The sequence below is a fragment of the Salvelinus sp. IW2-2015 genome, linkage group LG36, assembly GCF_002910315.2.
Source record: "Salvelinus sp. IW2-2015 linkage group LG36, ASM291031v2, whole genome shotgun sequence".
NCBI classification, from domain to species: domain Eukaryota; kingdom Metazoa; phylum Chordata; class Actinopteri; order Salmoniformes; family Salmonidae; genus Salvelinus; species Salvelinus sp. IW2-2015.
Genome location: NC_036875.1, coordinates 14205896 through 14263649, shown reverse-complemented (window position 1 = coordinate 14263649; position 57754 = coordinate 14205896). Strand labels below are relative to the sequence as shown.

At 42.9% G+C, this 57754-nt stretch overlaps 1 protein-coding gene and 1 long non-coding RNA gene across 2 annotated transcripts; one reads left to right on the top strand and one right to left on the bottom strand.

The window, feature by feature from the left end:
• Positions 1-34699: 34699 nt before the first annotated feature.
• On the bottom strand, positions 34700-42684 carry LOC111959387 (uncharacterized). Its single transcript, XR_002876671.1, has 3 exons — positions 42527-42684; positions 35898-35987; positions 34700-35416 (listed from the first exon to the last, which is right to left on the bottom strand). It is a non-coding gene; the product is annotated as an uncharacterized lncRNA (long non-coding RNA).
• A 2158-nt stretch (positions 42685-44842) lies between these two features.
• On the top strand, positions 44843-55840 carry LOC111959970 (transmembrane protein 50B). Its single transcript, XM_023981826.2, has 7 exons — positions 44843-45190; positions 45848-46139; positions 51924-52033; positions 52119-52186; positions 53873-53965; positions 54869-54926; positions 55334-55840. Exons 2-7 carry the CDS (start codon positions 46041-46043, stop codon positions 55377-55379), a joined length of 474 nt encoding a protein of 157 aa, XP_023837594.1. The 5' UTR covers positions 44843-45190; positions 45848-46040; the 3' UTR covers positions 55380-55840.
• The last annotated feature ends 1914 nt before the right edge of the window (positions 55841-57754 follow it).

The following is a 57754-nucleotide window of genomic DNA, read 5'->3' as shown; positions in this document are numbered from 1 at the left end:
CACTCTGGCATTGTGTGTGATTGGTTCTCATTGGTTCTCATACCGCTGCTGCCATTTTAATGGTATTTGAGAACATGTTTGAAACATGAACACACTCCTAGCTCCATTCGAACAACTGACTCGAGAAATAAGCTCATCAACTGCGTCTGCAGCAGACGTGATACTCTCTGTCATGGCATTGAAACGCCTGCTCAACAAAACTGCAGACACAGACCGTGGGGTTAAAACTTACAAAAGTACTTGAGGCTGTGAACAAGCGATTCGTGGCATTCTCTCTGAGCCTCTTTACTGTGTCGCCACAATGCTCGATAATAGGTACAAGGACCGCTACTTCAATGCAGACAAGAAACAGGGTTTACGTGAAATGTTACATAAACAGCTGGACAAGATGGAAACGGACACAGTGACAGTTCGCACCGAGGAAGAGAGACCACGGACAGACAGAGCTGAAAACGTCACTGCTTGACATGTATGATGAAATCCTGGTTGTGAATGAAACGACTGAACAAATGAACAACGAAACAGCACAGGAAGTAAGGGAAAGAAATAGGTTTTGATTATGTTTTACTGGTAATGGGGACATACGTAAAGGCCAACAAAATAACTTTTTGGTCAGTGTGGTGTGAAACCTTTATTTAACTAGCCAAGTCAGTTAAGAACAAATTCTTATTTACAATGACGGCTTACCCCGGCCAAACCCGGACGACGCTGGGCCAATTGTGTGCCGCCCTATGGGACTCCCAATCATGGCCGGATGTGATACAGCCTGGATTCGAACCAGGGACTGTAGTGACGCCTCTTGCACTGAGATGCAGTGCCTTAGGCCGCTGTGTCCGTGTGTGGGTGTGTGTGATAACTATTTAACTGTACTAGAATGCTTAAAAGGCCGCTAACATTTACAATATTGGTTATCGGTATCGGCCAAAAATGTTATATCGGTGCATCCCTAGTTTTGATGTCTTAACTATTATTCTACAATGTAGAAAATAGTAAAAATAAAGAAAAACCCTTAAATGTGTAGGTGTGTCCTAACTTTTGATTGGTACTGTAACATTTTATGGTCAATTATATCATAGGCTGCACTGAAATCTAACAGTACAGCTCCCACAATCTTCTCATTATCAATTTCTTTCAACCAATCAGTAATTTGTGTCATTGCAGTACATGTTGAGGGCCCTTCTATATAAGCATGCTGAAAGTCTGTTGTTAATTTGTTTACAGAGAAGTGGCATTGTATTTGGTCAAAAAAAAATTCCAACAGCTTGCTAAGAGCTGGCAGCAAGCTGATAGGTCTGCTGTTAGAACCAGTAAAGGCCGCTTTACCACTCTTGGATAGCGGAATGACTTCGGCTTCCCTCCAGGCCTGAGGACAAAAACTTTCCTCTAGGCTCAGGTTAAATATATGACAGATAGGAGTGGCTATAGAGTCAGCTACCATCCTCAATAGTTTTCCATCTAAGTTGTCAATGCCAGGAGGTTTGTCATTATTGATCGATAACAATAATGTTTCCACCTCTCCCACACCCACTTTACAAAATCCTAACTTGCAATGCTTTTCTTTCGCTATTCATTTTTAAATACATGAGTACGATGGCTCACTGTTCATTATTGGCATTGTCAGGACCCGGTGCGAGAAACAGTCACTAATAATTGGCAGAACCCAGAAGATGAGGCAGACACAGCAGTACTAGAGATAGAGGTTTAATAAAAAATAGATATCTTCCAAAATACAAAAGAAAATCCACAAAGTGGTAAAAACAGCAAGGGAAAAAAACAAACCTCAAAAGACCAATCCAAAAATACACGAGAACAAAACCAGAGAACCTCTGGAAAATCCAACAAGAGAAAAATGTTCACAAAGGCTGGGGCTGGGTGCTAACATACAAACACTGAGCAAGGAACAGAGGAACACACAGGGTTTAAATACTAACAAGGGAATGACTTACAGGTGCAAACAATAATTAGGGCAAGAAAAACAAAAGGTACAAAAAAGGTGCAAGGGGGACATCTAGTGAACAAAACCAAACAGTCCTGGCCAGAACCTGACAGGCATTTCCTGCATAAGTTTGCCCATTTTGCCAATTAAGTAATCGTTAAAATAATTGGCAACATCAAATGGTTTTGTGATGAATAAGCCATCTGATTTGATGAAAGATGGAGTTGGATTTGTCATTCTGCCCATAATTTTATTTAAAGTACTCCTAATTATTTATATCATTGATCTTGGCTTCATAATACAGTTTCTTCTTCTTTTTGTTGAGCTTAGTCACATAATTTCTCAATTTGTCGTAAGTCAGTCAGTCAGATGTGCAGCCATACCTATTAGCGACTCTATTTGTCCCATCTCTTTCAGCCATACCATTTTTAAATTCCTTATCAATCCATGGAACTTTAACAGTTCTAAGTCAGTGTCTTAACAGGTGCCTGTTTATCAATAATTGGAAGAAGCAATTTCATAAATTCATCAAGTTCAGCGTCTGGATGCTCATTATTAATCACAACAGACCAACAAATATTTTTAACATCATCCACATAAGAGTCACAGCAAAATCTTTTGTATGGTCTCTTATACACTATTTTAGGCCCATCTTTTGGAACTCTGGCTTTCCTGGATATAACCACTACATTATAATCACTGCATCCAATGGTTACGGATGCAGCTTTAAAACAAGGGAGAAAGGATATTTAAAGTAAAGATCCAGGCAGCCTCTCGTTTTAACAATAAATTGCAGAGGTCACCTCCTCTCCTAGGGAGGGTGATGTCTTTGATGCCGATATAAAGTAGGGACGAAATCGAGTGGTTCGCTTCCAAAAAGTGGGCCGCAACTGGGTACGTTGAGTTTTTGCACTAAAAGGTGCTCTCGATTTGTGCATTTAATTTGCGCTTTGTTTTACCAACATCATTTTTACCACAAGGACAAGGTATAAGATAAATTACTGCCTTAGTGGAGCGGACTACTGGACTTTAATCTGAAGCTATTCCTGTGATTATTGTGATTTTGCTATTTATTGTAAATGTTTGTAGGCCTATGTAGCCAAAATGTATCTATGATTGTATGCTATCCATTCATGTTTTTTGTATGTTCTATTTATATTTGAAATTAACCAATGATATCAAGCCACACCCGGCTATGATTACAGACACCTGTGTGTGTCCTTTGACACTATATAAACTAGTGACCTGCAGTGTTTGTCATTATACCCTGATGAAGAAAGCTTGTTTGTCGAAACGTTAGCTATTAGGTTATAAAATTATTGCATCTGAGCTCCTAGTGTGCGGCTTTGCTTTTCTTTTTCAAGTGTTGTATTTCGCTTGCCAGCACCTCGCCTAAGCAGGTGTGTGTTTCTTTCGCCTCCTGATTAATAAAAAGAACCAGAATACAGGCACTGGTTACATTGAGAAGCTTCCTCTTGAGCAGACAGCTTTATGAAAACCAGTCAATATTCAGGTCCCCAAGAAAGTAGACCTCTCTGTTTACGTCACATACACAATCAAGCATTTCACACATATTATTAGATACTGACTGTTAACACTTTGTCGTATATCACAACACTTCAATAACACTTGACATAAGATCTTCTCTAAGCATTACAGTGATATTGCTCTGAATATATACAGCAACACCTCCCCCAAAAGCGTTCCTGTCTCTTCTATATATGTTAATCTTTGCATTGCTACTAATGTATCATCAAATAATTATCTAAGTGAGTCTCTGTCACGAGAATTTTCAATCCCAATGATGATAACTAAACAATCATTTAAGCTTTGACCAATTCCCGAGGTTTGTAAGACCCTGGGTTTAATAATAATTAGGCAAAGTCTCAGATTCTGCAAAAGGTTCGTTGTTCTTTATTCACGAGAGCTCTGAAGTCAAAAATGCAAAAACAGTCATTTTATAACTCCCACCCCCACCTACTTACACACACACACACACACACACACACACACACACCACCACACACACAACACACACACACACACCACACACACCACACACACACACCACACACACACACACACACACACACACACACACACACACAAACACACACACACACACACACACACACACAAGTTTCATCACTTTTCTACCAGCCTTGGCAGTTTCTCGCCATCCTCTCCTCCCTAGACTAGAGAGGCCTTGGAAGGGCCCTCTTTCCTGTTGTCAGTTTTCAGAGTTACAACCAGGTCATGTGTAGTTCAATTGTCCTTTGTTTTCTCAACCATACATTTCTCACCCTTAACTTGTCTAACACATACATTATTGGATTATAGTCTTATAATTCTAATACATTTGACACCGTTAAATACGTTTCAGGGTGGAATTCTTTAGTCATTTCTTTAAACATATAAATTCCCTTCTCAGTCTCTGAAATAACTAATAAATGAATGTTATATTGATTTCATGAACCTTATTTTATAAAGCTACATATATTAATATGGACTATTTTCAGCCCTTTCCTGGGTAGCTGATCAGAGATAGACAAAGCAACAGAAAAAAAATATATTCAGCAGTCCATTAATCAGTTGGTGTGTGTAAGTGTACCTGGGGCGGCAGGCAGCCTAGTGGTTAGAGTGTTGGACTAGTAACCGAAAGGTTGCAAGATCAAATCCCCGAGCTGACAGGGTAAAAATCTGTTGTTCTGCCCCTGAACAAGGCAGGTAACCCACTGTTCCTAGGCTGTTGTTGAAAATAAGAATTTGTTCTTATTAACTGACTTGCCTAGTTAAAAAAAAGTGTGGGGTTGAAGCTATGAACCCATAGGCTTGGCTCTCTCATCCCTTCCAGCCTTTTGGGAGGGAGGTTGGCAATGTCCCCATATGCTCTGTCACCTTTCATAGCTGGGATAAGTTCTTTCCTCTTCTGGTGCACAGCTTCAGGATAGTCCTTGTTGAGGAAGATATACGTTCCTCTCAAGTTCTTGGCTCTTTCCAGAACAGCTACCTTGTCCTTGAACCTCAGGAACTTTACCACTATTGGCCTTGGCCTGTCACGCTCCACCTCAATCTTCCTGTGGTCCATTTTCGGTTTCTCAGAGATCATTTCCCTCACTTTGTCCTCAGACTCCGTCCATGTCTCATGTGGAGATTCAGAAATTCTGTCCACAACCATGTTGTTCCGCATTGTTTGTCCCTCAAGATAATCTGATTTCTCCATCATTGTTATCATGGATTCACATACAGAACTGATGTCCTCTCTCAATGACTTACAGATTGCTGTCATCTTGCCATTCTCCTGTTTGAACTTATCGAGCTGACCCTGGGAGAACTGCAAACTGTTCTACAGGTGCTGGACCTCTATGGTCAGGTCATCTATTATTTTATTAGTTGACCACCAGTATTTGGACAAAACACTTGAAGTTCTTTTTTTGTTGTTGTAAGAACTGCTTGTAGAACTATTATTATTATTATTTATTTTTGTAATTATCTTTTTATTAGAATGTTATTGTCTTTTAACAGGGGTTACATAGACAACCAAACAAAGTGCACCAAACAGACTAAGTACAATAAAAGGAATAAGGATACAGCAAAATATTATACAAAAAGGCAGTCATAAAATGGAGAAATAATATACAAACATCACAATTATAACATGGGGCATATATGGGAGGTTTTCTACATAGACCCACAATGAAGACCAGATTTTCCAAAATATATCGGACTTCTGGTGTAAAACAAAGGTTCGTTTCTCTAGGGGTAGAATAGAAGAAGCTTCAGAAAGCCATATTCTCATGGATGGTACTTCAGGTGTGGACCATAATAACAATATTCATTTTTTTGGCTAAGTAAACAAGGGTATTGAACAGATATTTTAATTGTCTGTATGGTCTACTTGTTGAATGTTTGTGAAGTCCTGATTTGTGGTTGTGTCACGGCCGTCAAAAGAAGTGGACCAAAGCGCAGCGTGGTGAGCGTACATATTCCTTTATTTATATGACGCCGACAAAAACAATAAACAATCCAAAACAACCGTGAAGCTAAAGGGCTATGTGCCACAAACAAAGTTAACCTCCCACAAAGACAGGTGGGAAAAAGGGATACCTAAGTATGGTTCTCAATCAGAGACAACGATAGACAGCTGTCCCTGATTGAGAACCCTACCCGGTCAAAACATAGAAATACAAATAATAGAACTAAAGAACATAGAATACCCACCCCAAATCACACCCTGACCAAACCAAATAGAGACATAAAAAGGATCTCTAAGGTCAGGGCGTGACAGGTTGTTTGTAATGTCTTGTTAATTGGTGTTGGATCCCAGGAAGATTAGCTAGCATTACGAGGTTAGCTAATGGGGATCCTAATAAAAATGACAAATTATGTTCAGATTCAGGGTCAAACAGAACGTTACAATCAAAGTATGGCAAATATTAATTCAGTTAAAAAGCTAATTGTCTACCCAAGATCTTCTGGATGTGTAAATGATTATCATTCCAATAAGACTGGATTCTGCTAAAGTACCAAAAAACGTGCATGAAGGTGCCAGTATCCTGTTTACATTTGAGACATAAATGTGATGCATTGGAAAAAATTCTGTGAAGGCGGACTGGTGTAAAGTAGGTTATATTAAAAAATTAGAAATGTAGGTATTGTATGCTTATTGGGGGAGTATTTGGGGTAGACATTTTCGCAGATAGAAGCCCATTCTTCCTTTGTCTGAGTGGACATTCAGTTTTCTAATAGCCTCTCTCTCTTCTTCCTGTGGCTGCACCATACTCTGATCCCTCACTTTGATGTAGGCCTATAAGCTGACATCCCATTTTCACCAAGACCCACTTTTAAGTGGCACGGTAATAAAACGTTTTCCCCCCAAAAGTTTTTGACATAACAAGTTCAAAATAGTACATATACTGCATTTAAAATGCAGTGGCTTGCTCCAGCAGGCTTCCAGTATCAAACTGCACACTGCTAATAGTCATCTGTCTGCTTTGTATTCTAATTACAGCATATAGGCCATAAGTGATGAATGGGACAACCTAATTGGTCCACGAAAGGAGCTAAATTATCTCTTGCATAGTAACCATATCCGAGTGTAAGTCATGATGCTGCGTAGTTTCGAGGTAAATGTCAACATTATGTTGAAATGGGTGACAGTGACAGACAATATATAATCGTCACATCATGCGCTGACTGTACTGTGACATTTCCCCTTAGCTACCTTTGATTACATATAAAAAGTGGATGAGTGCCACAAATGTAGAATTATGTACAGTCGTGGCCAAAAGTTTTGAGAATGACACAAATATTAATTTTCACAAAGTCTGCTGCCTCAGTTTGTATGATGGCAATTTGCATATACTTCAGACTGTTATGAAGAGTGATCAAATTAATTGCAATTAATTGCAAAGTCCCTCTTTGCCATGCAAATGAACTGAATCCCCCAAAAACATTTGCACTGCATTTCAGCCCTGCCACAAAAGGACCAACTGACATCATGTCAGTGATTCTCTCGTTAACACAGGTGTGAGTGTTGACGAGGACAAGGCTGGAGATCACTCTGTCATGCTGATTGAGTTCGAATAACAGACTGGAAGCTTCAAAAGAAAGGTGGTGCTTGGAATCATTGTTCTTCCTCTGTCAACCACGGTTACCTGCAAGGAGACATGTGCCGTCATCATTGCTTTGCACAAAAAGGGCTTCACAGGCAAGGATATTGCTGCCAGTAAGATTGCACCTAAATCAACCATTTATTGTATCATCAAGAACTTCAAGGAGAGCGCTTCAATTGTTGTGAAGAAGGCTTCAGGCTGCCCAAGAAAGTCCAGCAAGCGCCAGGACCGTCTCCTAAAGTTTATTCAGCTGCTGGATCGGGGCACTACTACTTTTTTCTCTCCATATCCCCGGAATTCAACCGCAAGCTCTGGACATTTACACCTGGATTTCGCAGCTAGCTAGCTGCTATCCGTGTGACTATTGGCTTACGTCAATCCCGGAGCAAACATCAATTATTCCGGAGCTAGCCAGCTGAAGAGTTCCATCAGCCACTCCTGGGCTACAATCACCTATCCAGACCCGTTTTACTGCCAATGTGGAGCCCCACCGGGCCTTCACAACTGGACTACCGATGTTATCTGCCCGAGGGAGTTATCCAACTGGCCCCTCCGTCGCGACGTTACCTGAACGCCCATTTGCGGCCCGCTAATCGTTAGCTGTCTTATCGGCTGCTATCTGAATAAGTCTATCAGACAATTTTTCTTGGGTCACTATAACTATATCTATTTTGCCAATTGGATTGATCCTCTCTACCACACGGAACCCCACTAATCTACCGACGGAAACGCACGAGGTGGCTAAAAACAGACCTCCATCCTATGCTAGCTTGCTACCGATGGCCCAGCTAGCTGTCTGAATCGCCGTGACCCCAACCAACCTCTACTCACTGGACCCTTATGATCACTCGACTAAGCATGCCTCTCCTTAATGTCAATATGCCTTGTCCATTGCTGTTCTGTTTAGTGTTTATTGGCTTATTTCACTGTAGAGCCTCTAGCCCTGCTCACTATACCTTATCCAACCTTTCAGTTCCACCACCCACACATGCGATGACATCACCTGGTTTCAATGATGTTTCTAGAGACAATATCTCTCTCATCATCACTCAATACCTAGGTTTACCTCCACTGTATTCACATCCTACCATACCTTTGTCTTTAAAGGAAACCTCCTTTTACTCTCTGTTCCAGACATTCTAGACGACCAATTCTCATAGCTTTTAGCCGTACCCTTATCCTACTCCTCCTCTGTTCCTCTGGTGATGTAGAGGTGATCCAGCACTGCAGTGCCTAGCTCCACTCTATTCCCAGGCGCTCTCTTTTGATGACTTCTTAACCGAATAGCCTTGGTTTCATGCATGTTAACATTAGAAAGCCCTCCCTAAGTTTGTTTATTCACTGCTTTAGCACACTCTGCAACCCGGATGTTCTATGCGGTCTGAATCCTGACTTAGGAAGACACCAAAAATACCTGACATTTCATCCCTAACTATAACATTTTCAGACAAGAGATAACGAAAGGCAAGGGGCATGTGTGCAATCTACTGCAAAGATAGCCTGAGAGTTCTGTCCTACTATCCAGGTCTGTACCCAAATGAATTGAACTCTACTTAAAAATCCACCTCTCTAAAACAAGTCTCTCACCGTTGCCGCCTGCTATAGACCACCCTCTGCCCCATCGCTGCTCTGGACACCATATTGGAATGATTGCCCCCATCTATTCTCAGAGCTCGTGCTGCTAGGTGACCTAAACTGGGACATGCTTAACACCAGCCATCCTACAATCTAAGCTTGATGCCCTCAATCCACACAAAATTCAATGAACCACCAGGTACCACCCAAAGCCGTAAACACGGGCAACTTCATAGATATCATACCTAAACATGCCTACCTTAAATACACCTCTGCTGTTTTCAACCAACCTCAGACAATGCCTCATTGCTCAATCCGTAATGGGTTAGCGGTCAAAGACCTCCACTCATCACTGTCAAACGCTCCCTGAAACACTTCAACGAGCAGGCCTTCTAATCGACCTGGCGGGGGTATCCTGGAAGATATTGATCTCATCCGTCATAGAGAATGCCTGGTTATTTTTTTAAATGCCTTCCTCACCATCTTAAATAAGCATGCCCCATTCAAGAAATGTAGAACCAGGAAACAGATACGCCTTGGTTCTCTCCAGACCTGACTGCCCTTAACCAAAGACACATCCTATGGCGTTCTGCATTAGCATCGAACAGCCCCGTGATATGCAACTTTTCAAGGAAGCTAGAAACCATATACACAGGCAGTAGAAAAGCCAAGGCTAGCTTTTTCAAGCAGAAATTTGCTTCCTGCAACACAAACTCAAAAAAGTTCTGAGACACTGTAAAGTCCATGGAGAATAAGAACACCTCTCCCAGCTGCCCACTGCCTGAAGAAGGAAACACTGTCACCACCGACAAACATACTATAATTGAAATTTCAATAAGCATTTTTCTACGGCTGGCCATGCTTTCCACCTGGCTACCCCACCCGGTCAACAGCACTGCACCCCCCACAGCTACTCGCCCAAGCCTTCCCATTTTTCCTTCTCAAATCCAGACCTGATGTCTCGAAAGAGCTGCAAATCTGGACCCCACAAATCAGCCGGGCTAGATAATCTGGACCTTTTTCTCTAAAATTATCTGCTGAAATGTGACCCCCTATTACTAGCCTGTTCAACCTCTTCTCGTGTCGTTTGAGATTCCAAAGATTGAAAGCAGCTGCGGTCATCCCCCTCTTCTTGACCCAAACTGCTACAGTCCTATATCTATCCTACCCTGCCTTTCTAAGGTCTTCGAAAGCCAAGTCAACAAACAGATTACCGACCATTTCGAATCCCCCATACCTTCTCCGCTATGCAACTGGTTTCAGAGCTGGTCATGGGTGCACTCTAGCTACGCTCAAGGCCAAAATGATATCTTAACCGGCATCGATAAGAAACAATACTGTGCAGCCTTTCATTGACCTGGCCAAGGCTTCGCACTCTGTCATCACCACATCCTCATCGCAGACTTGACAGCCTTGGTTTCCAAATGATGCCCTCGCCTGGTTACCAACTACTTCTCTGATAGAGTTCAGTGTGTCAAATCGGAGGTCTGTTGTCCGGGCCTCTGGCAGTCTCTATGGGTCCCACAGGGTTCAATTCTTGGACCGACTCTTCTCTGTATACATCAATGATGTCGCTCTTGCGCTGGTGAGTCTCTGACCCCCTCTACGCAGACAACACATTCTGTAACGCCCTTCTTTGGACACTGTGTTAACAACCCTCCAGGCGAACTTCAATGCCATACAACCTTCATTCCGTAACCTCCAACGCTCTTAAATACAAGTAAAACTAAATGCATGCTCTTCAACCGATCGCTACTGCCCCTGCCCGCCTGTCCAACATCACTACTCGTGACGGCTCTGACTTAGAATAGTGGACAACTACAAATACCTAGTGTCTGGTTAGACTGTAAACTCTCCTTCCAGATCACATCAACATCTCCAATCCAAAGTTAACTAGAATTGGCTTCCTATTCGCAACAAAGCATCTTCACTCATGCTGCCAAACAATACCCTTATAAAACTGACCATCCTACCAATCCTCACTTCGGCGATGTCATTTACAAAATAGCCTCCAATACCCTACTCAATAAATTGGATGCAGTCTATCACAGTGCCATCCGTTTTGTCACCAAAGCCCCATATAGTACCCACCACTGCGACCTGTACGCTCTCGTTGGCTGGCCCTCGCTTCATACTCGTCGCCAAACCCACTGGCTCCAGGTCATCTACAAGACCCTGCTAGGTAAAGCCCCCCTTATCAGCTCGCTGTCACCATAGCAGCACCCCTAGCACGCGCTCCAGCAGGTATAGCTCTCTGGTCACCCCCAAAACCAATTCTTCCTTTGGCCGCCTCTCCTTCCAGTTCTCTGCTGCCAATGACTGGAAAGAACTACAAAAATCTCTGAAACTGGAAACACTTATCTCCCTCACTAGCTTTAAGCACCAGCTGTCAGAGCAGCTCACAGATTACTGCACCTGTACATAGCCCATCTATAATTTAGCCCAAACAACTACTTCTTTCCCTAATGTATTTATTTATTTATTTTGCTCCTTTGCACCCCATTATTTCTATCTCTACTTTGCACATTCTTCCACTGCAAATCAACCATTCCAGTGTTTTACTTGCTATATTGTATTTACTTCGCCACCATGGTCTTTTTTTGCCTTCACCTCCCTTATCTCACCTCACTTGCTCACATTGTATATAGACTTATTTTTCTACTGTATTATTGACTGTATGTTTGTTTTACTCCATGTGTAACTCTGTGTTGTTGTATGTGTCGAACTGCTTTGCTTTATCTTGGCCAGGTTGCAATTGTAAATGAGAACTTGCTCTCAACGTGCCAACCTGGTTAAATAAAGGTGAAATAAAAAAATAAAAAACCACCAGTACAGAGCTTGCTCAGGAATGGCAGCAGGCAGGTGTGAGTGCATCTGCACGCACAGTGAGGCAAAGACTTTTGGAGGATGGCCTGGTGTCAAGAAGGGCAGCAAAGGAGACACTTCTCTCCAGGAAAAACATCAGGGACAGACTGATATTCTGCAAACGGTACAGGGATTGGACTGCTGAGGACTGGGGCAAAGTCATTTTCTCTGATGAATCCCCTTTCCGATTGTTTGGGGCATCCGGAAAAAAGCTTGTCCGGAGAAGACAAGATGAGCGCTACCATCAGTCCTGTGTCATGCCAACAGTAAAGCATCCTATGACCATTCATGTGTGGGGTTGCTTCTCAGCCAAGGGAGTGGGCTCACTCACAATTTTGCTTAAGAACACAACCATGAATAAAGAATGGTTCCAACACATCCTCCGAGAGCAACTTCTCCCAACCATTCAGGAACAGTTTGGTGACGAACAATGCCTTTTCCAGCATGATGGAGCACCTTGCCATTAGGCAAAAGTGATAACTAAGTGGCTCGGGGAACAAAACATCAATATTTTGGGTCCATGGCCAGGAAACTCCCCATTGAGAACTTGTGATCAATCCTCAAGAGGCGGGTGGACAAACAAAACCCTACAAATTCTGACAAACTCCAAGCATTGATTATGCAAGAATGGGCTGCCAGGATGTGTCCCAGAAGTTGATTGACAGCATGCCAGGGCGGATTGCAGAGGTCTTGTAAAAGAATGGTCAACACTGCAAATATTGACTCTTTGTATCAACTTCATGTAATTGTCAATAAAAGCCTTTGACACTTATGAAATGCTTGTAATTATACTTCAGTATTCAACAGTAACATCTGACAAAAATATCTAAAGACACTGAAGCAGCAAACTTTGTGGAAATTAATATTTGTGTCATTCTCAAAACTTTTGGCCACGACTGTACACTACTGTTTTAAAGTTTGGGGTCACTTAGAAATGTCCTTGTTTTTGAAAGAAATTCACATTTTTTGTCCATTAAAATAACATCAAATTGATCAGAAATACAGTGTAGACATTGTTAATGTTGTAAATGACTATTGTAGCTGGAAACGGTAGATTTTTATGGAATATCTACATAGGCGTACGGAGGCCCATTATCAGCAACCATCACTCCTGTGTTCCAATGGCACAGTGTGTTAGCTAATCCAAGTTTATAATTTTAAAAGGCTAATTGATCATTAGAAAACTCTTTTTCAATTATGTTAGCACAGCTGAAAACTTTTGTGCTTATTAAAAAAGCAATAAAACTGGCCTTCTTTAGACTAGTTGCGTATCTGGAGCATCAGCAATTGTGGGTTCGATTACATGCTTAAAATGGCCAGAAACCAAGAACTTTCTTCTGAAACTTGTCAGTCTATTCTTGTTCTGAGAAATGAAAGCTATTCCATGCAAGAAATTGCCAAGAAACTGAAGATCTCGTGCAACGCTGTGTACTACTCCCTTCACAGAACAGCGCAAACTGTCTCTAACCAGAATATAAAGAGGAGTGGGAGGCCCCGGTGCACAACTGAGCAAGAGGAAAAGTACATTAGAGTGTCTAGTCTGAGAAACAGACACCTTACAAGTCCTCAACTGGCAGCTTCATTAAATAGTACCCGCAAAACATCAGTCTCAACGTCAACAAGCGACTCCGGGATGCTGGCTTTCTAGGCAGAGTTGCAAAGAAAAGGCCATATCTCAGACTGGCCAATAAAAATAAAAGATTAAGATGGGCAAAAGAAAACAGACACTGGACATAGCATCCCGGAGTCGCCTCTTCACTGTTGACGTTGGGACTGGTGTTTTGCGCATACTATTTAATGAAGCTGCCAGTTGAGGACTTGTGAGGTGTCTGTTTCTCAAACTAGAGACTCCAAAGTACTTGTCTTTGAGAGGCTAGTTAAGGATCATATAACCTCTACCTTACCTGACACCCTAGATCCACTTAAATTTACATACCGTCCCATTAGACCCACAGACGATGCAATCGCCATCGCACTGCACACTGCCCTATCCCATCTGGATAAGAGGAATACCTATGTAAGAATGCTGTTCATTGACTATAGCTCAGCCTTCAATACCATAGTACCCTTCAAGCTCATCATTAAGCTCAGGGTCCTGGGTCTGAACCCCGCCCTGCGCAACTGGGTCCTGGACTTCCTGACGGGCCGCCCCCAAGTGGTGAAGGTAGGAAACAATACCTCCACTTTGCTGATCCTCAACACAGGGCCTCCACAAGGGTGCGTGCTCAGCCCCCTCCTGTACTCCCTGTTCACCCATGACTGTGTGGCCACGCACGCCTCCAACTCAATCATCAGGTTTGCAGACGATACAACAGTAGTAGGCCCGAATACCAACAATGACGAGACAGCCTACAGGGAGGAGGTGAGGGCGCTGGAGGAATGGTGCCAGGAAAATAACCTCTCCCTCAACATCAGCAAAACGAAGGAGCTGATCGTGGACTTCAGGAAACAGCAGAGGGAGCACGCAGCTATCTACTTTGATGGGACCGCAGTGGAGAAGGTGAAAAGCTTCAAGTTCTTTGGCGTACACATCACTGACAATCTGAAATCGTTCACCCACACAGACAGTGGTTTGAAGAAGGCGCAACAGCGCCTCTTCAACCTCAGCAGGCTAAAGAAATCCGGCTTGGCCCCTAAGACCCTCACAAACTTTTACAGATGCACATTTAAGAGCATCCTGTCTGGCTGTATCACTGCCAGGTATGGCAACTGCACCTCCCGCAATCGCAGGGCTCTCCAGAGGGTGGTGCGCTCTGCCCAACGCATCACTGGGGGCACACTGCCTGCCCTCCCGGACACACACAGCACCCATTGTCACAGGAAGGCCAAAAAGATAATCAAGGACATCAACAAACCGAGCCACGGCCTGTTCACCCCGCCAGACTATGGTTTGCAACTGCACATGGGGACAAAGATCGTACTTTTTGAAGAAATGTCCTCTGGTCTGATGAAACAAAAATAGAACTGTTTAGCCATAATGACCATCGTTATGTTTGGAGAAAAAAGGGGGAGGCTTGCAAGCCAAAGAACACCATCCCAACCGTGAAGCACGGGGGTGGTAGCATCATGTTGTGAGGGTGCTTTGCTGCAGGAGGGACTGGTGCACTTCACAAAATAGATGGCATCATGAGGAGGAAAAGTATGTGGATATATTGAAGCAACATCTCAAGACATCAGTCAGGAAGTTAAAGCTTGGTCGCAAATTGGTCTTCCAAATGGACAATGACCCCAAGCATACTTCCAAAGTTGTGGCAAAATGGCTTAAGGACAACAACGTCAAGGTATTGGAGTGGCCATCACAAAGCCCTGACCTCAATCCTATAGAACATTTGTGGGCAGAACTGAAAAAGAGTGTGCAAGCAAGGAGGCCTACAAACCTTACTCAGTTACACCAGCCCTTACAGGAGGAATGGGCCAAAATTCACCCAATTTATTGTGGGAAGCTTGTCGAAGGTTACCCAAAACGTTTGACCCAAGTTAAACAATTTAAAGGCAATGCTACCAAATACTAATTGAATGTATGTAAACTTCTGACCCACTGGGAATGTGGTGAAAGAAATAAAAGCTGAAATAAATACTTCTCTTTACTATTATTCTGACATTTCACATTCTTAAAATGAAGTGATGATCCTAACTGACCTAAGACAGGGAATTTTTTACGAGGATTAAATGTCAGGAATTGTGAAAAACTGAGTTTAAATGTATTTGGCTAAGGTAAACTTCCGACTTCAACTGTATATGTCAATGTTATTTTCTGAAGCTACCGAGAACATATCCCAGTCCTCATTATCAAAACAATCTTGAAGCATGGATTCCAATTGGTCAGACCAGCGTTGAATAGACATTGCGTTTCTGCCTATAGGAAGGGAGGAGCAATATGGAGTCGTGATCTGATTTGCCAAAGGGAGGTCAGGGGAGGGCCTTGTAGGCGTCCCAGAAGGGGGAGTGGCAGTGGTTGAGCGTTTTAGCAACGTGAGTACTACAGTCAATGTGTTGATAGAACTTTGATAGCGTTTTCCACAAACTTGCTTTGTTAAAAATCCCAGCTACAATAAATGTGGCCTCATGATATGTGGTTTCCAGTTTGCACAAAGTCCAGTGTAGTTCCTTGAGGACCGTCGTGGTATCGGCTTGAGGGGGAATATACATGGCTGTGACTATAACCGAAGAGAATTCTCTTGGAAGGTCATACGGTCGCATTTGATTGTGAGGTATTCTAGGTTGGGTGAACAAAAGGACTTGAGTTCCTGTAGGTTATCACAATCACACCATGAGTAGTTATTCATGAAACATTCACCACCGCCTTTCCTCTTTCCCGGAGAATTCTGTATTCCTGTCTGCGCTATGTACTTGGAACCCAGCTGGCTGTATGGACGGGGACTGTATATCCGGAGAGAGCCATGATTCTGTGAAACCTAGTATGTTACAGTCCCTGATGTCTCTCTGGAAGGAGATCCTCGTCCTGAGTTTGTCTACTTTATTGTCCAGAGACTGAACATTAGCGAGTAATATACTCGGAAGCGGTGGATGGTGTGCACGCCTCCTGAGATGGACTAGAGGTCCACTCCGAAAACCTCTTCTCCGCCGGCGGTGTCTTGGAACAGGCTCTGGGATAAGTTCAATTGCCCTGGGGGGTGCGAACAAAGGATCCAATTCTGGAAAGTTGTATTCCTGGTCGTAATTCTGGTGAGTTACCGCCGCTCTGATATCCAAAAGTTATTTCCGGCTGTATGTAATAACACAAAAAAACCTTCTGGCTAATAAGGTAAGAAATAACACACAGAAAAACAAAATACTGCAAAGTTGCTTAGGAGTTAGAAGCAGAGTTGCTATGTCTGTTGGCGCCATCTACCAAGAATGTAGTTCATTCAGTGAGTTTATATCCATGTATATGACATTTAGTTATTGACAAAAGTGTGTAATTGAAAAATTGTGTGTGTTTTTGTGTGTGTGTACCTCGGAGCCTAATATTGCTGCAGGCTCTGACTGCTATGTCTCCTCCAGGATAGGACCGGTAATTGCTTTCATAGAAATTACCCAGTTTCGATCCGCTAAGGAAACCACTAGAAATTCTCAGTATCCTTGAAGCGGGCCAGGACTGTCATTATGTATAATTTGTCTCATTGTGTTTCTGGTCAATAGATGATGGAGGAACCGAGCACACTGACTACTGTCTTCTTCTCTCAAGTTGTGCTGAGTATACATACAACCCAGCTGAAGAACGGCCTCTGCTTTTGTTGTACTCTTATCCCTGTCCTTCATGATGTTGCTGGCAGACAAACATCTGTAACATCAATGGAGTTGGTTTCAAAGCCCATGTGGTGGTTCAATAGAACATCACAGAAATTCAGCCACAGAGATAATAGAATTAGGTTGTTGCTTAAATGAAACGCTTCTAGTCCTAATTGTGCAGACGTAAATAACTAACAGGTGTAAATCTATAGGTAATGTAGATGCGTATAATCATTGTATTGAGTAAATTGTCCTTATCTGTCATTAGGGAATGAATGGGGATGGAAAGGAATTGACATATGATGGACATACAGTATGTTCCCTTTTTTCAGGGATTAGTGTTATTGATAGTGTGGTCTGAAAAAAGGTTACACGTACAGAGACAGGATCAACGTTTTTTTAAGTCAGTACTAGAGGTCGACCGATTATGATTTTTCAACGCCGATACCGATACCGATTGTTGGAGGACCAAAAAAAGCTGATACCAATTAATCGGCCAATTTTTATATATGTATTTGTAATAATGACAATTACAACAATACTGAATGAACACTTATTTTAACTTAATATAATACATAAATAAAATCAATTTAGTCTCAAATAAATAATGAAACATGTTCAATTTGGTTTAAATAATGCAGAAACAAAGTGTTGGAGAAGAAAGTAAAAGTGCAATATGTGCCATGTAAAAAAGTTAACGTTTAAGTTCCTTGCTCAGAACATATGAAAGCTGGTGGTTCCTTTTAACATGAGTCTTCAATATTCCCAGGTAAGAAGTTTTAGGTTGTAGTTATTATAGGACTATTTCTCTCTATACCATTTGTATTTCATATACCTTTGACTATTGGATGTTCTAATAGGTACTTTAGTATTGCCAGCCTAATCTCGGGAGTTGATAGGCTTGAAGTCATAAACAGCGCGATGCTTGAAGCACCGTGAAGAGCTGCTGGCAAACGCAGGAAAGTGCTGTTTGAATGAATGCTTACGAGCCTGCTGCTGCCTACCACCGTTCAGTCAGAATGCTCTATCAAATTGTAGACTTAATTATAATATAATAACACACAGAAATACCAGCCTTAGGTCATTAATATAGTCAAATCCGGAAACTATCATTTCGAAAACAAAAAGTTTATTATTTCAGTGAAATACGGAACCGTTCCGTATTTTATCTAACGGGTGGCATCCCTAAGTCTAAATATTGTTGTTATATTGCACAACCTTCGATGTTATGTCATAATTATGTACAATTCTGGCAAATTAATTACGGTCTTTGTTAGGAAGAAATGGGCTTCACACAGTTCGCAACAAGCCAGGCAGCCCAAACTGCTGCATATACCCTGACTCTGCTTGCACAGAACGCAAGAGAAGTGACACAATTTTCCTAGTTAAAATAAATTCATGTTAGCAGGCAATATTATCAAAATAATGCAGGTTTAAAAATATATACTTGTACACTGATTTTAAGAAAGGCATTGATGTTTATTTTTTAATTTTTAATTTCACCTTTATTTAACCAGGTAGGCTAGTTGAGAACAAGTTCTCATTTGCAACTACGACCTGGCCAAGATAAAGCAAAGCAGTGTGACACATACAACAACACAGAGTTACACATGGAATAAACAAAACATACAGTCAATAATAGAGTAGAACAAAGAAAACTAAAAGTCTATATGAGTGAGTGCAAATGAGTTAAGATAAGGGACCTAAGGCAAAAAATATGCCATGGTGGCGAAGTAATTACAATATAGCAATTAAACACTGGAATGGTAGATGTGCAGAAGATGAATGTGCAAGTAGATATACTGGGGTGCAAAGGAGCAAGATAAATAAATAAATACATTATGGGGATGAGGTAGGTAGATAGATGGGCTGTTTACAGATGGGCTATGTACAGGTGCAGTGATCTGTGAGCTGCTCTGACAGCTGGTGCTTAAAGCTAGTGAGGGAGATATGAGTCTCCAGCTTCAGAGATTTTTGCAGTTCGTTCCAGTCATTGGCAGCAGAGAACTGGAAGGAAAGACGACCAAAGGAGGAATTGGCTTTGGGGGTGACCAGTGAGATGTACCTGCTGGAGCACGTGCTACGAGTGGGTGCTGCTATGGTGACCTGTGAGCTGAGATAAGGCAGGGCTTTATCTAGCAGAGACTTGTAGATAACCTGTAGCCAGTGGGTTTGGCGACGAGTATGAAGCGAGGGCCAACCAACGAGAGCGTAGAGGTCGCAATGGTGGGTAGTGTATGGGGCTGTTATGCAGGTGAATGAGGACCCAAAAGCGACTTAAATAGAAACAGAGTCTTTATTCCAGTCTTAAACAAACAACGATACTCCTGGATATTATCATAGGTAAATCCAAAACAGGAAAACTGAAATCTTCTCGTCAGTAGAGAGGAACGACTGGAGACGCGACCACAGACTGCAGGTCGCTTCAGGAAGGCACAGGCCGTAGCTGACATAGACACCTGCTCACACGCAGCATCTGAAGAAGGCAAAAACACGACAGGGCGGAACAAGGACACAGAACAGCAAACATCAAACAAGGATCCGACAAGGACAGAAGCGGAAAACAGAGGGAGAAATGGACTCTAATCAGAGGGCAAAATAGGGGACAGGTGTGAAAGAGTAAATGAGGTAGTAGGGAGAATGAGGAAACAGCTGGGAGCAGGAACGGAACATAGAGAGAGAGAGCGAAGAGAGGGAGAGAGGGTGGGGGAGAGAGAGGGATAAAGAGGGAAAGAACCTAATAAGACCAGCAGAGGGAAGCACAGGGACAAGACATGATAATCAATGACAAAACATGACAGTACCCCCCACTCACCGACGCCTCCTGGCGCACTCGAGGAGGAACCCGGCGGCAACGAAGGAATCATCAATCAACGAACGGTCCAGCACGTCCCGAGATGGAACCCAACTCCTCTCCTCAGGACCGTAACCCTCCCAATCCACTAAGTACTGGTGACCACCGCCGAGAACGCATGTCCATGATCTTCCGTACCTTGTAAATAGGTGCGCCCTCGACAAGGACGGGGGGGGGGGAGGGAAGACGAACGGGGGCGCGAAGAAAAGGCTTGACACAGGAGACATGGAAGACAGGGTGGACGCGACGAAGATGTCGCGGAAGAACAGTCGCACAGCGACAGGATGTACGACCTGAGAGACACGGAAGGGACCAATGAACCGCGGAGTCAACTTGCGAGAAGCTGTCGTAAGGGGAAGGTTACGAGTGGAAAGCCACACTCTCTGACCGCGACAATACCTAGACTCTTAATCCTACGTTTATTGGCGGCTCTCACAGTCTGCGCCCTGTAACGGCAAAGTGCAGACCTGACCCTCCTCCAGGTGCGCTCACAACGTTGGACAAAAGCCTGAGCGGAGGGAACGCTGGACTCGGCGAGCTGGGACGAGAACAGAGGAGCTGGTCCCAAGACACTCTGAAACGGAGATAGCCCGGTAGCAGACGAAGGAAGCGAGTTGTGAGCGATTCTGCCCAGGGGAGCTGTTCTGCCAAGACGCAGGGTTCCGAAAAGAAAGGCTGCGTATATGCGACCAATCGACTGATTGGCCCTTTCTGCTTGACCGTTAGACTGGGGATGAAACCCGAAGAGAGACTGACGGAAGCACCAATCAAACGACAGAACTCCCTCCAAACTGTGACGTGAATTGCGGGCCTCTGTCTGAAACGGCGTCTAACGGGAGACCATGAATCTGAACACATTCTCAATGATGATTTGTGCCGTCTCCTTAGCGGAAGGAAGCTTAGCGAGGGAATGAAATGCCGCCTTAGAGAACCTATCGACAACCGTAAGAATCACAGTCTTCCCGCAGACGAAGGCAGACCGGTAATAAAGTCTAAGGCGATGTGAGACACGGCGAGAGGAATAAGGAAGCGGTCTGAGACGACCGGCAGGAGGAGAGTTACCTGACTTAGTCTCGCGCGCAGTCCGAACAAGCAGCCACGAAACGGCGCGTGTCACGCTCCTGAGTAGGCCACCAAAACCGCTGGCGAATAGAAGCAAGCGTACCCCGAACGCCGGGTGGCCAGCTAACTTGCAGAGTGAGCCCACTGAAGAACAGCCAGACGAGTAGAGACAGGAACGAACAGAAGGTTACTAGGACAAGCGCGCGGCGACGCAGTGTGAGTGAGTGCTTGCTTTTACCTGTCTCTCAATTCCCCAACAGTCAACCGACAACACGCCCTTCAGGAGACACTCGGGGTCGGTAGAAGCCACAGAAGAACTAAAGAGACGGGATAAGGCATCAGGCTTGGTGTTCTTATTCCCCGGGCGATAAGAATCACGAACTCGAACGAGCGAAAAACAACGCCCAACGAGCTGACGTGCATTAAGTCGTTTGGCAGAACGGATGTATAAGGTTCTTAGGGTCAGTCCAAACGACAAAAGGGACGGTCGCCCCCTCCAACCACTGTCGCCATTCGCCTATGGCTAAGCGGATGGCGAGCAGTTCGCGGTTACCCACATCATAGTTGCGTTCCGATGGCGACAGGCGATGAGAAAAGTAAGCGCAAGGATAGACCTTATCGTCAGATGGAAGCGCTGGACAGAATGGCTCCCACGCCACCTCTGAAGCGTCAACCTCGACAATGAATTTTTAGTGACGTCAGGAGTAACAAGGATAGGAGCGGATGTAACGCTTCTTGAGGAGATCAAAAGCTCCCTGGGCGGAACCGGACCACTTAAAGCACTTGACAGAAGTCAGAGCTGTGAGAGGGGCAGCCACTTGACCGAAATTACGAATGAAACGCCGATAGAAAATACGAAACCGAGAAAGCGCTGCAACTCGACACGTGACTTAGAACGGGCAATCGCTGACAGCCTGGACCTTAGCGGGATCCATCTGAATGCCTTCAGCGGAAATAACGGAACCGAGAAAAGTGACAGAGGAGACATGAAAGGCGCACTTCTCAGCCTTCACGAGAGACAATCTCTAAAAGGCCTGGAGTACACGTCGAACGTGCTGAACAAATCTCGATGACGGTGAAAAATCAGGATATCGTCAAGGTAAACGAAAACAAGAGATGTTCAGCATGGTCTCAGTACATCATTAACTAAGTGCCTGAAAGACAGCTGGAGCATTAGCGAGACCGAACGGCAGAACCGGTATTCGAAATGCCCTAACGGAGTGTTAAACGCCGTTTTCCACTCGTCCCCCTCTCTGATGCGCACGAGATGGTAAGCGTTACGAAGGTCCAACTTAGTAAAGAACCTGGTCCCTGCAGACTCGAAGGCTGACGACATAAGGGGAAGCGGATAACGATTCTTAACCGTTATGTCATTCAGCCTCGATAATCCACGCAGGGGCGCAGAGTACCGTCCTTCTTCTTAACAAAAAAAACCCCCGCTCCGGCGGGAGAGGAAGAAGGCACCACGGTACCGGCGTCGAGAGAAACAGACAGATAATCCTCGAGAGCCTTACGTTCGGGAGCCGACAGAGAGTATAGTCTACCCCGAGGGGAGTGGTCCCGGAAGGAGATCAATACAACAATCATACGACCGGTGAGAGAAAGAAGTTGGCTCTGGACGCACTGAAGACCGTGCGCAGATCATGATATTCCTCCGGCACTCCTGTCAAATCACCAGGTTCCTCCTGAGAAGAGGGGACAGAAGAAACAGGAGGGATAGCAGACATTAAACACTCACATGAAAGAAACATTCCAGGATAGGATAGAATTACTAGACCATTTAATAGAAGGATTATGACACCTAGCCAGGGATGACCCAAAACAAACAGTGTAAAAGGTGAAGAAAAATCAAAAAGAAATGGTCTACTGTGGTTACCAGATACTGTGGAGGTTAAAGGTAGTGTCCACATCTGATACTGGGGAGAAGACACCATCTAAGGCGAACATGGGCGTGGCTCCCTAACTGTCTGAGAGGAATGTCATGTTCCGAGCCCATGCTTCGTCATAAAACAACCCTAGCCCCAGAGTCTATCAAGGCACTGCAGGAAGCAGCCGAACCGGTCCAGCGTAGATGGACCGACAAGGTAGTACAGGATCTTGATGGGAGGACTATGAGTAGTAGCGCTCACCAGTAGCCCTCCGCTACTGAGTGAGCTCTGGCTTTTACTGAGATGACATGACAAAATGTCCAGCAGAAACCGCAATAGGAGGCAAAGGCGTTGGTATTTCTCCGTTCCTCTCCTTAGTCGAGATGCGATACCCCAGCTGCATGGCGTCAGTCTCTGACCGGCGGAAAGAGAATGGTTGAGATGCGGAGTAGGGGGAACACCGTTACCGCGAGCTCTCTTCCAGAGCTCGTGGACGAAGATCTACCGTCGTTCTAGTCGGATTGGCGAGTGCAATCAAAGAGTCCACGCTGGAAGGAACCTCCCGGGAGAGAATCTCATCCTTAACCTCAGCGTGGAGTCCCTCCAGAAAACGAGCGAGCAACGCCGGCTCGTTCCAGTCATGGAGGCAGCAAGGAGTGCGAAACTCTATAGAGTAATCGTTATGGATCGATCACCTTGACATAGGGAACCAGGGCCCTGGAAGCCCCTTCCCAAAACTGAACGATCAAAAACCCGTATCATCCCTCTTAAAAGTTCTGATTAATCGTTAGAACACTCAGCCCTTGCCTCCCAGATGCTGTGGCCCCCACTCCGAGCCCGACCAGTAAGGAGTGATATGACGTAAGCGATCCGAGCTCTCTCTCTTGAGTTGTTTGTTGGGCTGGAGAGAGAACACAATATCATCACACTGGGTGAGAAAGGAGCGACACTCAGTGGGCTGCCCAGAGTAACATGGTGGGTTATTAACCCTAGGTTCCGGAGACTCGGAAGACCAGGAAGTAGCTGGTGGCACGAGACGAAGATCCTGAACACTGTCCTGAGAGGTCGGAGACCTGAGCGGCCAGGGTCTCAACGGATGACGAGCAGCAGACAATTCCTGCTCGTGTCTGCCGAGCATTGCTCCCTGGATCTCGACGGCAGTGTTGCGAGAATCCGTAGTGCGGGGTCCATTCTGGTCGGATCCTTCTGTTATGCAGGGTGAATGAGGACCCAAAGCGACTTAAATAGAAACAGAGTCTTATTCCAGCTTAAACAAACAACGATACTCCTGGATATTCACTAGGTAAATCCAAAACAGGAAAACTGAAATTTCTCATCAGTAGAGAGGAACGACTGGAGAGCGCGACCACAGACTGGCAGGTCGCTTCGGGAAGGCACAGGCCGTAGCTGACATAGACACCTGCTCACACGCAGCATCTGAAGAAGGCAAAAACCACCACAGGGCGGAACAAGGACACAGAACAGCAACATCAAACAAGGATCCGACAAGGACAGAAGCGAAAACAGAGGGAGAAAATAGGGACTCTAATCAAGAGGCAAAATAGGGACAGGTGTGAAGAGTAAATGAGGTAGTAGGGAGAATGAGGAACAGCTGGAGCAAGGAACGGAACGATAGAGAAGAGAGCGAGAGAGGAGAGAGGGAGGGGGAGAGAGAGGATAGAGAGGGAAGAACCAAATAAGCCAGCAGAGGGAAGCAACAGGACAAGACATGATAATCAATGACAAATACATGACAGGGGCTTGGTGACAAAACTGATGGCACTGTGATAGACTGCATCCAGTTTGTTAGTAGTAGTGTTGAGGCTATTTATAGATGACATCACGGAAGTCGAGGACGGTAGGATGGTCAGTTTCGAGGGTATTGTGTGGCAGCATGAGTGAATGACTGCTTTGTTGCGATATAGAAGCCGATTCAGATTTAATTTTGGATTGGGAGATGCTTAATGTGAGTCTGGAGGAGAGTTACAATCTAACCAGAACTAGGTATTTGTAGTTGTCCAGTATTCTAAGTCAGAGCGTCCAGAGTAGTGATGCTGGACGGGCGAGCAGGGCGGGCAGTGATCGGTGAAAGCATGCATTTAGTTTTACTTGCGTTTAAGAGCAGATTGGAGGCCACGGAAGGAAAGGTTGTATGCAATTGCAAGCTTGTCTGGAGGTTAGTTAACACAAGTGTCAAAGAGGGCCAAATACACAAGAATGGTGTCGTTCTGCGTAGAGTGTAATCAAGAGAATCACAGCAGCAAGAGCAACATCATTGGATGGTAAACAGAGAAGAGAGTCGGCCAAGGAGTGACCCTGTGGCACCGCCCATCAGAGACTCGCCAGATGGTCCGGACAACAGGCCCTGGCGATTGACACGCTGAACTCTTCAGAGAAGAAGTTGTTAAACCAGGTAGAAGCAACATTTGAGAAACCAAGGCTTGTCGAGTCGCTGTCACAGCCGGCTCATAGCCTGTGACAAAAAAATGAGGGGACACGAGCAACAGCGTATAGGCCAATTAAAAAGGTTCTTTTATTATAAACCAAACTAATAACTTTAGAACTAAGAAAGAGGAATGAGTTGGAAGTAATCATAATGTAATGTGTAGTAAGTGCATGGAATGCGTGAATCTGTGTGTGTGAATATGAGCTGAGTTGAAAAACTAATGCAAAACACAAAGGAACAAACAAAACAGGAGGCATACCTGGAGGGCACTGGAGCAGAGAGAGAGAGAGAAGAGATTGGTGAAGCAGCAGTTTAAATACCCTGAGCCCCAGTGACTCCAATCACTAACACCCTCCTCGCCTGCAGGAGGAACCCGCCCCCTGCACTGCAGAGGAGGATCCGTGACACTGCCAATTAAGAATGTGGTGATTGACAGCGTCGAAAAGCCTGGATGAATACGGCTTGCACAGTAATGTCTCTATACGAGCGGTTTAATTGATTGTTCGTAGGACCTTGACGTGGCTGAAGGCTGCACCATGACCAGCTCTGAAACCATATTGCATTAGCGAAGAAGGTACGTGGGATTGCAAGAATGGTCGGCTAATCGTTTTAACTTGGCTTTCGAAGACCTTAGAAAGACAGGAGCGAAGATTATAGGTCTGTAGCATTTGGGTCTAGTAGTGTTCACCCCTTGAAGAGGGGACTGACCGCGGCAGCTTGTCCAATCTGGGAATCTCAGACAATACGAAAGAGAGGTGAACGGCTAGTAATAGTAAAAAAAAAAAAAAATAAAAAAAAAAAAAAAAAAAGAAAACAAATGGGTTGCAACAATTCGGCAGATCATTGTTAGAAAGAGAGGTCCAGATTGTCTAGGCTCGGCTGATTTGTAGGGTCCAGATTTTGCGGCTCTTTCAGAACATCAGCTATCTGGATTTGGTGAAGGAAGAAATGGTGGGGCTTGGGCGGGTGTGGTGGGAGGGTGTCCGGGCAGTTACCGGGGGTAGGGTAAAGCCAGTGGAAAGCATGCCAGCCGTAGAGAAGGTCTTATTCGAAATTCTCAATTATTGTGATTTATCGGTGGGACAGGTGTTTCCTAGCCTCAGAGTAGGTGGAGCTGCGTGAGAGGTGCTCTTATTCTCCATGGACTTTTACAGTGTCCCAGAACTTTTGAGTAGTACAGGATGCAAATTTCTGTTGAAAAAAGCTAGCCTAGCTTTTCTAACTGCCTGTGTATATTTTGTCCTAACTTCCCTGAAAAGTTGCAATACACGGGGGGCTATTTGATGCAATGCAGAACGCCACAGGATGTTTGTGCCAGGTCAAGGGCAGACAGGCTGGAGTGAACCAAGGACTATATCTATTCCTAGTTCATTTTGCTTGAATGGGGCATGCTTATTTAAGATGGTGAGGAAGGCACTTTTAAAGAATAGCCAGGCATCATCTACTGACGGGATAGGTCAATGTCATTCCAGGATACCACGCTAGGTCGATTAAGAAAGGCCTGCTCGCATGAAGTTTTAGGGAGCGTTTGACAGTGATGAGGCGGGTGGTCGTTTGTGTCGCAGACCCATTATGGATGCAGGCAATGAGGCAGTGATCACTGAGATCTTGATTAGAAAACAGCAGAGGTGTATGTGGAGGCGAGTTAGTTAGGATGGTATCTATGAGGGTGCACGTGTTTACGGATTTGGAGTTGTACCTGGTAGTCATTGATAATTTGTGTAGATTGAGCATCAGCTTAGATTGTAATGGCCGGGGTGTTAAGCATGTCCCAGTTTAGGTCACCTAGTAGCACGAGCTCAGAAGATAGATGGGGGGCAATCAATTCACATATGGTATCGAGGGCACAGCTGGGGGCAGAGGGAGGTCTATAGCAAGCGGCAACAGTGAGAGACTTGTTTCTGGAAAGGTGAATTTTTAGAAGTAGAAGCTCGAATTGTTTGGGTACAGACTAGGATAGTAATACAGAACTATGCAGGCTATCATTGCAGTAGATTGCAACACCGCCCCCTTTGGCAGTTTTATCTTGGCGGAAAATGTTATAGTTAGCGATGGAGATTTCAGGTTTTTGGTGGTTTTCCTAAGCCAGGATTCGGACACGGCTAAGACATCCAGATTGGCAGAGTGTGCTAAAGCAGTGAGTAAAACAAACTTAGGGAGTAGGCTTCTAATGTTAACATGCATGAAACCAAGGCTTTTACGGTTACAGAAGTCAACAAATGAGAGCACCTGGGGAGTGGGAGTGGAGCTAGGCACTGCAGGACCTGGATTAATCTCTACATCACAAGAGGAACAGAGGAGAAGTAGGATAAGGGTACAGTTAAATGCTATACGAACTGGCCGTCTAGCACGTTCGGAACCGAGAGTAAAAGGAGCAGGTTTCTGGGCACGATAGCATAGATTCAAGGCATAGTGTACAGATAAAGGTGAGGTAGGATGTGAATACATTGGAGGTAAACCTAGGCATTGAGTAATGATGAGAGAGATATAGTCTCTAGAGACGTTTAAACCAGGTGATGTCATTGCATATGTAGGAGGTGGAACAACATGGTTGGTTAAGGCATATTGAGCAGGGCTAGAGACTCTACAGTGAAATAAGACAGTAATCACTAACCAGGACAGTAATGGACGAGGCATATTGATATTAGAGAGAGGCATGCGTAGCCAAGTGAACATATGGGTCCAGTGAGTGGTTGGGCTGACTGGGGACACGGCGATTCAGACAGTTAGCTAACAAGCTAACAGTTAGTAGGCCGGGGATAAACAAGCTAGCAGTTAGCAGACCGGGGCTGGCAAGCAAGCAGTTAGCAGGGGCTAGCAGTTAGCAAACCGGGGCAGGCAAGCTAACGTTAGCAGTTAGCAGACCAGGGCAAGCAAGCTAGCAGTTAGCAGATGGGGGTTAGTCTGTTTTTGCCTCTTCGTGCGGTAACGTCGATAGACCAGTCGTGGAATTAGTAGGGTTCCAAGTAGCTCTAGGTAGCTAGCAGGCCTAGCAGGTTAGCAGAATGGGCCTTCAGCAGGCGTTGCGCCTGTTGGCGTCGGGGCCTGTTGGAATCCTCGGGCAGATTATGTCGGTATTCCAGTCATAGAGGATCGGCGGGGTTCCGTGCCCCGTACCGGCAGTAGAAGGGGTTCGGATATTGTAGCCCAAGAGTGGGCTTCGGTGGTAGGGCAGGAGCCCTGCCCGGGCTAGCTTTAGGCTAATTGGTGCTTGTTCCGGGATATAAACGCTAGCCAGGAGTGGTCACCCGGGATTGCGGTTAGCTAGTTGCGAAGATCCAGCTGAAAATGTTCCGAGTTTGCGGTCGGAATCCGGGGATATGGAGAGAAATAGGTCCGTTATGCTCTGGTTTGAGTCACATTGTTCGAACTGGCGAGAGCTTTCCAAGCTAAAGGTTAGCTGATGACCGCTAGCAATGGTTTGCTGACTGATAGCTGGTAGGTAGTTAGCTGGCTAGCTTCAGTTGAGGGATTCCAGATCTGAAGTAAATAGAAATACTTTAGAAGAAAAGCAGATCCACGCCACATTGGGTGAGGCGGGTTGCAGGAGAGTATTTAGAAGTTGAGGTTTAGGAAAATATTTTAAAAGATATGCGAAGAAAAAGATGTAAAAAGATATATACAAGGGACACGACAGGACAAAGACGTCTGACTGCTACGCCATCTTGGTTTCGAATCACAGTGCTTAGGTACACATTGGTGCAACGACAGTGCTTTTTTCACGAATGCGCTTGTTAAATCACCCGTTTGGCGAAGTAGGCTGTGATTCAATGATAAATTAACAGGCACCGCATCGATTATATGCAACGTAGGACAAGCTAGATAAACTAGTAATATCATCAACCATGTGTAGTTAACTAGTGATTATGTTAAGATTGATTGTTTTTTACAAGATAAGTTTAATGCTAGCTAGCACCTTACCTTGGCTCCTTGTTGCACTCGCATAACAGGTAGTCAGTCCTCGTGGAGTGCAATGTAATCGGCCATAATCAGTGTCCAAAAATGCAGATTACAGATTGTTATGAAAACTTGAAATCGGCAATAAATTAATCGGCCAATCCGATTAATCGGTCGACCTCTAGTCAGTACATCTAATTCCTTTTTAAAGATCATATTTAAGATATGTGTAGAACACACGTGTAGCATACACATACATACTGTATGTACAAGAAGAGACAGTTTTGTCACTGTTTAATAGACTTTTTAAGATGATCAAATGTTCTTTGTTTACTTGAACAATATGTATAATAATGTACTGTAGCACTCCAACCATACGGACAACGACACCTCTGGTAACAGGAACAACCATTGGAGAGAGAAAGAGTAAATACAGAAAGAGAAACAGGGGAATGAGACAGAGAGTGGTAGATTAAAAGAAGGAACCCACTGGGCACACACTGGTTGAGTCAATGTTGTTTCCATGTCATTTCAATGAAATTACATTGAACCAGCATGGAATAGACGTTGAATTGACGAGAGAAGAAAAGAGAGTGATAAAGAGGGTGACACAGAGAGGTTGAGAAAGAGAGAGTAGATGCGGCGTAATTTGCGGTGTAATTATTGTACAGCGGGGTAATTACTGTACACCTTGTTCTCCTGAGACAATATCACCCAGAGGCACCGGGATTCACGAATCTGAACCAGGGGGAATTGACAGCATCTGAAGTGTAACCGAAATCTAATTTCCAACCTGTGTGTGTGTGTTTGTGCGTGCTTCTTGTGTGCATGCCCATTCCTGTGTGTGTCTGTGTTTGTCTCCATGTGACATGCATGGCAATTGCCTTAGTGCAGCTTAGATGAGATTTATTTATGAATTAATTTCATTATTTTGAGGGACTATGGCTGGGATGGGTGCGTCCGACGTGGCATACTGTATTTGCTATCTGTTTGTGTTTGTGCATGTTTCATTCCTGTTCATTCTCATCACATTGCACACTTCCAGGCCTGCAGGAGGAGAAGAGATGTTTAAAGGCGTGGAGGGGTTAAAGCACCTGTTCTGTCTGATCTACTTAAAGAGCATCCAGGAGAACATGCCCTACCTACCACCAGCGCACACACACACACACACCCACACAAACACACACTTCCCTCCTTCACATCCCTCCTCATGTAAGTGCACGTACACACACACGCGCGTTACATTTCCACCCTCCACTCCTCCTCTCCCCATACCTTCTTGGATGTCAGCTTTCCCACTCAACCACTCACACCCCATCTGCAGAGCTCCGCTTGAGATGCACCGTGTCACCTCTCCTTTTCAGATTCATCCTTATCTCTTCTCTTCTGGTTGTTCCCCCTCCTCCAGGGCATGGGGTGCTCACAGCTCAGAGTGGAAAATAGAGGATAAGCGAGGATAAGAAGAAGGAAGGCAATCATGTGGCGTAGGCTCCTGGAGGTGTTAACAAAGGAAAGGCACTTCACCACTGAGAGGTTACCTAATCCTAATTACCTGGTCCACTCAGGCAGAGGCAGACCTGGTGTCTTTAAGTTCACACACCCACTTGTTCTCCTTTCCCAGCAGAGATCCTCAGTCGTGGAGAACTACGAAGGTGTGCGGGATTCACCTGAAAGTAATCGGTCGTGGACATAAATTATGCAAGATTTTAGTTCTGAGTTAATCGATAATTTGAAGGCCACAAATTCAATGTTGTCCGTTTTCTCAAAATAGCTATGTTTTTATATGATGTTGACCCTGTTTCTGCTGGGGTGTGTTAGAGGAGTTTGCTATGTCTTTTGTGCGTTGCCTTCACAAAGTATTCACACTCCTTGACTTTTTCCACATTCTGCTGTGTTACAGCCTGAATTTAACATGTCTTACATTCAGATTTGTTTGTCACTGGCCTACACACAATACCACATAATGTCAAAGTGGAATATTCTTTTTCCGAAATGTTTACAAATTAATTTAAAAAATGAAAAGCTGAAATGTCTTGAGTAAATAAGTATTAAACTATTTTGTAATGGCAAGCCTAAATGTCACGTGTGCTCCCTCTCCGGCCTCTAGGTCACCAGGCTGCTCGTTACGGCGCACACCTGTCACCATCGTTACGCCATCGTTACGATTACCTTCCCTATATATGTCACTCCCTTTGGTTCCTTCCCCAGGCGTTATTGTTTCTGTCCCAGTGTTAAGTCTGTGTGTTGTTCGTGTTTCTTATTTTGTATTATGTTGTGTATATTTATTAAAACACTCGCTCCCTGAACTTGCTTCCCGACTCTCAGCGCACATCGTTACACTAAAGTTCAGGAGTAAAAATGTGCTTAACAAGTCACATAATAATTTGCATGGACTCACTCTGTGTGGAATAATAGTGTTTAACATGATTTTTGAATGACTATCTCATCTCTGTACCCACACATACAATTATCTGTAAGGTCCCTCAGTCGAGCAGTGAATTTCAAACAGATTCAAACACAAAGACCAGGGAGGTTTTCCAATGCCTCTCAACGAAGGGAACCTATTGATAGAAAAAAGAAAGAAAAAGCAGACAATGAAAATCCCTTTGAGCATGGTGAAGTTATTAATTACACTTTGGATTGTGTATCAATACACCCATTCACTACAAAGATACAGGTGTCCTTCCTAACTCAGTTGCTAGAGAGGAAGGAAACCACTCAGGGATTTTACTGAGGCCAATGGTGACTCAGCAAAAAAAGAAACTTAACATGTGTAAATATTTGTATGAGCATAACAAGATTCAACAACTGAGACATAAACTGAACAAGTTCCACAGACATGTGACTAATAGAAATGGAATAATGTGTCCCTGAACAAAGGAGGGGAAAAATTAAAGTAACAGTCAGTATCTGGTGTGGCCACCAGTTGCATTAAGAACTGTGGTGCATCTCCTCCTCGTGGACTGCACCAGATTTGCCAGTTCTTGCTGTGAGATGTTACCCCACTCTTCCACCAAGGCACCTGCAAGTTCCCGGACATTTCTGGGGGGAATGGCTCTAGCCCTCACCCTCCTATCCAACAGGTTCCAGACGTGCTCAATGGGATTGATATCCAGGCTCTTCTCTGGCCATGGCAGAACACTGACCTTCCTGTCTTGCAGTAAATCATGCACAGAACGAGCAGTATGGCTGGTGGCATTGTCATGCTGGAGGGTCATGTCAGGATGAGCCTGCAGGAAGGGTACCACATGAGGGAGGAGGATGTCTTCCCTGTAACGCACAGCGTTGAGATTGGCTGCAATGACAACAAGCTCAGTCCGATGATGCTGTGACACACCATGACTCCACCTCTAAATCGATCTCGCTCCAGAGTACAGGCCTCGGTGTAACGCTCATTCCTTCAATGATAAACGCGAATCCGACCAACCACGACTCGTCGGCGAAGAGCACTTTTTGCCAGTCCTGTCTGGTCCAGCGATGGGGGGTTTGTGCCGGTGATGTCTGGTGAGGACCTGCCTTACAACAGGCCTACAAGCCCTCAGTCCAGCCTCTCTCAGCCTATTGCGGACAGTCTGAGCACTGATGGAGGAATTGTGCGTTCCTGGTGTAACTCCGGCAGTTGTTGTTGCCATCCTGTACCTGTCCCGCAGGTGTGATGTTCGGATGTACCGATCCTGTGCAGGTGTTGTTACACGTGGTCTGCCACTGCGAGAACAATCAGCAGTCCGTCCTGCCAATTTATTGCCCTGGCCACATCTGCAGTCCTCATGCCTCCTTGCAGCATGCCTAAGGCACGTTCACGCTGATGAGCAGGGACCCTGGGCATCTTTCTATTGGTGTTTTTCAGAGTCAGTAGAAAGGCCTCTTTAGTGTCCTAAGTTTTCATAACTGTGACCTTAATTGTCTACCGTCTGTAAGCTGTTAGTGTCTTAATGACCGTTCCACAGGTGCATGTTCATTAATTGTTTATGGTTCATTGAACAAGCATGGGAAACAGTGTTTAAACCCTTTACAATGAAGATCTGTGAAATTATTTACATTTTTATGAATGATCTTTGAAAGACAGGGTCCTGAAAAAGGGACATTTCTTTTTTTGCTGAGTTTAGTTAGAGTTTAGTGGCTGTGATAAGAGAACTGGGGATGGATCAAAGACATTGTAGTTAGTCCACGATACTAACTTACTTGACGGAGGGAAAAGAAGGAAGCCTGTACAGAATATTACAAAAAATGCATCCTGTTTTCTACCAAAGGCACTAAAGTAATACTGCAATAAATGTGACAAAGCAATTCACTTTTTGTCCTGAATGCCTGGTGTTATGTTTAGGGTAAATTAAATACAACACTCCATATTTTCAAGCATAGTGATGTCTGCATCATGTTATGGGTGTGCTTGTAATCATTAAGGACTGGGGAGATTTTCAGAATAAAGATAAACAGAATGGAGCTAAAGCACTTGCAAAATCCTAGAGGAAATCCTGGATCAGTCTGCTTTCCACCAGAAACTGGGAGATGAATTCACCTTTCAGCTGGACAATAACATAAACACAAGGTCAAATCTAGACTGGAGTTGCTTACCAAGAAGACAGTGAATGTTCCCGAGTGGCCGAGTTAGTTATGACATATCTACTTGAAAATCTATGGCAAGACCTGAAAAACCATTCAATGGTTGTTTAGCACTGATGAGCAACAACCATTTTGACAGAGCTTGAAGAATTTTGAAAATTCTGTGCAAATGTTTCACAAATCAGATTTGGAAAGCTCTTAGAGACTTACCTAGAAACACTCTGTAATCGCTGCCAAAGGTGCTTCTACAAAGTATTGACTCAGGGGTGTGAATACTTATGTAAATTAGATATTTCTGTATTTCCTTTTCAATAAATTTGCCAGCATTTCTAAAAACATATTTACACTTTGTTATTATTTGGTTTTGTTTGTAGGTAGGTGAAAAAAACAAAAATATGTTTAGTCCATTTTGAATTCAGGCTGTAACACAACATAAGGTGGAATAAGTCAAGAGGTATGAATGAATACTTTCTGAAGGCACTGTAATTATGTGTTGTCAACCAACACCAGATAATGTTATTCATATGTTGTATTTCCTCTAAGCATGCAACTGATTAAAAATTGTGTGTCCGAGAGGGAGAATGAGAGAGACAGAGGGAGGGAGATAGAGTGAGTGTGCATATGCATATGTCTATGTGAGTGTGTGAGTGTTTTTTTTTGTTTTTTTACTTCAACACATTATTAAACAATAATCCTGATATGTATTATAGAAGTCATGTGCTGTGTGTGCTCTTTGCTGCTCAATGTTTTAAAAAGTATTGATGAAACCCAGAAACACACTGGGGGCAAGAGTACTTTGTTTATTGAAAATGCACATCTCCCAGAACACAGTGAAAAACAGAGGCAGTATCTTTATTAACAGCAGAAGGTTTGTTTTTGTCTTCCTGACTGGGCATTTCCTCTGGTGGGGAATTGATGTCCAGGCAATCATTCCCTTCGTTGCCTGCTACTGCTTGTTACTCTTTCACTCTGACCTTCAACTACCCCAGAGAACAGAGACCTGGCCACAGGAGAGGAGTGGGAGGGGGAGAGTGTGTGTGTGTGTGTGTGTGCACCTAATGTGTGAATATTTTTTCCACAGTAAATGTGATCTGTTGTATTAGCAGGTGACTGCATCTGTATGTGCAAGGTCAGTGTCATACAATTTCATACTGAGCCAGAGAAAACATGCAGTACATGTAACTCCTCATACTGACATGGCATGAGCAAGGATAAGTTAATGCAGTGGCCTTCTCTCCATAGCATGTGATAGGACAACATATGAGGTTGCTGCTATAGTCTTACAGAATACAGATAATAATGCAACTGAGTCAGTGCATCTTTTACACAGTTGTTCCTCTCATCCATTCCTCCACACTCTCTCCTGTTGTCTATCCAGCCCTCTTTAACGTCATTCACCAGAGGCACACTCTGCCACCTTCAGGCCTGGTTCAGGCTCCGTTACCAGGGGTTTGAACACCGGCTCCACCTGTCCATTCTTCTGCATACCCTCCTCCTTCCACGCTGCACAGAAAGAATGAAAAACACCAGTAGGCCTACATTAAAGAGGAATTGATTTGTTAAATGTCATCTCTTTGCAGCTTTTCGGCTTTGTACAACTTTGTACAACCCTCACACTGTGTGCACACACTCACATAAACACACACATATGTTTTAATATCCTTGTGGGGACCTAAAAATCATTTCCATTCAAAAACCTAGTTTCCCTACCCTAGCCCTAACCTTAACCCTGACCTTAACCCCTAACTGTAACTAACTCCTAACCCATAACCATAACCCTAACCCTAATTCTAACCCTAACTGTAACCCTAATCCTAAAGATAACCCCCGAGCTTAAAATAGCCGTCGTGCGGTATGTTTCAGGTAATATCAATCAGCTGATATTGGGCCTAAATCAAACTATTTGTTGTCTGAGCAGCATCCTTCTGACCCTCAGACCCCAAGGACCTCCAGGCCTCCTCTTGCACCAGCTGAGCCCACTCACCCTTGGCCTGGCTACATGCTGCGGTGGGCTTCTCTGGCTGCTCTCCCCTTCTCACTGCAGCCCGGATGCGCCGCACCACGTAACTGCAGGCTGAAGGAAGAACAGTTTTTAGTTAATGAACTGTTCCTATGGGAGGAGTAACGCCCATACAAGTGATAGGTGTGATTTTGGATAGGCTGTCATAGAATAGAAGAGAGACGGATAGGAGAAATAGATAGAATGAAACACGCATACAGTAATAGGAGTGATGGGAGCAATTGAAGAGTTTTATTCCAAAACGCTATATATTCAAATGAGCTTTTATTGCTTAAAGGAATTATGAAAGAGATCGGTGTTTTTTCACTATCTAATCATGTTATGACACACATGTATTTGTTTAAAATCTATCACTTGATGGTTTCATTTCAGAGAGAAGTAATAATGTTTTTTTCTAAATGCTGTATACCCACCTCACTCTCAGAGAATTAAGTAGTACTGCTAGGAAACGTCTGCTCTACCCAAAATTACAACCAACTAATTGCAGAATTACCTCAAAAATGGAAGACATAAGTAGAAGGGGGAGAAAGTAAAGAACTTGTCTGTCGGTCCTGCATTAAAGACCAAAATTGGTTAAAGACATTTGCGATAAATAAAAAAGTATACCAGTTTAATTTAAGGACCAATAAAATGACAGTTTATGAACTGATACGCAAAACGACACCGGATTCATTTTTTCTCTTTAGATAATTTATCTTGGAACTGTCCATATGTAGCTTATCTTTGGTCACAGGTCCAGGAATGGCTAAAGAATCGCAACATTTACCTGGGGCTAACTCTACAGATAGCACTACTGGGTGATTTGAAACGTCATAGTCAATCGATCAATAATATAATAACACTTTTAGCGAAAAATGTTACGTTTAATTTACAATCTGTAGAAACGATGAGAATAGAAAGGTTCAGAACTTTAGTGAAACATCACAGCACATTTGAAAATATGGATGGTGTTAAGAGATAGATGGGAGGGGTTGAATGGAGCTAAAGGTTGGGACTAATAACAACAAGATAACTCATGTCAAATATACTGTGTCTGTAAAATGTATATAGGTTCAGAACTTTTGTGAAACAGCACAGTTAAAAATATATGGCAAAGAGAAAAAATGAACTGGATGGACATCAGGAATAGATGGGAGAGGTTGAGGCTAGAGGAAGGAGAGGAATAAAAACAAAATATAACAATTGTAAAACAAATTGTGTCCATAAAATATTTACAGTATGTACAGTTGAAGTCGGAAGTTTACAAACACTTAGTTTGGAGTTATTAAAACTCGTTTTTCAACAACTCCACACATTTCTTGTTAACAACTATAGTTTTGGCAAGTCAGTTAGGACATCTACTTTGTGCATGACACAAGTAATTTTTCCAACAATTGTTTACAGACAGATTATTTCACTTATAATTCACTGTATCACAATTCCAGTCGGTCAGAAGTTAACATACACTAAGTTGACTGTGCCTTTAAACAGCTTGGAAAATTCCAGAAAATGATGTCATGGCTTTAGAAGCTTCTGATAGGCAAATTCACATCATTTCAATTGGAGGTGTACCTGTGGATGTATTTCAAGGCCTACCTTCAAACTCAGTGCCTCTTTGCTTGACATCATGGGAAAATCAAAAGAAATCAGACAAAAATTGTAGACCTCCACAAGTCTGGTTCATTCTTGGCAGCGTTTTCCCAAACGCCTGAAGGTACCACGTTCATCTGTACAAACAATAGTATGCAAGTATAAACACCATGGGACCACGCAGCCGTCATACCGCTCAGGAAGGAGACGTGTTCTGTCTCCTAGAGATAAATGTACTTTGGTGCAAATCAATCCCAGAACAACAGCAAAGGCCCTTGTGAAGATGCTGGAGGAAACAGGTACAAAAGTATCTATATCCACAGTAAAAAGAATCCTATATCGACATAACCTGAAAGGCCACTCAGCAAGGAAGAAGCCACTGCTCCAAAACTGCCATAAAAAGCTAGACTACGGTTTGCAACTGCACATGGGGAAAGAGATCGTACTTTTTGGAGAAATGTCCTCTGGTCTGATGAAACAAAAATACAACTGTTTGGCCATAATGACCATTGTTATGTTTAGAGGAAAAAGGGGGAGGCTTGCAAGCCGAAGAACACCATTCCAACCGTGAAGCACGAGGGTGGCAGCATCATGTTGTGGGGGTGCTTTGCTGTAGGAGGAACTGGTGCACTTCACAAAATAGATGGCATCATGAGGAGGAAAAGTATGTGGATATATTGAAGCAACATCTCAAGACATCAGTCAGGAAGTTAATGCTTGGTCGCAAATTAGTCTTTCAAATGGACAATGACCCCAAGCATACTTCCAAAGTTTTGGCAAAATGGCTTAAAGGACAAGAAAGTCAAGGTATTGGAGTGGCCATCACAAAGCCCTGACCTCAATCCTATAGAAAATTTGTGGGCAGAACTGAAAAAGTGTGTGCGAGCAAGAAGGCCTACAAACCTGACTCAGTTACACCAGCTCTGTCAGGAGTAATGGGCCCAAATTCACCCAACTTATTGTGGGAAGCTTGTGGAAGGCTACCTGAAACGTTTGACCCAAGTTCAACAATTTAAATGCAATGCTACCAAATACTAATTGAGTGTATGTAAACTTCTGACCCACTGGGAATGTGGTGAAAGAAATAAAAGCTGAAATAAATCATTCTCTCTACTATTATTATGATATTTCACATTCTTAAAATAGTGTGGTGATCCTAACTGACCTAAGACAGGGAATTATTACTCGGATTAAATGTCAGGAATTGTGAAAAACTGAATGTATTTGGCTAAGGTGTATGTAAACTTCCGACTTCAACTGTATAAGCTGAAGTAGAAGCACAAGTGTTGTTGTTCATTAGTTTACTCCAATTAGGGGAGGGGTGGTTGGGTTAGTGGAAAATAATAAAGGAAATATACAGTACCATATACAGTGCCAGTCAAAAGTTTGGACACCTACTCTTTATCTTTGTGAGATGCAGAGTAGGAAAACGGATGATCTCCGCATTTGTGGTTCCCACCATGGAGCATGGAGGAGGAGGTGTGATGGTGTGGGGGTGCTTTGCTGGTGACACTGTCAGTGATTTATTTAGAATTCATACCACACTTAACCAGCATGGCTACCATATCATTCGGCAGCGACATGCCATCCCATCTGGTTTGCGTTGAGTGGGACTATAATTTGTTTTTCAACTGAACAATGACCCAACACACCTCCAGGATGTATAAGGGCTATTTGACCAAGAAGGAGAGTGATGGAGAGCTGCATCAGATGACCTGGCCTCCACAATCACCTAAACTCAATATAATTGAGATGCTTTGGGATGAGTTAGACCGCAGAGTGAAGGAAAAGCTTCACTCTGTATATATATAAAAGTACTCAGGATATATAAGAACTCCTTCAAGACTGTTGGAAAAGCATTCCAGGTGAAGCTGGTTGAGAGAATGCCAAGAGTGTGCAAAGCTGTCATCAAGGCAAAGGGTGGCTACTTTGAAGAATTTACATTTACATTTAAGTCATTTAGCAGACGCTCTTATCCAGAGCGACTTAAGAATCTCAAATATTAAATATATTTTGATTTGTTTAACACTTTTTTGGTTGCTACATGATTTCATATGTTATTTCATAGTTTTGATGTCTTCACTATTAGACAACATTATAAATAAAGAAAAACCCTTGAATGAGTAGGTTTGGTCAAACTTTTGACTGGTACTGTATATAAAATATATATATATGGGGGATTGGAAATGATGCAGACAATTACATTGATGAAAGCTACAATCTGTTAGCAATATTAAAGCTGATCTACCCCGTAAAAAAAAGAAAGTACTGCTAGGTTTAACACAGTCAAATGTAAAAACTAACTACATTATTTATATTTATAAAGATACATTTTTGACATCAAATTTATTTTTATTTTTTAAATAATTCAATACAGGAAGTAACATGAGATCTTTATGTATAACATTTACATTGACCATTTTAGTCATTTAGCAGATGCTCTTATCCAGAGTGACTTATAGTAGGTACATTCATCTTATGCTAGCTAAGTGAGACATCCACATCACAGTCAAATATACAGGATATGAACATTCCATTCCAGCTAAACAGTGCATATCGTTTTGCATAAAAAACAAATTTTTCAAAAATCTATGAATTAAAAATCTGAGAGCATTCATATTTTACACAAACATGAAGGTACCCATAAGTAATAATTTCTGATGGAAAAACACAATTGTGAAAAATTGGTGGATATAGTGAATCATAAATAAACTCTTCAATTATAACTACATATATTGGATATATGCTGCAGGCTGCGGTATTTCATTCTACAACAGCCCCAGGCACAGTGAGGTAAAATAACCCCTACTTTTAGTGTTAATAACCAGAGAGTTATGAATGATAACACTGTATACACACTCAAGGACTCAAGGATTCAGGAAGCCAGATGTAGCCTACTTGTTCAATAGCTATTCCTGACCAAAATCCTTGGGTGAAATGTCCCTGAGGAGATGAACGATATAGAATCTAATCAGGATTATATGAATTGGAGACGTTACCGAAACAGTATGTCCACTGTTGTTTAGATGGAATTGCTCTAGCTATCATCATTGAAGCTCACTCTGAATAATTGAATCATTTTATTGAATGATTCAATAATAAAGCTCAATGAAAGACCCTTGATTGTTCATGACAGCATTTCTGAGCCAGAGGTAGGTTGTTTGATTGACTCAACTGCTGGGTTGCAGGAGTTCGGTCACTTAGTTGGGTTGTTTTCTTTAAAAATAACAAGGTTGGGTTGTTAATACTGGGTTATTGGTGCTGGGTTTTATTGAGATATGACCCAGCGGAACAGAAGACTAGCGATGTAGTTTAGTAGGGGCGTGGCTTTCAGATTTTTTTTTTGGTGCCACCCATGAGAGTAAATGTTATTCATGTTCATCTGTTCTGTTGTATATTTATTACATGTTAAGGTTGAACATTTACACTTTTTCAGCTTCACTGAGGCTTACAGAAATGTATGAGTTGCACAAAAGCCTATGCATATCCCATTGTTGGGATAGATACCACCTTATTATAATATGTAATAAATAGTCTTAATATTCTAGAAGAATGTGTAAAATGCGAAAGAAAGTAAGGATATTTTTAATTTGCAGTAAACTTAACATGATGAACAGGAATTAAATGTACTCTCACGGGTGGCCAATAAGATCTATAAGAAAGCCACGCCCCTAACAAGACACACCTCCTGACAATAACCTGACAATTACATTAAAAAAGACACAGCTGCTAAGTCAACCCAGCATGAAAGTAAAAAAATACGCAACTGAAGGTTAAACTAACACATTTTTGGGTAATGCAAACAACCCAACATGTTGGGTTATTCAAGCAACCCAACTGGCTGGGTCAAAAACAACCCCGTGTATGTTCTGTCCAATATTTACCCTGCGCTGGGTTACAAAAGAACCCATATTGGGTTGTTTTTAATCCAGCATTTTTTATAGTGTAAAATAGAATTCCACCCCTATTGTCTTCTCTCCTTGAAAAGTGTGCCTGAATGAACACCATGTATATGTGAAGTGGAATTCAACAGGTAGTGTGTGGGCCTACATATACTGGTTAACAGTAATGTAGCTTCTGTCAACTGACTTAAGATATTACAACGGCTATGTCAGTGTTATGATCACATTATGTAACCCTGACAGAGGATTCAAATAAAGTGTATCCACATATTTCATTGAGTGCTCCAACACCATTTATTATAGTACCATAGAACTCTAAGTTTTTCCTGTGTATAAGCCCAATTATTTGATTCCTGTCATTGTCGTTGAGCAGTGAGCACCCCTCCTACTTTGCTGAAGAGCGGAGGACTAATTGAACTGATATATTTCATGGGTTTAAACGTACTTCAGAACGACAAAATATACAGGTTTGAATGGGGAATACTGAAGGCATATGGCCTTCGGTATTATTTATGTTAGAAATATGCTGACTCATGCTTCAGTTGCAAACTGTAATGAGAATCACTATTTTCACGCCACTTTGATACAGCTACGAACGGAAGTTATTTTTTCGTAGCAAGTTAGGAGAACTTACACAGCAGGTTGGGATAATTAACGTAGCAGGTAAGCATAATTAGATTAAGGTTAGGAAAAGGGTTAGCTGTATCAAAGTGGTATGAAAAGAGTGTGTCGCAAACTCTAATAGACTGTCTCTTTGTCTCAATCTGAATCCTCTTCCCGTCTCTTCTGTTCTTTTCACATAAGCCCAAGTTGCAATTAACTCAGCAAGTCACAAGACCTATTTACTGTACACTTGTTTTGAAGTGTTTTTACAAGTGGGTAGTTGCAGGGGGAATGTGTGTAAGACAGGGAAGGGAAGGCACTGCTGTAATGCTGACTGTAAAACCAAGGCAGGAAAACACTGCCAAGACTCAAGGAGAACTCATTTAGTCATTATGCATTTTCATGTTGCTCTCACTGACATAGCCTAGCTAACCCAGAGCCTTATATTAAGTAAATATAAGTATCTGGTATATCTAATACAACATGAATTTAGTAGCAGATATTCAAAAAGAGACTCACAGTTGACAATCAGTCACACCATTTCACACAGAGATGTCACAGATACACAAGTTAGTTAGCTAAAGTGTCTGATGAAATATAAAAAGCAGTTAGTCTCTCCAGCACTGTCAACTGCTGTGGCTTCTCTATGTCAAAACAAATGTTAACCCCTCCCCTGACCAACCCCCTAATGTCATGACTCATTGGGAGGAGTGTGGTGTTTACTGCACAGGCATGACTTGAAGAGAGGGAAGGACAGCCAAAGTCCAAGTTAATCATACGATTTCACCTGTTATGATTGCCTCTGAAGCATTTTGTATCTGTTCTGATGAATGTTATTGATGTGTGTCACTAGGACAGCACACTTGACATTTACACATTATTATGATTTGTTTGCTATTTAACTTAGGGCTAGGCCCCTTTTTTCTCCATTTCCGCCTGAATGACGTGCCCAAAGTAAACTGCCTGTTGCTCAGACCCTGAAGCCAGCATATGCATATAATTGGTACCATTTGAAAGAAAACGCTTTGACGTTTGTAGAAATGTTAAAATAATGTAGGAGAATATAACACAATAGATATGGTAGGAGGAAATCCAAAGAAAAACCAACCAGAATGGTTTTTTGAGAGACCATCCTCTTAGAAAGGCAAGTAAAAGATCATATTGAAAATGAGCTCCCTGGATGCAACTCCTATGGCTTCCACAGGGTGTCAGCAGTCTATGTTCAAGGTTTCAGGCTTGTAACTTCAAAAACGAATAAGAAACGTCAGTTTTAGAACAGGGACACAGTCTTGGAAATCCGTGTTTGCACGCGCCATAAAAACAGGGCGCACCTGCTAAAATCGGTTTCCTATTGAACATACTTCTTTCTGTAAGAAATATTATTGTTTGATTACATTTTAGGGTATCTGAGGAGTGAATAGAAACATATTTTGACTTGTTGAAACAAAGTTTAGGGGTAGATTTTCGGATTCCTTTCTCTGCATGTTGAACGAGTGGATTACTCAAATCGATGGCGCCAACTAAACTGACTTTTTGGGATATAAAGAAGGATTTTATCTAACAAAATGACACTACATGTTATAGCTGGGACCTTTTGGATGACAAATCAGAGGAAGATTTTCAAAAAGTAAGTGAATATATAATCGTTATTTGTGAATGTATGAAACCTGTGCCGGTGGAAAAATATTTTGATGTGGGGCGCCGTCCTCAAACAATCACATGGCATGTTTTCGCTGTAATAGCTACTGTAAATCGGACAGTGCAGTTAGATTAACAAGAATTTAAGCTTTCAGCCGATATAAGACACTTATATGTACCTAAATGGTTAATATCCATAATTTTTATGATTATTTATTTGAATTGCGTACCCTCCAGTTTCACCGGAAGTTGTTCCGCTAGTGGGACACCTATCCCATTAATACATGTGCAATACATGTAATGGATGTTTTCATTTATTTGTAATACATGTAGCTTTGTTGACTCTACCTTGATGTTGAACCAGGTTCCTCTTGCAAGAAATGTTATATCCTAGACAACCTGGATATAAAAAATGTAATAAAAGAAGCTAGAACTGGTGCTAGCATGACTAGAAAACATCTTTATACAACAAAGACAAAGCTGTTTGGGTCTCCAATTGAAAGCAAAGGGAAAACACTATTTTCACTCCACTTCGATACCAAAGTGACTTTTTCGGAGCAGTTTAGGACAGTGGTTCCCAACCAGGGGTACTTGAGAAGATTCATGAGATCATAGGTTTACTGGTAAAATGCACGAGGGGGTACTTCAGGGCTACTCCGGGCAGAGCAAAATCCAGTTGGTGGAACAGTAACCGAAAGAGGTTGGGAACCACTGAGAACTAACTAGGTTACAATACTGATATTAAGATTATGAAAATAGTGATGGTTAGCGAAAATGCTCTCCTAACCTACTACAGAAATCACTTTGTATCGAAGTGGCGTGAAAAGAGTGTCACAAGACTTCTTCTTCGGTGGGGTTTATCGGCGGTTGGCATCCAATGTTATGGTGCATTTCCGCCACCTACTGTACTGGAGTGTGGGCTAGAGACAGGGAGAAACTAAATCCTACCTGCCAGCCCTGTTTCTCTTAAAAAAGATAACACAATATCTAATGACGTTCTATTCAATATACTCTTTGAACTAATTTCCTGTATCCCCTTCTCCCTCATACTAATCTCATCCTCTCTCTTTTCTTCCAATAATGACCACACTGTATCAATAACATTCGCTGTATATATAGCCAGATGATCTGTAATACGTTTCCTGACTTTCACCTCACATTCCTGCGCTACAAATGCTGACCCAGTACTTCCTGTCCTTGGATATTTTGAACCGTCTGTGTATATGGCCACACAATCCTGATACACAGTATCCAGACGACTATTTGAACAAATCAGCTGGCTCAACACCCTCCCTATCTATCTGTAGTCTCTCCAATACTTATAGATCTACAACTGGAGGAAGGAGTAGCCATGGTGGATTTACAGGAATAGCTACTGTGTCACAAGACACTCTACGTACACTTTTCTATAAGCGAAAATGGATTGGTCACTTTGCTGTGATTGCCTTACTTTGATTGGTTAGCACGCTTCCTTGATACAACGTAGCTTCATCCTCGTCGTTGTAGCACAGCTAGCTAAATGAAACTGAAAATATTGCCATTGAGGTGAGCAAAATTATATTTTCTACGAGTAATTTGGTTACATTCAAGACATGTATACGCACTTTTTTGCCAGAAAGCGCCTGTTTGTTGGATAGGTGGACTAGAGCAGGGCACTGCATCAGTGCAAAATAATAATAACTAACGTTATCTGATAACGTTAACGTAGTTAGCTAACAGTTAGATAGATAGATGAAACAAACCTTGTTAGCTTTTATTTTTTCTGTTAATTCAAATAATACAATATTTCACTCTTTTGCAGTTGAGTTCGCAATGTAATGTGCTACTCATGGCTATCTTGACATTTGTAGGTTTAACTAGCTAGCTAAATAACGGTATCTAGATTAACTAACGTTAGTCTGTTGCTGTAAACAGCTAGCTAACTACCTAACTTTTGCTGGCACTTATTGTTGTCACATTGCCTATGCTCTTCCCACAGCCAATAGTATTTGCTAAATGGCTAGCTATGTACCCCAATGGATAAAACGGTTTGGATAGGTAAACATTGTGTGGAAAGTTCCACCTAGAGTGCAATATGATTACCATATTGAAGCTGGCCAAGAAAGTTTCTAGACCTACCTCGATCAAGTGTAACGTTAGGGGCTTGATGTGAATATTGGAGTTTGATACAGAATCAATAATCCTACCTCCTTGTTTTTGTAGGAAACAAATTCGATTGATTGACAAACCAATCCCAGAGAGTCAAGTGTACAGAACCAGCACAGCAGATTACTGCTTAACGTTCATCTGTGTCAGTGTCAACAGTCTGAGGCCTACCTACCTACCTGTCTAAGGAACATTAGAGATTGACTGAGACAACAGTAAGGTTTGACCACAGGGGTCAGAAGGGCTGAAGATGGCTGGGTTCCTGGACAACTTCCGCATGCCAGAGTGTGAGTGCATCGATTGGGGGGAGAGGAGAAATACCCTTGCATCCATCGTCGCCGGAGTCCTGGTGAGTGCTGGGGCATGGAAGTGTGTGTGACTACACATGTCCTGGCAATACAACAACAAAACTCAATAGTGGGAGATTCCAGCGATTTATGGACATTAAATTAGCAAAATCACAACTTAAATGTCTCACAGAATGAACAAACAAAATATAAATGAAACTTTTGTCTGCCTATAGTGCCTCTTGTAAATATTGACATGTTGGAGAAAAATATCAATTAAGAAGCATTATTGATGTTACATAAAATGGACATACTGACGTTACAAAAAATACTTTGCGTGAGCCACATCAGTTAGCATTATTTGAATGAACATCCCACATTACTGTGGCAATCCGTCATCAATTAATAGAAAATGTCTAAATACCATGGAAATTATTGCATCACAATACCAGGAAGCCATTGTGAGTGTACACATGAGTTTACCAGTCAATTGCTAGGGTTAGGAGCTTCCAAGCCCATTCTATTCATTTCTATTTCTATGGTCCCAGGCCTGTCCTGGGAATGGGACCAGGGAGGGTAACCAAACCTAGCCTGGGAGGAGATTGTGGGGGAATTGAGGAGGGTGATGCGGAGGACAGTGTGGCTGATGAAGATCCAAACTCTCAGCATATGAGGGCTGATGATGTGAAGAGTACATGGTGTGTACTGCATCATGTGGTGCACTACCCTCAACAGTGTTTTGCCAGACCCTAGGGTAGTAGTCGGTGCTGTGTACTGTATAGCTGAGTTGAGGTGGGCCTGGTAGAGCTGTGCTGTGATGGGCTAGGTCTAGATGTGCTGTGCTGAGGTGGGCCTGGTCTGGTTGTGCTGTGCTTAGGCAGGCCTGGTCTGGTAACATGGGAAGGAGTTTGTAAGGGGATTTGAAGAGGGTGGTGTGGAAGGCAGTGTGGCCGGCGGAGGCCCCAAACTCTGTGTGGGGCCTCTGACTGCGTATGGCTTGGGCATAGCTCAGTGTATCTGCATGTAGTTCCTGGGAGATAAGTGGTAAAAGGTGGTGTGGTGGGCAGTATTGCTGGCTGTTCTCCAGTCTCTGTGAGGTGGCACTGGATGCAGGTCTAAACGTGCATCTGATTTGTCTCAGGGAGTTGGTTGCTGGTCTGCTGCTCCTATGAGGTGGACTGGCCACCCAGAGCAACATCCTGGTGAAGGTGGGGACTGTCTCTTTGAGCAAATGTACATTATCATGCAGGCAGTCCAAACTACAGGTGGGAAGTTGGGCCAATTTTACATTTGGTCATTTAGCACAGTCCCAGGAGAAGCTGGCATTTATACTCTAGATGGTGGCAGGTTGAAAATCTCTCCTTCGGAGCAGGGCGGATATTACAATCATCACATCAGGGAAGGTGGTAGAGGCCTGCTCCAACACCCTCCCAAGTGATGTGGCCACCATCTCCTGTTGATCATGCAGGTCATTGGTTCCAGTATGTACAATGATAACGCTCGGTGAACCAAGCTGGGCCACGGTCAGGAGCTCCATGGCTCTCTCAGATGTGGGCCATGCAACTTTGCCACCACTCCTTTTTTATTTTTATTTTTTTATTTTCCATTGGTCCATCATCAAAACAATGTCAGGCTTATTCTCAAGCCTGTGGAGGATGGCAGGAGTAGGAGCAATCACAGGCCGTGAGACTGGGGCGGAGGGGGTCAGCTGAGTTGGTGGATTGGTTGGATGGTTTGGTTGGTTGATGGGTCCTTGTTCAACAGTTTACTGGGTCCTAGGTTTATACTGGAATTAAGGAGTTGGTGGTGGTGGCTGACCAATTCCTGCCTTGGATCTTGTAGCTCCTTCTGCAGGTTCCTGGTGATGTCTTATATTGACAGTGGTGGACAGTTCCTCTCACACTCTGCGCACTTCCATCCTGAGGTACTGGTTGTCCTCCTCAACGCACCTGATAGCATACTGCAATTCCCGGATTTCATCCAGATGCTGACGCACCAGGCTGAGCTTCTCCACTCTGAGATGCTGTGATACTGCAGGTTTCACATGTGACAGTGGCAGGCTGTCTGCGGTGGAAGAGAGATCGATGCATACTCAGGTATCTTTTACAGGGAATCGCCCTAGTACAGAAATAAACTAGCACGTCCAGGCAATGCCTATGAGATGAAATCTGCCACCAAAAAGTGAAAGAAGATGTGAGAATCATGTCACAGAGTAATCAAAACAGAGTTACATTGATTGGAGAGAGAGTGTCGTCACACAGCTAGCATTCTCTTGGTGCTTGTTTTCTTCTCAATTATCAGAAGTGTGTAGGAAATGGCCTCCTGCATGGATAATGCAGCATTGTTCTTTCTCCTGCCTTTTGTCATTTGGTTGGCGGTGGACAATTCACCTCAGAGTGCCAGAGATGAGCTACTCATTCGAAAACACCTTCAGGCAATTGCAAATTATTTGCAAAAAAAAAAACTTTTTTCAACGTTTTCTCAGTATGGGCTCAATTTCATTTGCTGCTTTCACTTCCATTGGATGCTAAATATTAGTGATGGAGAATAAAATGGATAGTTCCATATCACAATATTCATTTTTGACAATATTATATCTATTTGACTCCCAAGTATCAATTTCAAAAAAGTGTATATATATATATAAACTCAGCAAAAAAAGAAACGTCAACTGTGTTTATTTTCATCAAACTTAACATAAATATTAAATGTAAATATTTGTATGAACATAAGATTCAACAACAGACATAAACTGAACAAGTTCGGCAGACATGTGACTAACAGAAATGAAATGTGTTCTTGAACAAAGGGGAGGGGGTGTGAAAATCGAAAGTAACAGTTAACACCAGCTGCATTAAGTACTGCAGTGCATCTCCTCCTCATGGACTGCACTAGATTTGCCAGTTCTTGCTGTGAGATGTTACCCCACTCTTCCACCAAGGCACCTGCAAGTTCCTGGACATTTCTGGGGGGAATGGCCCTAGCCCTCACCCTTCGATCCAACAGGTCCTAGACGTGCTCAATGGGATTGAGATCTGGGCTCTTTGCTGGCCATGGTAGAACACTGACATTCCTGTCTTGCAGGAAATTACGCACAGAATGAGCAGTATGGCTGGTGGCATTGTCATGCTGGAGGGTTATGTCAGGATGAGCCTGCAGGAAGGGTCCACTTGAGGGAGGAGGATGTCTTCCCTGTAACGCACAGCGTTGAGATTGGCTGCAATGACAAGCTCAGTCTGATGATGCTGTGACACACCGCACCAGACCGTGACGGACCCTCCACCTCCAAATCGATCCTGCTCCAGAGTACAGGCCTCAGTGTAACGCTCATTCCTTCTACGATAAACGCGAATCCGACCATCACCCCTGGTGAAACAAAACCACGACTCGTCAGTGAAGAGCACTTTTTTGCCAGTCCTGTCTGGTCCAGCGACGGCGGCTTTGTACCTATAGGTGATGTCTGGTGAAAACCTGCCTTACAACAGGCCTACAAGCCCTCAGTCCAGCCTCTCTCAGCCTATTGCGGACAGTCTGAGCACTGATGGAGGGATTGTGCGTTCCTGGTGTTACTCGGGGAGTTGTTGTTGCCATCCTGTACCTGTCCCGCAGGTGTGATGTTCGGATGTACCGATCCTGTGCAGGTGTTGTTACACGTGGCCTCCTTGCAGCAAGCCTAAGGCACGTTCACGCTGATGAGCAGGGACCCTGGGCATCTTTCTATTGGTGTTTTTCAGAGTCAGTAGAAAGGCCTTTTTTAGTGTCCTAAGTTTTCATAACTGTGACCTTAATTGCCTACCGTCTGTAAGCTGTTAGTGTCTTAACGACCGTTCCACAGGTGCATGTTCATGAATTGTTTATGGTTCATTGAACAAGCATGGGAAACAGTGTTTTATCCCTTTACAATGAAGATCTGTGAAGTTATTTGGATTTCTACGAATTGTCTTTGAAAGACAGGGTCCTGAAAAAGGGACATTTCTTTTTTTGCTGAGTTTATATGTGTGTGTGTGTGAGCAATATGTTTGGAATATTAAATTGCAATCAAATTGCAGTATCGAATCGCAATACATATCATATCGGCACCTAAGTATAATATCGTGATAATATTGCATCGTGCTCTTTGCTGCGGGGGTCCAGCGACGTTCTACTCCAAAATACATAAAAATGTAATTATGTTGACACCGTCTGAAATATAACGAATGTGCGCCACTGCACTGTAGGGAGATGATGAGGAGCAGATGGTGGCTCTCTTTTGCACCACTGCTTGCTCTGTTTGCTACAAATAACTTGTCACACTGATCTTAAAACTATAGTGTGAGATGTTAGCAATTAAGCACTTTTTCTACTTACCCAGAGTCAGATGAACGTATGGGTACATAATCTTATGTCTCTGCGTGAAGGTTGAAGGTAGTTTTGTGAGCCATTGCTAACTAGCGTTAGTGCAATGTCTACATGCTAGCTGTTCCCATAGACTTCCAGTCATTGCGCTAACGCTAATAACGTCCTTCAAAACGGCATGCAGAGACATGAAATCATGGATACCACTTTTCTTTGACTAAATGGTAAATGGAACAAGGGCTTAAATCTCACACTATTCCTTTAAAAGTGAGTCTCGGCAGAAATATATAGAATAAATGTAAATTATATATTTTTGGGGAGTGACGGCAACGATTTAGCAGTGGTGGTCCACCACTTCTAAATGAATATGGGGAAATACTGAGATCTGTTGGAGACACACACACTAACACAGACAGTAACTAGACAACTCTGTCAACCATGGAACAGCACATTGAGAGCTGTGTTGTATTTACATAATGCTATGTGTCTAGGCACAGCAAGGCAGCGTTGTCCCCAGGCAGCAGTTCTTGAATAAAGAATGAGAAAGAAACTGAAATAATATCTGTTCTGCTTTCATTCAAATGCTGTTTGCCACAGCAGGATGATAGACAACTTTATTCCAGTGAACATTTAGTGAGAAACATCAAACCCTTCAAGACAAAGCTGACAGTACAGAATGTTTCTCTCTCTGCCTTGGCACACTTTTTTGGGGCAGTGTTAATTAATGTGTTTTCTTTGTACTTTGATACAGCCTAAGTTGTTAGACTTCAATTGAATATCTGAACAGTGCATACTACAAACCTACATTATTTAGTTGTACCCTTCTCCCTCTAAACTAACTCTGTTTCTCTCTCACTGTCTCTCTCTTTTGCTGTGTCTCAGTGTGTCTCTCTCTCCTCTCTGTGTTATCTCTCCTCTCTCTCTGGTTCTCTCTCTCTCTCTCTCCTCTCTTCTCTTCTCTCTCTGTTGTGGCTCTTCTCTCTCTCTGTGTTCTCTCTCTCTGTGTGTGTCTCTCTTCTCTCTCTCTCTGTGGTGTGTCTCTCTCTCTGGTGTCTCTATCTCCTCTTCTCTGTGTGTCTCTCTCTGTGTGTGCTCTCTCTCTGTGTGTGTCTCTCCTTTTCTCCTTCTTCTCTCTCTCTCTCTCTCCTCTCTCTCTCTCTCTCTCTCTCCTTCTCTCTCTCTCTCTCTCTCTCTCTCTCTCTCTTCTCTCTCTCTCTCTTCTCTCTCTCTCTCTCTCTCTCTCCTCTTCTCTCTCTCTCTCTCTTTCTCTTCTCTCTTTCTCTCTCTTCTCTCTCTCTCTCTTCTCTCTCTCTTCTCTGCTCTCTCTCTCTCTCTCCTCTTCTCTATCTCTCTCTCTCTCTCTCTCTTCTCTCTCTGCTCTCTCTCTCTCTCTTCTCTTCTCTCTCTCTCCTCTCTTTTCTAGTCCTTCTCCTCTCTCTCCTCTCTCTCTCTCTCTCTCTCTCTCTCTCTCTCTCTCTCTCTCTCTCTCTCTCTCTCTCTCTCTCTCTCAGTTCTTCACTGGTTGGTGGATCATTATTGATGCAGCCGTGTCCTACACAACCCAGGAGATGAACCCTGCCTTCCACTCGTGTGGAGTCTTCGCCACTATAGCCTTCTTCATGTGAGACACAAACACACACACAGACAGACAGACAGTAAGTATTAGTACAAGCACCCACACAGTGTGTTTTTGTGTGTTTTTCCAGGATCAATGCAGTGTCTAATGGCCAGGTGCGAGGTGATGCCTATGGAGAGGGCTGCTTCGGCAGGACCGGTTGGTTTGGCTTGAGATACAAATCTATTAGAGGTCAACCGATTAAGATTTTTCAACGCCGATACCGATTATTGGAGGACCAAAAAAAGCCGATACCGATTAATCGTCCGATTTTTTTATTTTTTATTTTTTATATATATATTTGTAATAATGACTATTACAACAATACTGAATGAACACTTATTTCAACTTAATATAATACATCAATAAAATCAATTTAGTCTCAAATAAATAATGAAAAATGTTCAATTTGGTTTAAATAATGCAAAAATAAAGTGTTGGAGAAGAAAGTAAAAGTGCAATATGTGCCATGTAAAAAAGCTAACGTTTAAGTTCCTTGCTCAGAACATGAGAACATATGAAAGCTGGTGGTTCCTTTTAACATGAGTCTTCAATATTCCCAGATAAGAAGTTTTAGGTTGTAGTTATTATAGGACTACTTCTCTCTATAGCATTTGTATTTCATATACCTTTGACTATTGGATGTTCAAATTGGTACTTTAGTATTGCCAGCCTAATCTCGGGAGTTGATAGGCTTGAAGTCATAAACAGCGCGATGCTTGAAGCACCGTGAAGAGCTGCTGGCAAATGCAGGAAAGTGCTGTTTGAATGAATGCTTACGAGCCTGCTGCTGCCTACCACCGCTCAGTCAGACTGCTCTATCAAATCATAGACTTAATTATAATATAATAACACACAGAAATACGAGCCTTAGGTCATTAATATGGTCAAATCCGGAAACTATAATTTCGAAAACAAAACGTTTATTCTTTCAATGAAATACGGAACCGTTCCATATTTTATCTAATGGGTGGCATCCCTAAGTCTAAATATTGCTGTTACATTGCACAACCTTCAATGTTATGTCATAATTATGTACAATTCTGGCAAATTAATTACGGTCTTTGTTAGGAAGAAATGGTCTTCACACAGTTCGCAACGAGCCAGGCGGCCAAACTGCTGCATATACCCTGACTCTGCTTGCACGGAACGCAAGAGAAGTGACACAATTTTCCTAGTTAAAAAAAATTCATGTTAGTAGCCAATATTATCTAAATATGCAGGTTTAAAAATATATACTTGTGTATTGATTTTAAGAAAGCATTGATGTTTATGGTTAGGTACACATTGGTGCAACGACAGTGCTTTTTTCGCGAATGCGCTTGTTAAATCACCCGTTTGGCGAAGTAGGCTGTGATTCAATGATAAATTAACAGGCACCACATCGATTATATGCAACGTAGGACAAGCTAGATAACTACACATGTTGATGATATTACTAGTTTAACTAGTTATTATGTTAAGAGTGATTGTTTTTTATAAGATACGTTTAATGCTAGCTAGCACCTTACCATGGCTCCTTGCTGCACTCGCATATCAGGTAGTCAGCCTGCCACGCAGTCTCCTCGTGGAGTGCAATGTAATCGGCCATAATCGGTGTCCAAAAATGCAGATTAACGATTGTTATGAAAACTTGAAATCGGCCCTAATTAATCGGCCATTCCGATTAATCGGTCGACCTCTAATATCTATGGCTACATATGTCAAGAATGTTACTGTGTGTTTATGTCTACGTTTTAGGGATGATACTTGGCTGATAGCCGATACTACTTTTCCTTGTAAGATAAAAGGCAGTTGTATATTTATCATGTTGAGTGGAGGCTTTCCTTGCGGCTGTCTCTGCAGGAGCTCGTCTTTGGCTGTTCATCGGTTTCTTGATGATGTTCGGCTCCCTCATCGCTTCCATCTGGATCCTGTTTGGAGGATATGTGGTTCCCAGTGAGTCATGTTACTTTCTCTCTCCCGCTCTTTCTTCTGGGTTTTCTGTCTCTCTTTTACAAAGCCCCTAAAAGTCCAGCCTGAATGACCTTTCTCCCTTTTCCTGACTTGTGTGTGTCCAGAGAGGTGTAATTACTGGTTAGTTGGCCACAGTGCTGCTGACTCTCTAATTGCTGATGAGTCTTCCCCTGTATCTGATGCACTGATACACACAACACAACCTCATCATCCTGCCACAGATAGTGAGATAGAGCTGAAACCCATTTGCCCACATTCACTCTGGATGGTTGGTTTCAATCACCATGACACTAACTCCTCTTTTACAGTCTCTCCCTTGTGCTCTGCAGTCCCCCACTTCTTCTTCTCCCGCAGTATTCCACGTTAGCAACCACCGCCATCAGCCACCATATTTCCTGACTTCATCCTTTTCAGTCATTATTTCTGGTCACAGTCTTACACCTGAACAGTACAACCCTTCATTATCTCTCCTGTTCACCCTGTTGGGACTGGCTACAGAATAGAAAAGTCCCTCTCTCTGTTATTAATTCAGATGGTGGAGGTAGTGGTATGGTAGTATAATCTATATTTAGAGCTCATTACCTCCGTATTCCATATTGCTTTTCGTCAGATTGGAGGAGGCTGAGATCCTCCCCTGCTCTTGATTAAATGGTTTGACTAGGAAGGTATTATCTTTTGAAGAATCCAAATAATATTTTCCGGTAAGCCATGTGTAATTTTCTATCAGCCTAGGGTTGAAATGGGTTTCAGTAGTTGGTCTTTATGTGCTGTCCAGCTCTCTTATTTTTTTTGCCAACGTCTTTCATTTTTCTAATGTTCCTGCTGTGATGCGTTTTTATACTAATGGCCGTTTTCTCTCTCCCCCCTCCCCCTTTTTCTTTGTAGAGAAAGACGTGTATCCAGGACTGGCAGTGTTCTTTCAGAATGCTCTGATATTTTTCAGGTAAGTACGCCAAAGACGTTGATAAAAGTGTAGTTTGATGGACCTTGTCTGGTGTTACGTATCACTCTATTGTCAGACAAGAAGAAACCAGGAAATGAGAGTAACTAAGTGCCCTTTCATCAGGATGCAGTTTTTTGGGCCAGATCAGTAATATATGCCATTTAGCAGACGTTTTTATCCAAATCGACTTTTAGTCATGTTCATACATTTTTTACGTATGGGTGGTCCTGGGAATCAAACCCACTATCCTGGCGTTGCAAGAGCCATGCTCTACCAACTGATCTACAGTGGACCACAAAAATTATTGTCCAAAACTATCATTCCACGATTACTGCAGGTATATTATGGACACTTTGAAAGTACAATCTGAAAAGCTTACGTGTTGCTCTCGTTTTGTTTTTTTATAGCACGCTGGTCTACAAGTTTGGACGAACCGAGGATTTGTGGGCTTAGAGCTCTCTGCATAGTACATCCCTAACCCCAACACACACACACACACATACACTCACTCGCTGGGGTACTATCGTTGTTTTTACCAGAGTCAAGGCCAACTGACTAATACCACTCAGCTCTCATCTACAATGTTCAATATAGTAGCATATGTATTACCATTATACGCCTACCTATGAACATTGGAGTAATGTACTGTGTCAAACTAGCCTCTGCCGAGTATAGGCAATTCTTTTTCTCCGCTTATCTTTCATGTAGTCTTGATTAGAGGAATTATAATGTCTTAGATTGGCATTCCTTAGAGGTACCCTTCCATAACTGGGCCCTGAAGTTCAGCCATATTCACATACTGGACATTAGATTTATGCTTTTGACTAAAACAGTTTTACAGTGTCGTAACGCTGTATGTTGATAGACGGTGGGAAAATTCACACTTTGTCAAATGTAATCATGACATTGGTTTCATATTTATCACCCCCATATTCCAGAGCACCTCTGAAGTATTATTGTTTTACCCTCAAGTGATTTACCATCTCCCAAATATTGTTTATTTATGTAAATACATATATTGTAAGAGCTAGAGGCCTTCACGTGTCCAAAAAGTTGGACCTGGGGATTTTCTACCCGGACCCGATATGCATAATTTTGTTTTTTTTAATATAGAGACCTGTTCCGTATAGACCTGGTCAGATCCAGATCCAGTGCTGTGTGTTCGTGGCTACTGTGAGTGAGGGAGTGATGACGTGGAGGAGTGAGAGAGAGACAACAGACCGCAACCAACCAAGCCGTCTCGCGCTATAGTAGACTAATAGCTGGTATATATAGGTTATTTATCATCAAATATGACTACGTAGTACCTGTCTTGACTGCATCAAACCGGGAGAAACTAGTTAAGCTAGCTAGCTATCCAGCTAGCTAAGCTAATTGAGGCTGCATGCCCTTTCTCGTCCTAAAAACTTAAACTACAACTCCATTCAGAATATTAAGTAGCAGCCTACCTGTTGATTCTAGGTCATTGTAGCTATCCTTCACCTTTTAATTCCGTCATTTTAATTCCATCTTCCATTGATTTAGATATCTCCTAACCTTTGCCACACGGAGGCTCTATGACTGTAGCCTATTGCTGCATTGATGACTTATGATTGGCCAACAACAACAAGCTTCACGCTCCAATATTATGAAAAGCCAGAGCAGCAGCATAAATTATACAATTTCTCGTTTTCTCTCTCCTGCAGCAGTCGCGTACGGTCAAGTCACTTAAAATTGACACATACCAATGACCATTAGATCCGACTAAGACCCGTGATATTTAGAATTCTTGATGGTCCCGGGATCGGGTGTCTGGTATTCGGGTACAGGTGGAGACCTCTAATAAGAGCACATGTTATCACTGGGAACAAAGCTTTTTGATTGATCTGCTCTAAATTCTATTTTAGCAAGTTGTATTCTATCACTTTTATCACATGCACTGGATTATATCAAAGCGTTTATGGGAAGCCATATATATTTTAAGCAAAGCGTTTATGGGAAATTTGTCTGCTTCAAACTACGATCAGTTCCTGTTTGTTTTAAATGGGGTAGCTGTCGTTCTGTCTCAGGATTCGTCATTTTTGAAGTCTGTTTTTTTAGAGGTCCGAAGCATTTTTTCTATCGTCGTTCCTTTCAGAAAGTGACAAGTATCTTTATATGAACAAAGGTAATCTTTTAACGGTCGTCGTTATCATAGCAAAGTTCCCCTCGCCCATTTAAACAATGTTTCTGTATTCTACAAATCGAATTCTCATCCAAAATAGCACTAGTTTAGGTACAGTGAGATCCTGCATCTGAATCCCATACTATTACGTATACTACACTACTACCCCACAGATTGTGCTATAGCGGGCCTATCCTGCATCTTAAAAATGCTTAAGTAGATAAAGAAGGGTATGTGCATGATGTCAGTCACATTAGCAGTTTGCATCAGCCAGCCCAAAGCATGCTGGGACGTATCAGCTCCGTAATAACCATTTACGCCAATAGCTGAAGAAAAGGGTCAAGCATGTATGGTAGTAGACAGGTGGCTCCTTTTTCTAGTGTTGCTATCGACTACCTCATCCCCTTTGTGTGATAGCTGTTCCATTTAGCAGCCATGTGAGTCAGACTGCCCTGGTTCTCACCCTCCTTCACCTGTAAAAAAAAAAAAAAGACATGTCAATCTGAAGCACCAGGGCTGTGTAGCTATGTATTTTTTAGAAAGGGAACAAATTTGGAAGGCATTATTATAAGGATTTGGCGTCAGGTCAGTGTTGACCTAGAGGTGGATGAATATGGCTGATCGCGGTCCGTAAACTGGAGCTCGGTAGCTGGAGAAAATGTTTTTGTCTGGTGGTGAGTAGCTG

Excerpts from the sequence above, each read along its gene's own strand:
- LOC111959970 (XM_023981826.2), top strand. The coding sequence starts at position 46,041 with ATGGCTGGGTTCCTGGACAACTTCCGCATGCCAGAGTGTGAGTGCATC. Across the intron at positions 46,140-51,923 it reads CCATCGTCGCCGGAGTCCTG|TTCTTCACTGGTTGGTGGAT; the intron begins GTGAGTGCTGGG and ends TCTCTCTCTCAG. Across the intron at positions 53,966-54,868 it reads TGGAGGATATGTGGTTCCCA|AGAAAGACGTGTATCCAGGA; the intron begins GTGAGTCATGTT and ends TTTTCTTTGTAG.